The sequence below is a fragment of the Chelonoidis abingdonii genome, chromosome 14 (assembly GCF_003597395.2).
Source record: "Chelonoidis abingdonii isolate Lonesome George chromosome 14, CheloAbing_2.0, whole genome shotgun sequence".
Taxonomy (NCBI): domain Eukaryota; kingdom Metazoa; phylum Chordata; order Testudines; family Testudinidae; genus Chelonoidis; species Chelonoidis abingdonii.
Genome location: NC_133782.1, coordinates 19,991,369 through 20,063,457, shown reverse-complemented (window position 1 = coordinate 20,063,457; position 72,089 = coordinate 19,991,369). Strand labels below are relative to the sequence as shown.

At 45.4% G+C, this 72,089-nt stretch overlaps 1 protein-coding gene across 1 annotated transcript; it reads left to right on the top strand.

The window, feature by feature from the left end:
• Positions 1–17,512: 17,512 nt before the first annotated feature.
• On the top strand, positions 17,513–52,249 carry LOC116817381 (adenosine deaminase-like). Its single transcript, XM_075072287.1, is given in 13 exon segments — positions 17,513–17,602; positions 33,335–33,396; positions 36,304–36,426; positions 36,621–36,764; positions 38,688–38,737; positions 38,740–38,789; positions 38,792–38,816; positions 40,811–40,932; positions 45,030–45,101; positions 45,495–45,596; positions 46,818–46,885; positions 47,405–47,534; positions 49,063–52,249. Coding segments are annotated over 13 exon segments (1,089 nt in total). The 5' UTR covers positions 17,513–17,566; the 3' UTR covers positions 49,168–52,249.
• The last annotated feature ends 19,840 nt before the right edge of the window (positions 52,250–72,089 follow it).

Genomic DNA, 72,089 nt, shown 5'->3' with positions numbered 1-72,089 from the left:
CATGGCCTTTTTTTTTTTTTTTTTGAAGGACCCATTCAAAGATCAATACATAATGAAGTGCTTGGAATTCAGTTCATCTGTGTGAGAGAGATGAAAGGCAAAGCTGACCCTGGACTCTATAATGTCAGCAAGGTTAACTATTTCATACTTGCTGCATGAGCCACTAAGCCATCCCACAGTGCCAGCAGTGGACTTGCTGCAAGGGGGGACAGTAGCGAAAAGGTTCAGTATTTGGACCTGGGCTGGGGCTGGAAAGTCAGATTATAGTGAGAGCTGCCATCAGCCCACTGAGCAGCACTTTGTCACTCTGGTGCATTGTAACTAAACTGAACAGGGAGCTGCTGACAGTGGCACTTTGTGATGGGAATGGCATGGAGCCAGGAAGGAATGTATTTTGGAACATCATGAATGCAGACCTAGAAACGGAAGAGAGCTTGTGAGGCTGACAGAAGGCGTGTGCAGTCTGTACGGGATCCATGGCCCCCTTTGGAATGAATGGTGCCCCTACAGAACTGGATGCTGTCATTAATAGTAAAGTAGACACCATATTAGGCCATTGGTAAGCCTCTTTGTTTTCAGTTTAACCAATTTTTACCAAAATAGTCCCAGGTTTTACAAAAAGTATTATTCTTTTTTTCCTGATTTTCACCCTACTTTTGTGTCATTTAAATATATAAAAATAATGTGTTTTATTAGGAATATACAATACATCACATGAGCTGTATGTATTACAATAATACATTAGTCTGTGTGTATATACAAAACTGCCTGTTGAAGTAAGGTTATGTATTAGTCTAGAAGATACACACAATAAACAAACAGACAGGCATGCAGCTCTGAAGTGTGTGCACGTCTGAACGTACTGATGAATCTCATGCCCACCACATACACATTTCAAGCTGTTAGCAGATAACAATTTAAGGATTTGACACACTAAAATGAGAAGAAAACGAAAATCTGTCTCACTACGTTTCAGAACACAAGGAAGTATTCAAAAGTTTTAAAAAAACAAAAACAGGAGAAAAGGATGAAGTTGAGTGTACGCACTGCAAACAGTGTGGCCCAATTATTAAATATAAATATTTATAGGCCGATAGTTCTAAGTCTACAACAGTAAACTGTTTATTCAAAGGAAAAGTTTTATCTGGGGATTAGAGATCTGTTTTGATCTCTAATCAAAAAAAAACTGTTTTGATTCCTTCCCATCTCTTTTCCCTAGCCATCAGTCTCTTGGTGTCTTTACTGATGACTCTGCCTTCCTGTTGCCCTGTGGATACCCGGGGAAGACATCCTGTGCTCAGATTCCCGTATGGCGCTGAATCGTTTGAATTCTGCTGCAGTGTGCTGTGGCCTATTGCCTGAGCATAGCATGTCAGGTATGCTGTACCTTGCAAAATATGCTGTTAGTTTCCTGGTCACAGTTCTTGTCTCAGTGTTCTCTAGACTGTCCACCTCCCAGAAATTGGAGTAATAAGCTACCATGACTCTGTAGTTCCTGTCATTAAAAGTGAACAAGTCTATGCTCCCCTTTTCCCAGATCAAAATGGGATTTCATGAGGCCATAGAGTCTCCTGTTGTTGATCACTCTACTGTTTGCACACCTCACACTGTTCCACGTACACTCCCATCTGGACATTCAGCCCTGGCCAATAGCGATGCTCCTTGGCTTGCCTCAGGTATGCTTCTGCCTCTGTCCCCAGGTGTGATTCGTCTTGTGATGTCGGCTCTTAAATCTGCTGGGATTACTGCTCGGTGCCCTTTAAACAAAATCCCATCTTGCACACACGGCTCATCCCTCCCCTCATGGGCAGGGCAACCTGCTGTGGCACTCACTCTTTGTGATGTGGCCAACCCGGGAGTACAAGCTGTGGTTCTGCCCATGGCTCCCCATCAGTGCTTTGTTGCATTGATCTGGAGGCTCTCATCAGAGATGTGAAGGTAGTGTAGCATGCTGATAGACTCCATCTCCTCTTCCACAGAGCCATTCTGTGTTGTACTCTGGAAGGTATGTCCTGCTGAGTGTGTATCCTCACATCATAGAGATGAAGCCCCAATAACATTCACTGGAGTCTCTCGGGTACCCTCAGCAGTGGCTTCTTCCATGATACTTTCTAATGGCTGGTGATGAGATTCCATATCCACTTTGTGCCCAAAGGTGAGTTGATGGAATCAGAACATAGCCAGTAGCTCTTTTTCAGAATGAGCATACCCCCTTTCTGTGTCTGTCAGGGCTCTGCTTTAGGAGCAGTGCCTCACTTATGATTTTCTTTACTCTTTCAAATGCCTGTTCTTAGGTCTCTGGCCATTCCCATGGTGCATTAACTGTCAAGGCTTCATGGGCTTCTGGCAGGTGAGCACAGAATCTGGAAAGATAGATGGGCATCCCTATAAATTGTTGGACTCTCTTCACATCCTTTTGGTCTGGGCATTTCACAATGTCTTTCTGGAGTCCCTCAGAAGTCAACAGAAGTCCAGTGTAGGGGGCCCTCAGTTATTCTTAGTTTCAGTTTGTCTGCATTCAGGGCAGGTGTACCGCACTGCCTGCACAAGGGTCGAGTCTCAGGGTACGTCTACACTACCCGCCGGATTGGGGGGTAGCCATCTATCTATTGGGGATCGATTAGCGTGTAGTGTAGACGCGATAAATCGATCCCCGATCACTCTCCAGTCGACTGCTGAATTCCAGCTCAGCGAGAGGCAGAAGCAAAGTCGACGGGGGAGCGGCAACAGTCAATCCTGCGCCACAAGGACGCGAAGTAAGTGATTCTAAGTCAATCTAATATACACTGACTTCAGCAACACTATTCTGGTAGCTGAAGTTGCATATCGTAGATCGATTTCTGTAGCAGGGTGGACCCCTGTTCCTGCCCTGAAGGGGTTAAAAACAGCCCTGGGAAGGGGCTGTGGCTGGAGAAAGTAGCCTTTAGGCTGGGATGATTGGGGAAGTGGCTGCAGCTGGGGCCACGCCCCAAACTGAGCAAGGGGTCCTCATAAGAAGGTCAGAGGAGCTAGAAGCAGTCAGTCTCTCTCTAGCTGTAGAGGGAGATGGGCCTGGCTGCTGGGAGCTAGAGACAAAGTACCTGAGGGGAGCAGGGCTACGGACAGGCTGAGGAGCAGGGCAGCTCTAGCCTAGAAAGCCCCAGGCTGAGGCCTAGCATTAGGCTAAAAGGTACTGGGGGTTGCAGAGGGCGGCCCAGGGGTAGGCTAGGGCAGCAGGTCCAAACCCCGTTGCCTATGATGAGTGGCTGATACTGCAGTCTGCCCCAGTGAATGGGGGTGAGATGGAGACTGGTCAGTAGCCATATACTGAGGCAAAGTGGGGATAGAGGGTGGGGGTCCCCCGGGAAGGGGAAACCCTAAGAGAAAGGGGTGACTGCCTGGGGGCAGCACTCCACATAAAAGGGCACTGGGTCCAGGGAGGGACATGGGGCCAGAGGACAGGTGGATCACCTGCCTGCAGAGGGTGCTCCGGAGCTGGAACTGAGCTAATTCCCAGAAGTAACCAGCAGGAGGTGCCGTGGGGGTGAGTCTGACTCGTCTACAATCCCCCACCCTAGTGTAGACCAGGCCTTAGCTGTGCTTTGGGATGCATGTATTAGTGGCAGTGCTGCTAGAGAGCCAGCAAGGGGAGCTCCCAACATTTATTTCAGGAATGCTAACTCTAGGGACAGCCTCCACACTGCCACTAATCAGCATATGTTCACATAGTGGCCTGTTACTACTTTTCTTTGGATTCTGCACTTGTACTTATTTTGCTTATTTGCCCTTGTTGGGATAAATTATAGATTTATTTGTTAAAGAGTCCAGAGGATTTTCTCAGTATTGAGTCCCAAACACTCAAAAATCATTAGCCAGGCCCCAGAATGTCATGAGATTGCCTTAAAATTCATGAGATATTTAAAAATAATATATTTTGGGTTCTTTTTATATGCCTTGCAGTTTCTGAGCCTTTAGTGGGCACTCACTTCAGCTTTTCTCCACAACCACACGGGCTATTTTTAAAATGAAAGCTGGGTTTCTCATGGAATCCATCCATTCCTGCAGCTGGGGCTTTAGGAAAAATATTAGCTATTATGAGGCTCACGAGAAAAAAAATCAAGCGGAGTTGGCAACACTGCTTTCTGTGTGACTAAAATGTAGTAAAGTATGCAGAACCTGCCTCTCAGTTCTGCTCCTTTACACCACTCTGGGACTTGACCCCATTACACTCCCAGAGCATCTTAGTGTAACTGAGAATTCAGGCCATATTTGTGATTTAATCACGATTAGTATATTTCAAGCCATTTACAATGGGTGCTGACAGGTAGTGTAGCTTTATTTACTTCCCTCCCCCCTAATCTGATGCTGACGATTGTCAGAGACAGGTTGCTAGGCTAGATGGACCATTGATCTGGATCAGTCTGACAATTCTTCCGTTCCACAAATTGTTAGATCAATACAAATATTTTCAAGTTTTGTTTTTTAAATTCAATTTTGAAAGTTTTATTTTTAATTTAAAGACTCCTCTGTAAGGCTAGGCAGTTTTTTCTCAGTGAATAGTAAATTTGCTAAAAATGCATTTTTCAGGGCCCCGAAACTATTCACAAATGTGAGTTGAATTCGTCAAATAGTTCTGGCTGAAGAAGAAGAAAAATTTTTTTTTCAAACTAAACTAAGTTTAAAAAAAAAACCCAAACATTTATTTTGATTCTTTTTTTTTCCATTTCAGGTTGAGTTTTTTTATGAAAAATTATTTTTGTTTTGTTTGTTTGTTTTTTGTTTCAGCGAGGGGAAAAAAGACATTCAGCTTTAATTCAAAACAAATGGAAATTTTGTGTTGGATTTTTCAGTTAGGTTTCCAAACCAAAACTTCAAACCTAAAACCTCTGGATTCTACTCCTCTGTCATGTCAGGAACCTAACAAGGCATGTGAGAAGGACCAAAACATAGTATTGTCTGGTCCATACGAACTGTCCAAGATTGGGTAAATGGCTGAAAGTAAACCAAACAGCATCACTGGTGAAAAACAAACAAGGGTCACGATTTCGCATGGGATCTGCACGACTGGACCCCTTGCCTTTGCTGAGACCCAGTGACGGCATGGGAGGCTCTGCTCATGTGAGTCCAATTGCAGAATCAGGGCCATGGTATTTATTATCTCCTTCTGGTTTAATACTCAGAGGTGGTGTTACTGGCACAGATCAGGAAGTTTGGTATGAGTTTTCACCTGATGGTGTGCCGCTGGCTGAGAAGCCACCAAGCCCCATGGTGATTAAGATAGCCACATGGTCACAAATCCATCATTCTGAAATTAAATTTTCTGGGGGAGGGAAGAGGGGGAGAGGGGAAATGATTGTGGAAAATCAAATACAAAAGATTTCATTTCTCAGCTGCTTTGGTTCCTTCAGCTCCTGCTCCCTGCCCCCCAACTGTGGGAGCAAACATGTCCTGCATCCCTTTCTTACCCCCAACAGCCCCAGGGTTGTGCCATCTCTTCAAGTTAGGGAAAGATGAAAGTTTGCCATTGTAGTGCAGTTATTGCCACTAGCCATACAATAGGTGGCACAATATCTGGCACAAATATTAGTTTGCTTCTTTTTAGCACCATCAGAAAACTCCACATCTCTCCCGCGAGGCCTCCAGTGTTCAGTAGGGGATGTACTGGGTGTCCCTGTGATTCAGGGCAGATTTTGGCCCCAATGTCTTTCCAACTCTTAGCAGGACAATAGCAGCACAGTAGACAATCTCGCTGTGATTAGCTGAGCCTAGAGAATCCATTTGATCCTGTCTGGGCCGGAAAGGATATTCAAACTATCTGGGGGAGGTGTGGTCTGAGCACAGGCCTAGGACTCAGGAATTTCTCCATTCTGACACTGAAGCCTTGTCTATATTGGTGATTTTAGCTTTGGGGTAGCTGCACCCAAACAGCCTCAGTAACTTAGTGGGAGGGATATGGTACACTAGGTTGGAACTGAGGAAGCTGCACCAATGTAAGTTGTGGCTTATGCTAGCACCTGCTGTCTACAGTAAGGGTTTTCCCCAGTGTAGCTACATCAGTGTGCTGGTGGCTAAAACCCTAGTGCAGATAAGGTGAGGGGGGTCACTCAACTTCTCTGCCTCATTTTCCCTATCTGTAAAATGGAGATAATGACCCTTCGTGGCCTCTTCGTTTGAATTGGCTATTAGCAAGTTGGAAGCATGTTGGTAAGGATGACACAAGTGCTGCTGTATGTTGCAGTTATATAATAGACAATATCATTAATAGTTGATGTACTCTCATTTTTTGTTAATACAAAGAAACATCCACAAAGAAAGAAAATCCAATAATTAACCCTCCATCCAACCACCCTAAAGCTGAGGTCCTATTGGGAATCAGTTAGTCCATCTTCTCTGGGCCCTGACACAGCTAAGAGTGAAAAAAAATCCACCTGACTAACTTAACTGGTATCTTTGCCATTATCCTAAGTGTTCCTGCTATGAAGCCAGCTAGGCCCCCACCCTGCAGATATCTCTTTGCTGATATGAATGATTCCTGTGCTGGTAACAGTACCTTCCCCCAATGCACAGACACATGATAGCCTTGTGTAACTATGGGTGAGGGTGGAGTCTGGTTTGAAAAACATGGGGCGCCTTTAGCTGGGGAGACATGATACTTCCCTCCTCCCTTATCAATTTGGCAGCTGCAGGCTGCAGCAAGGTGATAGACTGTTAACTTTGTGGCCTGAGAAGAGGCTTGCTGCCTTTGCTAGTAAGGCATCCATTGTTCATGGTTCCCACTGATGCAAACCTAGTTTATTTTAGGCTCTATCTCTCATGCCGTAATCTGCAGCAGGATGATAGGAGGCATGTTTTGCCTAAAAGAAGGAACGAGTGCTTTGTCACATTCATACATAAGACGACTCAAGGAGTATTTTCAGGGCAGAGGGTCTACAGTAAGAAGCCACATGGGTCTGCTAGCAAAGGACTATCTGCATGGAGGTGTTGGGCTTGGTGCCAGCAGCCATATGACTCAGTGGAACACACCACATCTGTTCTCAGTATCTTGGCCTTTATTCAATTCAAACCCTCGCCTTAATTTTGCTATAACATTGGTTCTTACTATTAATCTCTATTCTGTGTATTTAAGATTTAAAAATGCCAAAGGGCTGGTGGGGCGGGGGGAGATTCACAATAAAGTATTTCTTCAAAAACTGTCCCTGGGATCTGCTGGGATTTTACCAAACAATCCAACCAATGGCTAAATACATTCTGTCAAGGACAAATACAAATTGCAAAACTGGGCGTGGGCAGGACCAAGAACAAATGACTCCAGGTCTTCTCAGCTATTCCTCATCCTGTGACCCCACATTCAGACACACATAACTATTCTCCTCACATGTGCTCCAGGGAACCTTCAGCTTTGCAAGGAGGTGCTGCAAAAATCAATGCACTGGCTCACCCCACACTTCTGGTGTCTGAGGAGGACCTGCCTGCAAAAGGCTGAGCAAATGCACTTAAAAACATGGGAAATGGGAACTGGTTTGCAACCTATGCCCCTCGCCCAGGCAACTGCTGGTGAACCTCGCACCACTGTATAATTTGGTACCTGGTTCTGCTTACACTGAAGCCAGTGTGAACTTTGCCTTGACTTTTCTAGGAGCAGGAGGGGACCCATTGTCCCTTTCACATACTAGGATCATTGTTGGAATGGACACAGTGCTGGGATATAGTCATATTATATTTGCCTCGCATTAACCACAAGTTTCATGACACCAAGAGGAGGTCATGCAGCAGGAAAGTCAGACAGTCACAGCCCAGTTATCTGGCAGGCAGGACCGGCGCTAGAGTTTTTCGCGCCCTAGGCGCACGGCCATTTTGCCGCCCCACGCACCGCTCCGGTGGAGCTGCCGCAGCCGTGCCTGCGGAAGGTCTACCGGAGCCGCGCGGGACCAGCCGACCGTCTGCAGGCATGACTGCGACAGCTCTGCTGGAGCCGCAGACCAACGGACCCTCCGCAGGCACGACTGCGGCAGGTCCACCGGAGCTGCCTGCCGCCTCCCACCCCCGGCAAAATGCCGCCCCCCCAAAAATCCTGGCACCCTAGGCGATTGCCTAGTTCACCTCAATGGAAGCGCCGCCCCTGCTGGCAGGTCAGTCAGCCACAAGAGTTTCGATATTAGCAGTCTGCATCTCTGCTTGATGCCGCTCCTTCTGTCATGCTGAGTTAGCAGATGAGGAAGTTAGCTGAGAATTGATGACATTAGAGTCAGAGCTTTGGTTCTCAAGGGGAAAATTGCAGAAACAACTGATAATTGTGGCTGAGGATTTTCACTCAGCAATGTTTAAGGTAACACTGTAAGTGGCATCAACACTTATAAATATTTTAGTACTAGGTGTCACCGGGGGTACTGGGCCCTTGAAGAGGTCCACCCCATCTGTGCCTCATTTGCTGCCTCTCAGTGAGGTCTGATAGAGGGCAGCTGGTCTCTACAAAGAGCCAGAGGAGAAACAGAAATAGGGAGACAAAGCTGAGGCAGAAGCTGCAGAGAACAGGAGGATCCTGCAGGAGATCTTTGACCCTGGAGGGCCACTTGGAATATGTCTACCTTTTGGAGCCCATGGGAGTGAACCTCCCAGCCCAGGTCGATGGACTCAGGTTAGAGGGGCTCACGCTAGCACTCTTAAAAATAGCTGTGTAGACAGCACTTTGAAGTTGCAGCTTGGGTTGGATCTCAGGCTGTGTAGCCCTGTCCTAGGCTTCAGAACCCCATCTCCAGCCCAAGCTACTAGTTCAAAGCACTGCCCACACAACTATTTATAGAGTGCTAACTCAAGTTCTGCTAGCCCAAGTTTGTTGACTTGGGCTGAGAGTCTCCAAAATGTGATATAGACACACCCTTGGACTGTACGCTGTGAACCTGTGGAAGATTCCAGGTAAAAAGACCTGGCAGTGTCTGCTTAGAAGAGAGCAGAGAGTGTTTAAAGGAGCACAGAGTGGGCTGAGGGGAGAGACTGAGCAGAGTCCAGGAAGGGCTGAAAAGCTGCCCCCCCTGGAGGTGATGTGGTGGGGCCATGCAGGGTTATGTGCTCTGCAGAGTTGCTGCTTGGCTTGTATTGAGCATGCTTGCATAGACTGAGCATACTCAGTAACATCTGCTGAGGCCACTGCCCTCACTTTGCCCCCGCATTATCCGCAGATACGGGTCCTCTTTGATTCGCTCTATGACCAGAGGGGAATTAGCAATCCTTAACCTCACTCAGATGCAGATACCTGCAAATCCTAGTCCCTATGAGTCTGTGTTGTCCTCCCACTTACACAGATGTAAATTAAGAGAAACTCTGATGAAGTCAATGGAGTGGCATGAATGTAAAATGGAGTGTGAGAAAGGCCAGACCAAAGGCCTGTTTTGACATGCTTTTCTTTAGCATGACTCTGACCTGTGCGTAATCTACCTGATGTTGTTTAGAGCAGATGGATTTCCAGCTCCTCAGCATCCCACAGATTTAGTCAAAGCCAAAATAAAATTCTTGTTGTTATTTGCTTTCAGTTTTTGCTAACAGTGAAGTCTCATGTCGCATTTGTTATTCTAGAAGGGAAGGGGGGCAGGCAGTTCTCTCACCAAATATCACCGTTAGCATTAGAATATTTACAAATACCCTTATTCCCCTAAACTCTACCAAGCACTGAAATCTCTCTCTTTGGAAGCAGTAAAAATATGCATAAGTACAGATGAATTCTCTCATGATTTACAGAGTCAGAAGCTTTAGCTAAGTTGATGAACACCATATGAAGACCATGGTTTTGTTCCCAGCATTTTTTCTGAAGCTAATGAGGTGTGAAGATCATGTTCACAGTGTCCCATCCAGACTGAAATCTACCCTGAGACTCGAAGAAGATGGTTTCCACAAGATAGGCATTAATTCTATTCAATCTGGAAACTATTCAACTATTTTGTTCATCGTTGGGATGTCCTGCAAAGTTTATTTCTGTCCTTTCATGATGGGGTGATGGCCGGAGTGGTAGAAAATGGCAAGAGGTCAGACCTCTTTCCAGTCACCAATGGCACCAAACAAGGTTGTGTGCTGTTTCCTGCACTCTTTTCCATCCTTCTTTGAGGTACACTTATGGATGCATTTCATGACACTGACAGAGAAGTAGTTACCCAGTTCTGCACTTATGAGAAGTTGCTCATAGGAAAGTGGCAGATTTACTCATTAAGGATCTTTTACTCAGTTGATGACATTCAGTTTATAACTGATCACTTCACTTTTGCTGTTAGTCGCTTTGGTTATACAATCAGCCTAAAGAAAACTGAAGTATTGTACTGGGAGAGCTCATGTCTACACCATAATTAAGATCAATAACACTTCTCTCAGGTCCATGGAGAAGTTTGCTGTGTAGGGAGTGTGCTGTCACAGAATGCCACAATTGATTATAAGATTATCCTTCTCATGACCAAAGCCAGCTCTGCATTCGGAATGCTGTTACAGCACATATGGAATGACAAGGGCATCAAATTAAGCAATAACCTAAATGTCTATTGGGCAATCATGCTCACAATGCTTCTATATGGTTGTGAAACACTGACATCATATTACCATCATATTAGGAAACCTGACCAGCTTCAAAAGCAGTGAAGTCAAAGTTGAAAGAATATCAGGTTGACCCCAGCAACTGGGAAGTAACAACCCATGACAGGGCAAGATGGGGAAAGATTTGTCATGTCACTGTTAATTGTTTTAAAGCCAGATGTCCCGATTTTATAGGGACAGTCCCAATTTTTGGGTCTGTCATAAGGACCATAAGTTTTTCACTTATGTGAAAAACGTGTGCAGCACAAAAGATACAACAGCCTGCAATGGCCAGGGACATTCTTGTCTGCCTCACATGTAACTATGTTTGTGGTTCTCGCACAGTTCTGACCTCACATATACGTGTTCACCAATAGTGTTTCCTGAATCCTCTCATGTCAGCACTGTGAGAGTCCATCATCACAGATGAATTAGGACATAAATACCCTGCCTAGTTTCTGGTGCGCAGTCCCTTTGACCAATGTGACTATACAGTACTGGAACCTGTTATGCATAAAAACTCCTTGTGAGACCAATGTTTATATACAGTGACTGGGCAAGAAGCACTACTTGCCTGAGTTTTGCCCCATATTAACTATGGGAATTAAGTGAGGTAGGTACATTAATTGCTTTGAGATACCTGGAAGATGGGGCTGTGTAAGTAGAAAAGTATTATTGTTGTTTCCAGTTCATGCATTGCCTGTCTTTAACTCAAAGAGCAAAATTATGACGGCTCATTCAGACCCTCTGTGTATCCACTCCATATATAGGACCAGCTGTGTGGAAGAAGATCCAGATTTACACTGTTGTAGCATTAGGGTGCAAACTATCAATTTGTGCCAGACTATGCTAGTTAACTCAGACTCTTCTGCCTTTTGAGCCTTTCCTGCTGCTAAGAGATGCCAGCACTGAGCTTTGCATATAGCAATAGGATTTCAGTGGGAAAACTCTGGTTTAATATAAATAGCACGGCAGTCATAGCAACCGCCTGATTAAGTCAAGATGGTAAAGATGGATAGGCAGGATCAAGGTCAGGCCAATTAAAATCCACCTGATTTCCACAGCGTTGCGCTAGCGAGTTGTGTGCTATAAACAATGGCACCAATGTTTACATTCTCCTGCAAATGGCTGAATATGCAACACATGCTTTATTTGCTCAGCAGAAAAAATAGATTTAATCTTTGCAGCCCTGGTGCCTGCGTCTAAATGTGTAATTCAGCCCAGTTTGCATTGCTTTCCATTGCATTCATGACTTTCCTCTTGGCAGAAAGGTACCTCAATGCTATTTTTAATCCTTGTGCGACACAGTTTATGATGATTTTTTTTAACGCATGAAGTTACATTTACAGGGGCTCCTGTTGAAATCTCAGATAGAAGATTACTGATAGATAGATTCCTTCCATTATCAAGTGGCATCTCTTACAGGCATAGATGTCTGCACTAGGCCACTGTGTTGTAAGAGCACTCAGGAGAGACTATTGTTTTCAGTAGAGATATTACAGAATAAAGAAAAATAAATCTCAAAATGGCAACCAAATTGGGAGACTCACTATATATGCAAACAGAGCTATATTTTTGAAGGGCCTTTAAAATACCTATGCATAATTTGGAGGTACAACTGTTTGCATGTGCTATGTAACCAGACAGCAAGTGTGAAAAATCGGGACAGAGGTGGGGGTTTAATAGGAGCCTATATAAGAAAAAGACCCAAAAATTGGGACTGTCCCTATAAAATCGGGACATCTGGTCACCCCAGCACGTGCCAAAGCCCATTTGGTGCACACAGATTTGGGAAGTATACACCCAGCTGCCTGTTTGCACATTCAGATATCCAATTTTTGCACAAGTTTGCATGCACAAATGTCGGATTTTGCATGTGTGAATGGAGGACCCCGCAAATCTGACACCCAGAGTTTTGGAGCCCCTTAGAAAATGTGGACTCAAATGTTTGGATGGTTCAGAGAATAACAGAAACTAGAGACAGAAAGACCCATTGCATCATCCCATGCGTCTCCCATTGGCCAATGCAAGACCCATGCAAGTGACTTTCACCACTTCCCTTGAGAAACTGTCCCACAGTCTAATATATTTCATTGTTCTTCGCAGGTTGTCAACTAAATTACACTCTGTCAGAAATTATTTTATAAAGGTTATGGCTGCGTATTGGTTAAATGCCAATAATGTGCTGTGCAATACACAAAAATAAAGATCTCAACAAATCCTTGCAATGAGGTGTGGGGAAGGGAATAGTTAATGAGTGAGAATATTTTGATGAGACATTCTCCTCTCCCCACAACAACTACTGCATCCAAGAGTTGCTTCAGAGGCTTGACTGTGGGTATAAAAGGCTCTCTTTTCCTCACCTGACACTTTCTTCTTTTTATGTTTATGTGTACTATTTCTATTTTGTATTATGAACCCCAGTCAAGGATCAGGGCCCCATTATATAGGCACCATAGATGAGATTTCCAAAAGAGCCTAAGTAATTTAGGAGCACAAGTCTCATTGACTTACAGCGGGGCTTCTGCACCTAATTCACTCAGGCACTTTTGAAAATCTCAACTTATACAAACAACTCCTTAAAAGGCTATGGAGATGAACATGTTTCCCATGAAGTCCTTTCTAATTCTGTTCCTACAGTTTTGTTGGCAGGCTCCCTAACCCTCTAGAAATCATAGCAGCCTGAAAAATGTCATCCTGGCCTTTTTCCAGATTAAAGGTTTCAATGCCCATATGCTTAGAGGGCAATTTTTTGCCATCTGTTCTATGAGCAAAATAGTAGGAGGAACAAGTGGAGGATTCCTGAGCCTTTTTGCCTGGGAGAGATGGTAGACAATAAGGCCACAGTTTCCCCCAAGCACTTACATTCCCAAAAATCTTCCCTACTATCAACTTTGCAACTTCCTGAGCTACCCACATTTTGGGAAAATGCCCTGTCACATCTCTAGCTGCAAACCAATAAATCTGAAATGTGATGATGACATAACTGTAAAATGCATTGGCAGAAAGCGGTCGTAAGTCTTCTCCATCCCTCATTTCCATGACTGTGATGTGACTCTGATTCCATGCCACAAGCTTTTTTAAACCATATTTGTGCCTGTTTATGCATGCATTGTAAACCCAGCTAGGAGAGGGAGAACAGTTTAACTTAAGGAAACTTTATTTTTCCAAACATTTGTGGTAGCATACATGTATGAAGTGTTAACCTCTTTCTTTGCTTACACACCATAGCAAGTAATAATAATATTTTACATTTATATAGCACCTTTCTGTCCTATATATCCCAAAGCTCTTTACAAACTAAGGCATCCATTGCAACGGGACCTACAATAGCTATGCATCTCATTCAGAAGATCCTTACACAGGAAATTGCATATATATTACGCACAAAAAACGTTAAAAAATGTTATTACATTTGCAAAGTCAAGCATTCAAAAGTTAAGAAATGCCAGTATTAAGATGGCCTGTGCAAACTTAATTTGACTCCCTTGTGCATATGCAGGAGCGGCGCCAGGGTTTCTGACGCCCTAGGTGGATGGCCGTTTCGCCGCCCCCCGCGGCTCTAGTGGAGCTGCCGCAGTCGTGCCGGTGGGCAGTCCGCTGGTCTAAAGGCTCTGGTGGACAGTTTCAACAGAGAAGCCCAGGACTGAAAGGGCCATGAGACAAAGAGGGAGCTCAGGGAGATGTACTTGTACCAGCTCTGATCAAGCTTGTGGACTAAAAATAGAAGTGTAGCCGAGGTAGGATGGGCTATCCACCCTGACTATGATCCCTTCTGAAACCTTAGGTAGATACTCAGGAAAGCTAGTCTCTCTGGCTGCTCGCAAAATCTCAGTGATGCTGCTCTTCTTAGCACATTAGCTCTATCAGAGTTAGCATGGATCTGTCTCCACAAGATGGAAATTACACCTTCCAGCTGGAGTAGATGTACCCACTGAAAGATTTCAGTGTTAGGCTGTGGATTTACTGTCCATTGTGAAGAAGCTCTCAGTACTACTGCCATGCTATATCTGGCTTGCAGATAAACAGAGGACTTCAGTATCCAGGGCTTTCAATCCAGAACCTTTCACCAGTGCTGAAATCTACAAATCTATTATATTCATTTAAAATTTGACACGTAAAGAAAGATAGTAAGAAATGAAACTCATTCTTGTGATTGACTCAGGCCCAAGCAATTGTAATGTTTCTGTGCCTGCAGTGTCTAAAAACTGTAACACACAAATAAGGATTAGAGGCCTGTGAAAGGATTAATAAAGAGAAAGAAAGGAAAAGGGTCTGAGAACCTGTGTGTACTTACCTGTTATGTGTGGGCAGGTCATTGTGTGTGTTTGGATATGCAGACTTATTAAATGAAGAAAGCAGAATCAGAAGAAAACTCTGCGGTGTTTCTTCAATGCCAGTTTAAATGGTGTCCCAATACTGACAAAAAGAAACTTGGTCCTGCCCTCAAAATGGCTCCATTCAGTCTGATCCTGCCTCTCCTATGCCCAATAACATACTTGAGTGTTCAGCTATGGGCCGTTCTCCCATTAGCAGTTTTAGTAGTTTTTTTATTGGCATCACAAACAGGATCAGTAGTTCAAAGCAGGATGTGGAGTGCCCAAGTGGGGTACTCCCCACCTAGTGACTGCTGTTCTGCTTTCTGAGTCGGGGAGCCACACAAAATTCAGAGTTGCTAAGAGCACCTTTCAAAGCCTCACCATAGAAAACAGAGTGATCTGGTGACAAAGGGAGGCTGCCATGTTCCTGACTAGGTGCTGAGCTTCCTGGTGCCTGCAAGGAGAGGGTTTGGGGAAAAATTATCCCCTCCCAGAGTTAGGAGAAAAGATAGCAAAAAGGAAGACGGGATGTCTGAGTTATAATAATATTTGATGTTGTCGGTACAGTATTGGAGAGGGAAGAGGGGAGGGTTAGGAATAAAGAGAAAACAGCTGAGACTGGAGGGTTCATTTTGAAGGGAAATGCAGAGTCTGATTTTAATATGACTTTAAGGGTTAGTGTTGTTATGAAGTTCCAGATCTTTAAAGATAGTTAGGTACCTAAAGATGTAGATAGATACCCACTGGGAGTTTCAGAATTGCCTAGATCAGGGATTCTCAAACTTAATTGAATCGTAACCCCGTTCTGACAACAAAAATTACTACATGTCTGTGACATTTTCCTCTGGTCTTATCCGAACCAGTGATCTGCTAGGTCACTCCAATCCTTGACTCTGGGAGCCAGCCTTACCCTGCAGTGCTGCGAGAACACCCACGCCTGAGCTGTTCACACACAGCCTCTGGTATGTAAGCTGCTCCTTGGACTGTGCCACTGAATGACACTAGCCAATAGCTCTGGTCCCAGACACAACCCTCGAAACCTCTGTCTTGCAGTTTCCAGTTATGCCCGCTGGATGCTGCAAGCTTATATGAATTCATCCATTTAACAAAGAAATTGATATGTACCAGGCTTGTTATTCCAAGGGGAGTCTCTGACACGCTTCTGACCAAATGCACTGCTTCAGGTAGAATAAAGAAACAGATTTATTAACTAAAAAGATAGATTTTAAGTGATTAGAAGTCAAAGCATAACAAGTCAGATTTGGTCAAATGAAAATGCAATATAAGTACGCAGTCTAAACTCTCAACCCTATTAGGGCAGCATCTAGATTAAGCTGCTTTTCTCACCCCACTGGATATTGCAGATCTTAATATATAGGTTTGTTCCTTAAACCTGGGCCAATCTCCTGTGTTGGAGTCTTGTCTTCTTCTCAGTGTCTTGGTTGTTTGCAGCATAGGTGGAGGCAGGAAAAGGGCCAGTATGTGTCCACTCAGTCTGTTTTATACTCTCAGTCCATGTGTTTGGGGAGCACAAGTCCAGGCATGCCTAGGGGGAATTGCTGAGTCTCTCCCAGCAAGGTTGAGCAATTTCCCTGGTGTGGCCTCATGCAAGTGAGTCATTGCATTGTCGCTCCCTTGCTGGTCAATGGCTGTTGATGCATTGTTTGACACCTCACCCGGGCATTGGTTACTTTCCTTGCTGTTGCTTCTCGGGAGCTAATATCTGGCTGATTCCCCAACTTACAGCATGCTTTAGTGACCACCATACAACTTAAGTCTCAAAACTTCATATGCATTAATGATACACATATATGGATAGAGAAATGACTTTCAGCAGATCATAACCTATCCCCGATACAAGGCAGGTCTTCGGGGGCATTTCAGCGATGAAGCTTCAGTGCTGCTGAAGACACCCAAAGCGAGTGCAGGTCCTGCCACCAAAGTGCCGCCGAAGACCCGGCGCGCCATCCCATCAGTAAAAGTGCTGCAGTGGGTGGCACCTTTTTTCCCCCCTACTTCTGGGTGAGAAAAATTAAAAAGGCACCACTTGTGCTCGGTAGGGGAGCAGCCTCTCCCCCGCTCCTCCTAGCTACACTACTGCCTCCACCTTCAGCCCAAGTGGTAGATATCTTTGTTTTCAGAGCTGAAGCCTATTAATAATTCCTGGGTGCCTGGCTGCAGTTTGGCTGCTAACCAAAGGCCCAAATCCTCAACACTTGCAGTAACTAGCACTTACATGAGTGGTGGGTTGCAGCCAGGGATCCGAGGGGCCAAAGGTCTTTGGGGGAGAGCGGAGTAGGGATGCCTCCAGGCACTACCACTCCAAGCCCGTGCCTAGGGCGGCAAGCCACGGGGGGGGAGGCGCTCTGCTGGTCGCCAAGAGGGCGGCAGGCAGGTTGGGCGGCAAAATACCTAGAGCCGCCCGGGAGAGGAGGAAGCTGCTTCCAAGGGAGGTTGGTGGGGGAGCCCCTGGCTGCAGAGGGGAGCGGGGCCTGGGGGCAGGGCCAGGCTGCAGGGATTCCCCGCCCCAGCGGAGCAGCCAGGGCGCGGTGGGTCTCAGGTTCCGGGAAGCCGCGAGCTGAGCCCGGCGGAAAGGGCGCGCGCGGGTGTCAGCGAGGCGGGGCCGGCGCGAGAGCTGGGCGGGGCCGGGCTCCGAAGTCCGGGCAGCCCCGATGTCCCGCCAGTAGCGCGGGCTGGAGGCAGGCAGCGGCTGCAGGATGGAGCAGGGCGCGTCCGTCTTCGACCTGCCTAAGGTGAGCGGGCGGGCGGGCGCGCGAGCCCGGGAGCTGCGGCTCTGAGCCGGCTGCCTCCCCCCTGCTGGATGCTCCTGGGTCCGGCTGCGACCCTCCGCTGGGCAGGCGGCTCCGCGATGGGGCAGGCTCCCCTTACCCCGGCACGTGCCGCCCCCGGCCAGTGGGGGGTCCCTGCCTAGAGCCAGTGGCCACAACGCCCGCCGGGGCAGCCCCGTGCCCCAGCGGCAGACGGGCGGCGCGAGCCCGCCCAGGTCTCCCGGGGACACGTGGAACGCGGGGAAGTCCCGGCTGTTCCTCTCCCTTCAGAGGCACCTGCACCGCATTGTGCGGAGTCGGGCTTGTATTTACCTTGGGTGGCTTTGCCAACCAGATTCGACCCATTATGCTGCTAAGGGTTTGTGTTCTGTTGCTTCCACTTTCTCTTTCCCATCCTGCTGACTTCCCATTTTTACTGCGATTAGCAGCACCCACATTGGGCTAGGCGCTGTCTGTGCCTGCAGGAAGACGCTGTCCAGTTCTCACCCTAAAGGGGACTGTAGTTGGAAGCCTGGTCTGTGACAGCAGAACTGCAGTACTTGCTGCTGAGAGAGTCGCTGACACAGCACTAACACAGTGTAACTGCAAGTGTTTGTAGTTTCCAGCTACAGCCTTTTGATAGCAGTGAGTGATGTTTGTGGGTAGCCAAGGCTTAGGAAAATAAGCAACATATAAAAAGATTGTTAAGGCAAAAATAACCACTAAAAAAACAAGCACCAAGCATTAAATGAGCTAGAGATTGATGAAATCTTTTCACAGTAGTCACCAGAAAATATATCCTAGCAGTACTGTCAGTTTATAGAGTTGATAAAAATACAAACAGTGAAGTGAAAAGTATCTGGCAGCACAAGCTAGCCTGTAAAGAAAATGATATAAGGGGTAAGATTTTGAAGTTTAGCTCATGGTCTGTTGTATCCATTCATCCTGTCTCCATTCCCCCGACCCCCCGTTTCTCTTCTGTCCCCTCCCCACCATCCAAGACTGGAGGGCAAACAATGGTTTTAAGGACTCAATCCAGACAACTAAAAATCACAAAATATTGATGGTAAATTTTGCAATTTTAGAACTAATTTCCATATTAGAAAAAGTCTGAGACTGAGATTTAAACCTTCTGTTAATCTGAGAAAGCAGGAAAAGCAGACAAGAGAGATGACCTTCTAGGAATGACCTGGAAGATTTTATTTGTAGACTACCCAAGCTTATGATATACCCATTAAGCCTCCTAGTGAAATCAGTGCTGGGAAAAGGTGTCAGATTGCTGGTCGTAGAGTATGAAGTCCTGTTTATTGGCAGACCAGGGGTACAGCATGGGCAGCAGCAGTGCAAGATTCCTCCGAGCTATCCTGCCATTGTAACTCAGTGCTGACCTGGAATTCCCTCATTAGGATCAGAGGAGAGTTCAGTCTACATGATGCAACGTGGTCCTTTGCCTCTTGGCTGCTCCGCCTGCTACTGCCAACAAAAGGGGCAACAGTGGTAGTATTTTTGGGTGGATACCTGTCTGCTTTGATCTGGACGGAGGCCACAAAATAACTGAGATGATACTTTTCAGTCACTCTCTATGAGTTCCAGCAGAGCCATTGATCTATAGATGAAATGCTGTGTAGATTATCAATTCCCTGAGTCATCCAGCCTCCCATCACCTTTATAACCACTATTTAAAACAAAGGATATTATAGAATGTTCTTCTTGCAGCACATTGAAAGAATAATTTACCTTCCGTGTTAGATGAACATAGACCAAAACGTTGGCTTAGTCTTATTGAATTTAGATAAATACATCTTTTGTGTAAAGTGCAATATGTTTGAAATTAAACTGTTCAGAAATAAGCATAAGTTCTAAGCTGATCTCAGTGTGTCTCCTTTAATGAAAAATAAAGGTCACTACACAAACGTGCACACACCACTTTCGTTAATAGCTTATTATCTAAAACTTAGGCTTTCTGGAAAACCTCTAGCGGCCGAGTCATAGGAGCTTATATTTTTTATACATATATTAGCTTCAATGACAGTGTGCTGATAATCACGTTGATAGGATTTTGGGATATGTACTAAGGATGCAGTGGCTTTGGGTTGTAGTGTGTTTTTTGTTCTCTTAGAACCCTCGTTGTAACAGGCTTTCTGTTTCTGATTGTTTTTCCTTATGTTTTGTTCAGTTCTTTGCTGGTGACGATATTCTGTCTGCCCAAAGATATCACACAGATCACAGCTGTAAAATGTACTTTGATATTTCACTTAGGCATTTGCAGTACAAATACATCTGAAGAAAGGTCATAGGTTACACTTTACTTATACAAATCATGGTGTTCATTGTGTTTATACTTGGACAGAAGACATAAAGAAGGAGGGGGAGAAGAGTGAAAAATAGATGCTTAGTTTCATATCCTTGGTCTCTTGCAGAGAACATCACCAAAGAAGCCACCTCCTGGCTAGCTTCTGATCTCAGTTACTGTGGTGCAAACCTGGCATAAATGATATCAGTATCTGGCTCTCTTTCCGTGTTTGACTCACTTCAATCTTTGGTTTCTTTGGTTGCTGCTGGTAAGACAGAATTCAGCTTTCAACAGGCACTTCATCTAAGTGGGTGACAGCTAATTCTCAGTCTGTGGCTAGTTATCCTCAACTGAAAGGAAGAAGAGAAGAGGAGGAAAAAGAGTGGATGTGAGACATCACATTATTGAGCTGTCTTTCTGATTTTTCCACATGGTGGGAAGTTAAGTAAAAGATAAACATCTGCCAGCTCATTAAAATTTCAAACAGCTGAAAATGCCTCTATTCTTTTTCCGTTCCTCAGAAATCATAGAAATGTAGGACTGGAAGGGAGCTCAAGAGGTCATCTAGTCCGGTCCCCTACCCCGAGGCAGGACCAAGTATATCTAGGCCACCCATGGCAGATGTTTATCTAGCATGTTCTTAAAAACCACCAATGATGGCGATTCAACAACCTCTTGGAAGTCTATTCCAGTATTTAACTATCCTTATAGTTAGAAAGCTTTTCCTAATGTCTACCCTAAATCTCCCTTGGTTCAGGTTAAACAGGCTATTTCTTGTCCTACTTTCAGAGGACATGGAGGACAATGGATCACTGATCTCTTTATAACTGCTCTTAACAGGTTTGAAGACTGTTACAAGGTCCCACCTCGCCCCTTCTTTTCTCAAGACTAAACATGCCCAGTTTTTTTAACATTTCCTCATAAGTCAGGCTTTTCTGTGGACGCTCTCAATTTGTCCATGTCTTTCTTAAAATTTGTGTCCAAAACTGGACATGGTACTCCAACTGAGGCCTCACCAGTGCTGAATAGAGCAGGCCAGTTACCTCCAATATTTACATGTGATGCTCCTGGTAATACACCGCAGAATTCTATTAGTCTTTTTTTGCAACTATATCACATTATATCTTGTATTCAGTTTGCGATCCATTATAATCTCCAGATCCTTTTCAGCACCTGCTCAGTTATTCTCAATTTGATTTTTTCCTCCCTACGTGTAGTGCTTTGCGCTTGCCTTTATCTAATTTCATCTTTTTTATTTCAGATCAGTTCTCCAATTTGTCAAGGTCATTTTGAATTCTAGTCCTGCCTTCCAGTTTACTAGCAACCCCTGCCATCTTGATGTCATCCGCAAATTTTGTAAGGCTACTCTTCACTCTGTTATCCAAGTCATTAATAAAAATGTTGAACAGTACAAGACCTAATACAGACCCCTGCAGGAACTACTTCTTGAGTACTGTTTTTCAATCAGTTGTGTACCCATATTATAGTAATTTCATCTGGACCACATTTCACTCGTTTGTTGATGAAAGTAACATGGGACTATATCAAAAGCCTTACTAAAATCAAGATATGTCACATCTGCTGCTTCCTCCCATCCACTAGGTCCGTAATCCTGTGAAAGAAGGAAATTAGATTGGTGTGGCATGATTTATTTTTGATAAACCCATAGTGGTCAATATTTATCATCCCATTATCCTCTAGATGCTTACAAGGCTCGTGTTCTTTCATTCTGAGTTTTTTCTCCTCTTAGCTTGAGCTGACATCAGAAAAGTACAGCTACTTAGAAAAGTCTGAACACAGGTATTCTTATGCATGTTTTATTCCAGTAATGTGTGTGCCATCTCCAGTGGGAGATGCCTCTTTACAGCCATGCCATCAAACCCGAGCCATCCTTGGATGTTAGGGACCAAATCCTACTTGGAGTTACAATGATGGCACTCCAGAGAATCAATGACATTTCATCAGTGCCATTAAAAGCAGAAATTGACCCATAGTGATTACTTCAGTTTTTTGCTATCTGAAGCATAAGTGACAGCTTCTGTCATTTATGCATCTCACTGACTGTTAAATCAGTGGAGTAGCAGGAGACAGTAAAGATATGATCCAGGAAAAAAAATGCTGTGCAGTTTGGAATCTGTTAGGTAGCCAAGTCATGCTTTGCATAACTTTTCCAGATCCTAAATCAGTTAGTGAACCCAGATTGCCTCTGCTCAGTTGTGGCACCTTTTGGTGTCAAGAACTATCATCTTATTTCACAGAGACTTTTGCTGATAACTTGACTGGCTTCATGGGCTGCCAAGAACAAGCTAAGCACAGGTCAGGACTAGAAACATAATGCCCTTTTCCCAGGAATTCAGCCTATTCACATAAGACCTCATAAGAAGCATAGAAAGCAGTTGAAGCTACCACCTTTGAATCTGACCTCTTCTCTTCCTGGATTCTAAAAGAGTACAGAGTGAGACCCCTCTGAACAGATATTGTCAACCATTGTTTTGACAAGAAGGATCTGTCACTCACTCTGAAACATGCAATAAGCAATACCGAAGAAACTATCTTTTTGACATTGAGGCTGTACTAAATACTGTTTGGATGTCTAACCTGTTTTTCCTAAGCAAGCTAAATGAGAAGCTAGAAAAAAGCAGTCTCTAATCCTACCCGTATTCTGGATTCCTCTCAATCAGGCTATAGTCTAGGATGTGGTACAGATACAGCCCTTGTTGTTTTAGTGGATGACTTTCTCCTGTTGCTCAGAATCCTTGGGAGGGGACAGATGCTACCTACAGTAGAAAAATAGAATTTCTGGCGCAGTGTCTTAGTAGAAAAATGTTGTCCCTTTCTGTCAACCTTTTGACCAGCATTAGTACTCTGACAAGGACCTCATTTCATGAGTTGTCTCTAATTAGCATCAAGGTGTCTGCTTTTCATCATAGCTCTTATAACTTCCCTGAGACATTAGGCGTGACTGGTTCCTAATTGATAGCATGCATCTGAACCAGCTGAGCAAGGGGCTTCTGAGAACAGGAATCTCTTCACTTTCAGTACTCTGCCCATTCAAAACAACAGCAGTAGCAGATAGAACAGTGGGATGAGAACATAGGCAGGTATGTGACATGCATATGCTGTCCAACAGACTGTGTAGCATTGCAGTTGAGTTATCATAACCTAATAAATCCGAGGCACTTCTAATGCAGGGTTACTCAGAACCCTTCAAGGTTCAAAGTGTGTGATGGGCCTTTTTATAACGGTGATGGACACCCAGCACGAAGTAACAGAGGAGAGATGAGAAAGCAGTATGTGGTGTCTGTCTCATCAACAGCATTTTCTGTAACCTTCCTGTCAAGATCTCACATTTCTAATACCGATGATTTACATTAACAACCCCTGACAGGCAGCTTTCTTCTAGAGACTACATCTAGATGCCATTTCCACAGCAATTTCACCATTGTCTTGATATTAGATAGTTTTGGGTGAGCTTCCATTTATAAATAGTAGTATCCACATAAGATGACTGTTTTCTCCCAGTGTGTGTGTGTGTGATATGCTAAATAGAGGAATTGCTTTTTGGGAATGAATTGATAGTTTAATGCTAGATATTGCACATGCTTAGTCACTGTTCCAGAAGCAACAGGTTGCAAGCGGGATGGATATTTTCTGTGACAGAAAGATTTTTGTGACTTCCCAGAATTTTCTCATTTGCTAAAAGCCTTTTGACATAGGGACAAAGTACTGTTTACTGGGGAGGGGGGGGGGAAGAATGGGCAGATGATGCTATCATGCAGCTTCAAAGTTTGATTTCGCTTTTCAGATCATTCCCTTGGCTTCACAGACAGTGAATATTCATGGGTACAGGTCATCCTTTCTCCTCACATGCTGAATTTTGACCTTTCTTAATTTTTTCTACTTGAAGTTTTCAAAGTTATTCAACAACTGAATGAGTCAACTGATACAGCGTGCAATGACTGTAGTTTCCAGTTATTGTCCATGTTAATATATGGTGGTTTAGAAAATGCTGATAATGATGTGCTGATACATACACCTGAGCAAAGTCAATAATAATTAAAGGCCTTTTTAATTATTAAATAGTCATTAACTTGGTTGTCTGTTAATGCTTGCCTGAATTGATCAGCATAATGGGTGGAGTTGTGTGACCATGAATACAAATTATTTGGATCCTTAGGTTTTGATCAAATCAACCATTGATTGAATTAAGGAAACACTGAAAGTCAAATTGTTAGGGGAAGGGTTGATAGTGCCTCATTCCCGTTTCATTTACACAGAATTAGGAGTACCACCATTGAAATAAATGAAGTTATACAGTTATTAAAAATCAGCATTAGTGTAACAGATCTTAAGGCTTGAAGGGATCACCAGATCATTTACTCCAAACTCTTGCATAGATATCACAGGCCACCAGCATCACCCACCACCTGCACACCAAACCCAACAACCGTTAGACCAAAGCATTGTGCCCAGAAGAGACTCTACTATTATATGCCACAGGCCTGGGCAGTGGGTGAACCACGCTTTGGGGAGGCTAGCCTGCTGGCCCTGCCCTTTCCGCCCAAGGACCTGCACGCTGGATTCCCAAAACCCCCATTGCACCCCATAAAAGGAGGAGCCCCAGCTGGCCCGCCCGCCCCAGCCACATTGGGCTAAGCAGCCAACCTGCTTCCCCTCTCCCGAGCGCCAGGCCGAGCTGCCACGCATCCCCCCTGGCCAGAGTCGGGCCTCCCCCAGCCATGGGCTGAGCTGCTGGCCTCTCTGAGCGCCGGGCCAAGCCGCTGACCCCCAAGTGCCTGCCAGGCCAAGGTGCTGCCTACCCCCTGAGTTGGGACAGGCCGAGCCGCTGGTCCCCAAGTGCCATCTCCTTGGCCTCTCGAGGACCTGCCCCTCTGCCCCGCCAAGCTGCCAGCCCCAGCGCCTGGCTGAGCCTCTTCAGTCTGCCGGCTGCTGGCTCTCTGCATCCTTCCTCATTCTCCCGTCCGTAGTATATGGAGTGGAGGAGGCAGTGGGGGGACTCAAGGAAGGGCTGGGGCTACCACAACCCAGGTGTCCGGCCAGAGGCAGACAATAGGAGGGACTGAGGCCTCTGCAGTGGCAGGGAAATTAAATGAGCTATACGAAGATAATGCTGACAAGTGACCCACACCCATATGCTACAGAGGAAGACTAACCCCCGCCCCATGATCAGTGCCTGTCGGACGTGGGGAAAAACTCCTTCCAGACTACACATGTGGTGATCAGTTAGACCCTGAGTGTGTGAGCAGGATCCAAGCAGCTAAGCATCTCAGAGGGAGAATGTTTGGTGCCACCTCAAAGCCCTGGCCCAGTCTGTCCAATGTCCCACTCCAGTTGTGGCCATCTCTGATGCTTCTAAGGAAGGAGATTTAAACCTCACTCCCCCACCCCAGAATACACTTGGAATCCCTTCCTGATCTCTGCAGGTGGCCAGCTGAAACCCTGGAGCATGACCATTTAGTGACATAAACTGGAAGTGAACCCCGGGAATGTTGAGCCCTGCCTCCTACCATCACAAGCAACCCCGTCATACAGTCACACTCAAATTTGTCCAGCTCTCTCTCAAAACTAATTAAGTTGTTTGCTCCCCACACTCCTACTGGGACATTGTTCAGGAACCTCCTACCTCTGATTAAAAACCTTCCTCTACCTTCCAGCCTGATTTTGTTCATGGCCAGTTCATATCCATTTGTTCTTGTGCTGACGCTGTTCTTTAGCTTAAATAGCTCTTTTCCCTTCCAGGTATTTATCCTCCTACGTATTAACTTCCATGGAACTTTCCCTAACTTTGGTCTAAGTGAAAAGGAAAATCAGGCCTTAAAACAGAACGAGTAAACACTCTAGCATTTGAGCCAGGTAACATACTTTTCTGGGTCACCTTATCGGATGGCCTTTTTTAAAAAGCCATCTGTGAATTTACTGATTGTGTAAGTGAAGGGCAAGTGGCCTTGTTGAGAGCCAGGTATGCTGGATACCTGCACCGTGCATGTTTACACCTCTTGACCTTCAGTATTGCATCAGCTAGTCCAGTCTTGGACCTCTCTTCTCAACAAGGCTTGAATATTGTGACAGTTTGCAAGGTGGATTTTTGACATGGACCAGCCAGCTGACGATCAACTATGGCACAAATAGGATTTGAAGCCAGATCTCCTGAAAGGAAGCAAGTGTACATCATGTCCCACCTACCCAGCCATCTCTAAAGATAGGTTTGAAGAACATATTGCTGGTCGCAACACTGGTGATGCCCCATGGACTGAGCAATAGGTCACCATCCGTCAAGCACCTCTGAAAGAGTTAACACTCAAAGGCAGTCAAGAGAATTCTCTGCAGCCTGAGGTTGGAGGATTCTCTGCAGCTTGAAGTCTTCAAACCGTGATTTGAAGACTTCAATAACTCAGACATAGGCTCAGGGTTTGCTACAGGAGTGGATGGGTGAGATTGTGTGGCCTGCATTGTGCAGGAGGTCAGACTAAATGATCATAATGGTCCCTTCTGACCTTAAAGTCTATGAGTCTATAAGAGACAGCTTAATCTGATTTGGCCCAATGTGGAGTTAGTTTTGTAAACCAAAAAGCACGGTCATCCCTTCCATTGTCCTCTGCCAGTGCAGATGTAGCTTGCTTCTAGCCAAGGGAGGCTTAGCCTGTTTGGCACTACTATGCGAGGAGGCCAGATGGAGGGGATCTTTCAGGAGGAACATTGCATAATAGGGAAAAACCTGATAGAAAATTAGTTGATCTGCAGCACAATTATAACTTAGTCCAAACTGCAAGGCCTTACTAGTACTATGTCATTTTGTATGTACTGTAGCTGTTTCCTCTGTCCTGTCATGCAGGGAAGTGTACTTGAGAGCATAGGCCTCTTCCATTTCTCATTGTTCTATGCCTTCTAAGGACATAATATATGTTCCTTAGTTCTCTGCTTGCTTTAGCTTATTTGCACTTCTCTGTGTAGAGATATAGTTCAATGAAAGCTGATTTGTCTAAACCCTTAGTTGTTGGAGAACTCACTGATCTAAAATAAAGTCATGTCCCCTGCATACGTTGATGATTTTCCCAAATGTGCCTAGTCTACTGGGGACCAGAGTGCCAGCCAGAATGACCATGGTTGATTGCACCAGGCATCATGTAGTGAAGTTCCTAGATTTGGCTCAATCCTGTGAATCCACAAATGTTTAGGGTGGCCCTGCAGGTGATGCCAGGTGGTGTCAATGTGTGCATCCCTTTACCCTTCAATGGAAAGTTTGAAGTAGTATCTGATAAGGGACCCCGCTCAGAGTAATGAGCGAGAGCCAACAATGGACCCAGTGGATGAGGGCCAAGTTCCCCAGTGGTGGTGAAGGTGGATGAGACATCACTGGATGTTTTGACTGCATAGGGTGGAAGAAGAGCTAGATCTTTGGAACGATCATCCACGTCCTCAAGAACCAACAGCATCTGGCAGAAGAGCTTCTGGGAAAGGTAATGGTGTCCCCCAAAATTAAAAACCCCTGTACGTCTTCCCAGCCCCCAGGAGGCAGAATGAAACAAAGAGGTGACCAACCCTGATAAACAATGTGAAAAGTCCTGTGCTTATCCAGTTCACTACTTGTCCATTTCATTTGGAGAGACAAGGCTCCAGTCAGCTTTTGGGTAGTTCCTCACAGCCCTGGGAACCTGAAGGTGCTGAGCATTTTCCTTGCAAGCTGCACATTACTTTGGGTGGAATTGCTCAGATGCTCCTCGCCCAATTTCATTATCCCTGTTTTATCACAAGCTATTTGAGGGGGAGAGTACCCTCTCCCAGAGACATGGAGTGGAACCTGGTTACTTTCCTGCTGCAGTTTACAAGTGTCTTGTTTACAATAGCAACAGAGGGTAAAGGCAGATGGCCCACAATTTAAAGGAAGCTACTTAATGTTGCTATCATTTCCATGAAAGTACTGCATTTGTGGGTCGCTTTTGCAGGAAATGTTTGAAATGAGCTAGGAACCTATAGCTGCAGGTTGCTAGGATTTTGTACACGGTATAATGTGGAATAAATGTGAATCATGAGCCTCAAGCCTATAATTCCCTCAAAGGGTTGTGCGGCCACCAAAACCTCCAAGGAGTGACGCCTCTTTGAAGCCTCAATCACTGAATGGAATTGGAGCCCAAGAATTCAAAACTTGCCAGGTTTTTACATTTTGAGGAGGACAGATCCAGGACCTGTATCACTTTGTGCTCTGTATGGTCTACAGCTCCCTCCTGCTGCTGCACGTTCTTCCATCCACATCCTTCACTCCTGTCCCTCTTGCTAACTTCTTCCACCTTGACTCCCATCTCTCCTTCCCTGCTGCTACCTCTCTCCTTCTTTTGCTTCCCTTGTCCTCTGCTCCCCATCTTCCCCCACAGCTGAATCCATTCTGGGTCTTACTTTGGTAGCCTTGTCATAATTACTAGAACCACATAATTCACGTATTGGTAAAACTCTCATGCCTGTGAAGGACCAGGTTTTGACCTTTGTCTATGTAGGTTCTTGTATTTGCATCCTCTCCATAGAAATGGAATGCCTCACTAGAATGAAAAACTGTATCTCTTCCGAGCCTGCCGGCAGAGGTTGTGTGTATGTGTTTTAAATGAGTACATGAAAGAAGCATGAGTGCCAGAACATGAGAGAGGGCTATTGCTGAAAAGCTCTGTTGAAATAAAAAGGTTTGTAGTGTATTTAGATCTGAATGCTATGAGGCTAGTGCTCAATTTCATGTCATGTGGCAGTGAGTTCCATAGTCTTGGTTTGGCTCCTATGAAAGTTCTGCCTCTTGAAGTCAAGAGTCTCCTGGTGATTGACAGTTTCATTGCTCCAGTGGAGCAAAGCTGTCTTTGGACAGGTGGTGTTTCAGGTAACTAGATTCAGTCCCATTTAGGGATTTGCAAATTGAGGCAGAGAGAAAAGCATTTCCTGTAATTCTGAGGCTGCAGGGATATGATGGCTGCTTCGGGGAAGCTGCGCAGAGCCAAGTAGGGAACCTGCCATACCCCCAGCACCAGCAAGGGGTCGTGGGCCGCATACCGCCACCTGCCCCCTCCCTCTCTTCCCAGCACCAGCAGGGGTCATGGGTTGCCTCCTCCCCAGCACTAGCAGCCTCCCTGGAGCACCTGTTGGTTTTGAATGGAGCATTCTGTTTGTCCAGCATCTCAGGCCACCAAGAGTCCATCATTCCAGTGTTCTTGCTGTCTGTCCAGGCTCCTGATGTAACACTGCCTCAAATTCCAGGTTTTAGTCTCACTTGAAGTTCTCCGTGTGATCATGGCTTGCTGCAATGGCATGTTCCAATGGGACTGTGGACCTTGCATCAGACTCATGCAGATAGGGTTGCCACCTCTGAGGTGGAAAAAAAAATAGGACATCCAGGATGATCCTTAGACATGTAATAACTAAGGTCTTGTGCTCTTCATACTATGACTATCCTCACTTGTCTCCATGCTGAATGCCTGTTGTGATTTTAAAAAATGATTCATTTGGTCTGGATAACATTTTAAAAACAACCAAGGGGCATTGTCTCCTTGAGATTGCAGAGAATTATGTGCACAGCTCCCATCATTGCAAGTCAAGACGAGAAATTTCCCTTAACAACTTAGTAAATGTGGCAACAGCTTCAATAAAATGAATCTGATCAATGCTTTTCATGTTCCAAAAAGTCAGTTTTGGAGAACATGATCCCAGGAGTTATCAGAAACAGCCTCCGTGGGAGGCCCCATGGTGCAGAAGAGTCTTTGTTTACATTTGCTTCCAAGCACTGGTATGTTGACCCTGAACGGTTATTATAAAGAAAGATGTAAGCTGTGCCTCTCTCCTTTCCACACGCCTGGAGTTAATTACAATATCTCATCCTGTTCTTCCTTGGTAATTGTGATGGACTTGAGAACGTCTTCCCATTTTCCTTTGCAAGTCTCATTCTCTCCCAGTGTTCCAAGTACAATTGTATTTGCACACACAAAATATTGCTTAAACATCTTATCATTAAGGTTTTTCCTCTTAACTTTCCAAATCATGTTTACCAACTTTATCCTAAATAATGTGCAACATCAACCAAATGTTGAACAGGTACCAGTCTTTCATCTTCCAAGAGGTCTTGCTCCTGGCAATAATTATTTCTCTCTCTGAAAGTGTGTGGCAAGCAGGGGTTCAGAATTAAAGGTGATTTTGGGCTATTGTCTCACTTGTAATGGTCCTAAACTAAAGCACCATTTTGAAACATGATCAAAGCAGGAGTAGCTTTTGGTTGAGAAATTGACATGCTTGTGGAATGACATTCTCAGCAAGCAGAAATCAGGATTAGCCAGCATTTAAGACAGTGGTTCTCAAGCAGGGGTACATGTACTCCTGGGGGTGCACAGAGGTCTGCCGGGGTACATCAACTCATCTAGACATTTTGCTTAGTTTTTCAACAGGTTACATAAAAAGCACTAACAAAGTCAGTACAAATTAAAATTTCATACAGAAAATGACTTATTTGTACTACTCTATGTACATTGTACAGTGAAATGTAAGTACAATATTTATATTCCAATTAATTTATTTTATATTTATATGGTAAAGATGAGAAAGTCAGCAATTTTTCAGTAATGGTGTACTGTGACACTTTTGTATTTTTATATTTGATTTTGTAAGCAAGTAGTTTTTAAGTGAAGAGAAACTTGAGGGTACATAAGGCAAATCAGACTCCTGAAAGGGTACTGTAGTCTGGAACGGACTAGGGCTATAGGTTTAAGAGATTATGAATGTCAAGATGGAGCAGGATAGAAGTAAATGTCGCTCCCCCGCCCCTACTTATTGGGGGACCAAACAGGGCTGCCCAGAGGGGGGGCCAGTGGGACAATTTGCCCCAGCCCATGGCCCTGCAGGGTCCCCCACAAGAATGTCGGAGGCTCCCCCCTGCCTCTGCCTTCCCCCATCCCCTGGTGCCTCAGCGCGCCACATCCAGGAGTGGCCCTGGACAGAGGTAAAGCGGCATGGCTCCAGTGGGGCCTGAGCTCCTCCTGCTCAGAGCCGGATGGAAAGGAGGTGAGGCTGCGAGCTGCAGTCAAGCAGCAGGAACTTGGGTCCTGCTGAAGCCACACTGCTGCAGCACTGTCCAAGGCCACTCCTGGACGCTGCGTGCTGAGGCTCCGGGAAAGGGGGGAGGCGGGGTAAGTGGCATGGTAAGGGGTCCAGGGGGGTTGGATAAGGGGCAAGGAGTCCTGGGGCAGTCAGGGGACAGGGATCAGGGGAGGTTCCTGGGGATGGGGTAGTGGTTGAGGGGGGTTTTTTGGGGGGAGCGGTCGGGACGAGGAGCAGGATGGGTCAGGGATTCTGAGGGGAGCAGTCAGAGGGCAGGAAGTGGGTGGAGGTTGGATAGGGGGCAGGGCCAGGCTGTTTGGGGAGGCACAGCCTTCCCTACCCTAAAGCTCATTCAGCAGTTTGAGGCTTGCAGACAGCTATTTAACACAAAGAGCCAAGCTGTTATCTTTTCCCTTAGGGCTACCATCCCTTTCACTTCTCAAATGCCAAATTATAGTCTACATTTAATTTCAGTGCCATAGGGAGAGTCATGTCAGGGGATGGTAGCTTCATTTAAAATTAGCCACTTTAGATTAACAGTGATAGAGCCAAGAGAGCCGGTGGGAGGGATCCCATGAGAAAAGCAATATCCTATACCACCTACTTCCTTCCCAACCCTACCAAGGGAAACCCCCCTCCCCTGCATTCCCCGAGGCTCCAAAGGGGTTAATTCAGTGGTTCTCAACTTTTATACTTGTGACCCCTTTCACGTAGCAAACCTCTGAGTGTGACCTGCCCCCCCTTATAAATTAAAAACACTTTTTTATATATTTAACACTATTATAAATGCTGATGGCAAAGCAGGGTTTGAGGTAGAGACTGACAGCTCACAACCCCCAGTAATAATCTTGTGACCCCCTGAGGGGTCCCGACCCCCAGTTTGAGACCTCCTGGGTTAAGTTAATTTTCGCACCCTGTGTCCATTCACGTGCATGTGCTATTTTTAGCATTTCAGTTTTCACAACATAGGCTCATCCCAGATTCTGCAACAAGCTCAAATGCTCAGTTCATGGAGTATGTACATAAGCTATATTAAAGACAAACCCATAGTAACCGTTTCCAGTTTGTGAGAGACCCCATGGAGCCAGTTTCTGGGAAACAGATAAATTCATGGAGGTTAAGTCCATTAATGGCTATTAGTTAGGATACATAAGGAATGGTGTCCATAGCCTCTGTTTGTCAGAGAGTGGTCATGGATGGCAGGAGAGAGATCACTTGATCATTACCTGTTAGGTTCACTCCCTCAGGGCACTTGGCATTGGCCACTGTCGGTAGACAGGATACTGGGCTGGATGGACCTTTGGTCTGACCCGGTATGGCCATTCTTATGTTCTTGTGTTCTAACCTAAATGAACCCAAAATTATGGAGACATATATGAGTCAAGGAAGGCAGCAGAATATCAGAAACCTGGAAAAATCTCTGACTGGATGGGCTCAGGCGTTTGGTCACAGTTGAGGTGGTTCAAAAGTTTTTTGGATTTTTTTTTGAGCAGAATTTTTTTATTGTTTCTTTAAACAATCAAACACAGCAAACAGCAAATATTTGTCCACACACTTCTGAAACCCCAAACCATGTTTAGGTTTTGGCAGACTAATTTCAGCTTTTTGATTTAAAAAAAAAACCACACACACACACAACAAACTTTGAAGGAAAGCAGACATTGTCCGTGATTTTTTTCTGCTTTTTAAAAACCCTTAGTTTTCGATCCAAAAAAAGTTTTGATGGAAAATATTTGTCCAACCTTTTTAATGAGCTTTAGTGCCTTTTATCACTAGCTGATGCTGAGAACCAGTGATACCTTGTAAAGGTGACTTGAAAAGAAGTTTTCTCAAAACTGGGTTTGTGCCGAGATATGGAAGGTTTTTAAAAGTTCATTTTTCCCAGGGTTGCTCGGGGGGGCGGCAAGTAGGGCAATTTGCCCCAGGCCTCAAAGGGGCCCTCACAAGAATATAGTATTCTATAGTATTGCAACTTTTTTTTATAGAAGGGGCCCCTGAAAATGCTTTGCCCCAGGCCCTCTGAATCCTCTGGGTGGCCCTGGGACCAAATATGGGTAGGACAACTTCCTGAGCAGTGTAAAAGTTTCTGGAAACAGAGTTTACTTGTAAAGGAATGTTAAAAATGTGACTTCCAGGCAGAACAATGAATCCAATTCTGTCAGTTTTCAGACATTCAATAAATAACTTATCAAGTATCTTTTCTATATTGTGTAGCTTTTTAAGTTCTCTCTTTTAGCTCTCATCTTGTGACTCTACCACACTGGTTGTATTTGTAGCATCTTCTGATCCAGAGATTACTTTCACAGTTATATGAATATTATTTGTCTTTTTTTTTTTTTAAACAGGTAGAACTTCATGTCCACCTGGATGGCGCTATTAAGCCAGAAACAATCTTATACTTTGGCAAGTGAGTTGTTTAAAAATAACATTTTGGTTCAGTGTGTTTAGCTGGGTACTTTGATTTGTAAAGATTTCCTGAACAGAGGCACCTCTGTGTAAAAAGGACAATTCCTAGAATTTGGCCCTGTCCTTGCTGATTAGTCCCATGTTAGGATGTATAAACATAATTGTAGCTTTCTATTAGCAAGATTCTATCTGACAAAGACAAGGATTTTTTGTTTATTATTGTTTACCAATGAAACTGTCCTATAGAATCACTGTATATCCCCACCCCTGGTTCTGACATCCCAATTCTCAGACAAAAAGTTCTCTGTCCATGCCCATCCGGGAAACTTTGAAATGTGCAAACAACCAACGGCTGTCACTAGCATGTCCTAGTTGGAGTGTAGACCACACCGTGACTAAGTACATGATGCACAGAACTGTCCACTTTCTAATAGTGTAATAGGGAAACTGGACTGAATTGGTGCCAAATATGTCACCAAACAGTGACTTAGTGCCCCTCTCTTTATGTTCACAAGCCACAAACCAAGCAGAGTTATAGACAACAACATGAGCAGGTTAGATGAGGAAACAGATTTTGTGGTCAGGCTTCCAAACAGATTTAGAAAGAATGAGTTATGAGTCCATTTCTAAATATATACAAAAAACAGCACAGTGTTCTGTCTCATTAATAACTGCAAGAGTTTTGCAAAGCACAAACAACCCTAGTGCATCACCATTGCCACCGACTGTCCCTTGTAGTTGACTGCCAGTCCCTGGTCTGCAGAAAGCAATTGGCTGCGTCAGTTGTACTTGCAATACTACCAATGCTAGTGTTTGTGTTTTCAGCAGGGGTTTTCTCCCTTAGCACTCAGTGTAAATTTTCTGTTTGAGCCTGCCTTGCCATCTCAAAATCAGATGTTATTATTAGGGCTGTGTAACTAATTGGATATTCAGTTCAGGAGCAAGTCTGAAAAAAAATTGTTTTGGGTTGAGCTGAAACGAAAATGTTTTGAAATTTTTGCCAAACTAAATGTTGGGGAAAAAATGGTTTGTGTCATGTCAACCATAACATTTGGTTTTGAATTTGAAAATTTTCAAATCTCTATAAAATTGAGGGAAATTCCAAAGTGAAGAAAAGTTGAAACTTTTTTTCCCCAGAACACCAAATTTAACCCGACTCTGTGGGGTCTGTTTTTGTTTTGGAATGGGGAAAAAAGGATTCTGTGCAGGAAAAAAAAGGTTCTGCAGCAAAAAAGTTGCCTCATGCTAGATGTAACCCATTGCCAAGGAAAATCTTCAGTGCTATGGCTTCATTGCTGGCTTAAGCAAGAAGGAGGAGATGGGCTCTGTCAGGAGAGGCAAACTCTGGTTAAATGACACATACACTTGAGGACCTGGCTCTATAATTTTAAACAAGATAAACGTAAACTTTCACGCCTGGAAGAAGTTTCATATAAAGGTAAAGGACATTAGAAATCTGGCATTGTTTGCCAAAGTATAGCAGAAATCCCTCTTATCAAGAATTTCATGATAAGTTGACTCTAACAACCAGCCTTTGCAGGTTCTTTCCCATGTCCCAACAAATAACACTTCAACATAGTTGAGGGGGCTTTAGAATGAAAGCAATTTCCAGTAAAAATGAAACAGATATGGCATCATCTAAGATGGATGGATTGAAGGATTTGATAAAATATTTTTGTGTGGGGTGGAGGGGAAATTACTTCTCAGGCCATGGCTAAGGTGCCTTCTGAACTGGCAGTAGTTCCTGCGATGCAGCCAAGATGAATATTCAGAAGGTGCATCAAGAAAATCCAGCTCATTAATTGCAGGATTCAATGTAGGGCATGGCAAGGAGATGTCTGTCATTTAAATTGGACAAACGGTGTGTCATCAGAGTGGAAAGGGCAACATGGAAAGAGTTATACTTAACTAGGGTGACTAGATGTCCTGATTTTATAGGGACAGTCCTGATATTTGGGGCTTTTTCTTATATAGGCTCCTATTACCCCCTACCCCCTGTCCCAATTTTTCACACTTGCTGTCTGGTCATCCTATACTTAACAGTAATGAATGACGTATGCTGAGTGCCAGGGTCTTATTCTATGGTAACTGCCTTTGCCGCTGAACTCTGACTGTAATGTAGATTTCCTACACCACCGAGCAATAAAACGTGTATGTACATTGAGCAGAGGAGCAATATCAGTCAGGCTGTTTTCCTGCAGATAGCTTGTGTAGTTGGCTGTTGGAACTGGAGAAGGCCAAGCCCTTGGCAGTGAGATCTGGAGTCTTTCCTCTCCAGCTCACAAGCTCAGAGACTGCCCATTTTTGGTAGAGATGGATGGGCTTTCCTACCTGGAAGCTCTTTGATGGCTTCTCAGTGAAGGGCTTGTTGGGTGTCAGCCTTGGTTCACAGTGTAAAGATTTCCACATCAGAGAAACCACATCACAATTTTTCTCTTATTATTGGCAGCCTCGGTAGAAAGGTCAGGGATTGACCAGCTCCTGGAGACTAGCAACAGGCAAACCTGAGAAGGTTCAGTGACTCAGTTCAGATAGCAGTCCGATGTTTGGCAGCTCTTGAGTCTATATAATTGGGGCTGGAAATTTCTTTCTTGAAATAATTTGTCATTTATGCTTCCAGGACTAGAAAGTACCAAAGCACCAGGAAAAGAAACATTCTGTTTGGCTCAATTTCTTTGGATAGTTCTGGGTCTGTTATTGGTGATAGAGATCAGAGTCCTCTCTTATCTGGGTGGGACTGCTGAGGCACATATGTGAGGCATTTTTGAAAAGACTGCGGTACCTTTTTTCTGTGCTGTATCTGTTCTGTGGAGAAATAAACTCAAAGCAGGCTTCAGCAGCATGGACTATGTTTCTAAATAAAAGTGTAACCCAAATCCTTGTCAGTGAAATGTGTATCGATTTCTAGGAAAAGAGGAATTCCGCTCCTTGGTGACACTGTTGAAGACCTCTTGGAGCACATCAGTTACTCGGAGCCACTCACTCTCACCCAGTTTCTAGAAAAGTTTGCTCTCTACATGCCTGCCATTGCGTAAGTAACTTATTCCCTGGTAACTGCTGCAAGCCTCTTATCGGTTTCAGGCACCTGCAAGCTAGAATTGTCAATTTGGGGCATGTATGGTTTTCAGACCCACAGCAGGTCCACTCTCCTCAGTCATCTTGATCAGCAGCCCATAGGTTTCTGAGAACTCATAAATCAGATTAATCTTGTTCTTTTCCTTACAGGGGGGACCGTGATGCTGTGAGAAGAATAGCCTATGAGTTTGTAGAAATGAAAGCAAAAGAAGGTGTCATCTATGTTGAGGTCAGGTACAGCCCTCATCTCCTAGCCAACTGCAAAGTTCATCCTATTCCATGGGACCAAGAAGAGTGAGTGAATCCATTAAGTTTAAGACTGTGCCAACATAACATGCTGAGATCTGCTTGAACCATAAAAGCCACTGACTAGCAAATGGAGAACACAGTTTTGCTCCCGGCAGACAATAAGGAGGATTTATAACTTGAGAGCCAGATTTTCATTATTTTAGATGTATAATTGTGTGCCTAATTTACATGTGCAATTACAGTAGTTGTATAGGCACATAACTAATTAGACACACTTGCTGGTAATTACCCAGTGAGCAAGTACAATTTTGATAACTGTGCATAGAAATTAGTGTGCAATTATGCGCACTTCATATGTGCATTTATGCTTTTAAACAAAATGGAGAGCTGAATCCATACAGGTGCATTGGAAAGCACGTTAGGTTACATTAATATGCCTTAACAAGGACAGTGCACTAGAAGCTGTTTCATCTGTGCTTTGGTAACCCCTCCTTCTGCCTTCCCACTTCTTCAAAGTCTTAATAGCAGAGTGCTGTAGTGAAGTCTCAATTATCTTTTTCCAGAACATGCCGCAGTATGCTAACTATTGAGGATTACAAACAAAACTAAACAGTTATAGGCAAAGTAAATGAACCAAGTACATTTTGAGATTGTCTTTTTTTTTTTTTTTTTTTGAGTTGTTCATTCACCGCTTGGTAAATCACTGAGTTCACTGAAACTTGCAATGAATCTCCCCATCCGTACAAATCAGTGCGGTTCCACTGTTCTTTTCAGCTCAGGCAAGGAGAAGCCTAGCACTGGTGTCAGATACTTGGTGTATAATCCAATCCTTCTTTATGTAGGACCAGAGGGGGGCAGCACACCTTTTATTTCTATCTGGAATGCAGTAATAGTCATGTATATGCTTTTCCTTCCCTCCCTAAAGTGTTCTTCCTTTGGTAACCATTCCATCTGCTGCACTTTTCTGAGGACAACTAGCCCCAGGAGCATTGTCTTGTCCAAGTGGAAAACAGCTGTTAGATTTTCAGCTTAAACTGCTCCCACCTCAAGAAGTCGCCAGAGTTCAGATACACATCCCCACCCTAACCCCCCATTCAAAATGTAACATTTTCAGCCAGCAAAGTTAATGGGCTGAGCCCTTGGGAGCAGCCCTTGTAGCTCTCAGTCTATCTTTCTGTGTCATCTGTGCTCTTTAGAACAGCGTGTTGCTAATTAAACCAGCACTGAGCTTTGCAAGGAGACCTCTGGGATTTCTCACAAAACATGGTTTGGGGCGTCTGCTGCTTTTTATGTCACTCTGCTCACTGCTGCCAGGATAGTACAAAGCTCTGCATCTTAATAAGTCTTTCTGGCCCAAAAAAAAAAAAAAAAAAAGAAAAAGGTTCCTCTTCCCTAGCTGGCAGACTGGTTCATTTACTTAAAAGAAATACAGTGATCAGCGCGGGTTGGTGAAAGTGTCTCTCTCTGGCCCTGTGCATCCCACGCAGCTCTGCAGTGCCGCCTCCCTCATTCTCCAAACAGATGCGGGTCACTGAGGACCTCAGTTACAGAGGAGGCTAGTGCCACACGTAGGCGCAAAGGGAGATTCAACAGATGAGCCTAAGGGAGTCAGAGGCCTAACCTGCTTTAGACACTTTGTAAATGCTACCAGGTGCCCAAATACCTTTGTAAATCTGGCCCTGAAACTACAGTTCCTGGCAGACCATGCTCCCTCTTGCTCTGAGGGGCTGGTCCAGTGTTCAGCATGAGGGTGGCTGCAGTATACTCCTTTTTTGATATAAATGTGGCCTTAGCTTTCTGGCATTTTGCCAATGTGGTCACATTGGTTGGGCAGTGTTTGGATTCTCCTGTATTAACAGCCACAGCAATAATACAACCAGCTCTGTGATGTTACCATTCGGGAAGCAGTTTCTCTTCCTCTGGATTGCTGGGGTGCCGAACCTCACGACTTGCTAGCTAACTTCAAAGTTTTCTTCCTGCAGGGCGACTCACTCCGGATGAAGTGGTTCACCTCGTTAATCAGGATTACAGGATGGAGAAAGGGATTTCAACATCAAAAGCCAGGTCTATCTCTATGCTGCATGCGCCATATGCCAAGTAATGTATTAACAGTTCACCTGCTGCTCTGCTCCGCTCCCTCCTTTCCTGACCCTTTGAGATGTATGTGGAATGCCTTGAATTGAGATCCTTTGGGAAATATTAGGGAAGCATCAGTTGCTCAGTTCTAGGTTGAATTCTGTTCTCAGTGCCATGGGAAGGTGATGGCTATTTCCCATGTAAGTGCTGGGGGAAGAGAGAGACTGAGGGTATGGCTACACTTACAGCTGTACAGTGCTGGAGTTACAGCTGTCTTTGTACAGCTGTGTAGCGAAAGCGCTGCAGTGTGGCCACACTGACAGCTACCGTGCTGCAGTGTGGCCACAATTTGCAGCGCTGTTGAAGTGGTGCATTGTGGGCAGCTACCCCAGTGTTCAAGTGGCTGCAACGTGCTTTTCAAAAGAGGCAGGTGGGGTGGAGTGTGACAGGGAGCGTGGGGAGACAGAGAGAGTGGATTTTGGGAGCTGACATGTTTGTCACTCCCTGCTTGCAGTCTTGGCGGTTGTTGTGAGAGATATAATTATATGTTGAAATACCACGTATAATATGCCTTCTTCTAATTCTGGTATTAAACAAACCAAACCCTTGAAATACACTGCTTCAGTCCATACTGGAACCTCGTTCAGTATTATCCCCTTCCATGAGAAAGATGGGGAAACTTGAGCTCCCAGTTGAGAATGAAACAAATTTCTAGACTCCTTTGGTAGGTGGGATTGGAAATCTGTATCCTATATTGCTGTTCCCAGTATCCCAAAGCACAGTGTAGGACAAAAATGATCAGCGGTTAAAAGCAGTAACAAAGGTACCTTCCAGTACTTCCGATAAAGATGCAGAGTAGATGCCCAAGTTGGAAACATTCCATGGCCAAGGAGAACAACTATAAAATGACCGCACTTCCACTGTCTGGTTATGATGAGGGCTAACTAAATAATCCACTGTTTCTTAATGCGCTCTGCAGGATCAGGTCAAAAAAAGAGGTCAAATACACTAAGCCATATTTGTTAAATGCCAAAAAACTTAAAAAACATGTAGTTGCCTGAAAATGCAGCCAGGAGCCTAGTGAGATTTTGAAAGGCACCTAAACGTTTTTGAAAATCCCACTAGGCACCTATCTGCTTTTATCCTCCTGGGGGCATTCTGCACTAAAAAAATAAAAATTCTGCACGCGATATTTTAAAATTCTGCAAATTTTATTTGTCAAAATAACACTGCATAATCACACCAGTTTCAATTATTTTGGTAATTTATTTGAAAATACCTGTCAGCAAGTATGTCTGTAACAATATAGACAAACACAAAAATTCCCCCAGGAATATAGAGTTAAAGAAACCTCTGTGACACCCAGTTCCTGTTTCTCTACCCTCTTCCCCCTGCCCCCAGAGCCCAGACGAGAGTGCCAGAAACCTACAACACCCCCCTCCTCAGAGCCCAGCTGTGCCCTCCCCAGAACCCAGTCATGGCCCTCTCTTGATTCCTGTTACTAGAAAAGCCCCTTCTGCTTTCAGCTCTGTACAAAGCATTGCCCTGCCAAGTGACTCATTCTGTGGGTACTGTGATAATGAGAAAGCAGGGGCTTGCAGCTGGGAGTTCTTCCCATACCATGTAGTCAGGCAAATACATTCTAAAGTGCAAAGTAAGAGTGCAATACAATCTACTGGGGATGGCTCATGGAGCTTTGCTCTTGTCAAGGGTTGTAATGATAATGAAGGGCTCCACCTAGGCAGGCCTAATAACCAGGGCTAAAACCTGTCACACCTACCAACATTACAGGAAGTGAGCTCACTTGTTAGTGGGTCTATTCCTATCTGACTCTGGTCTGTAAATCTGGCTCTAGGGTTTTGTTGCTTTTACAGGGCTTCAAACTCAGGGAAAAATCCCAGAAAACAAATGCACTTAATTTTGTATTCATGTGAACAACCACATCTCTTTGGACAAGAGCTCAGGGGTGACCTTTGTGGAATGTTTTTCTTGAATCCAGCTGCTCTTCTTTCCAGGCTGGTCATTGGAGGTGGTGGAGCTGTGTAAGAAATACCAGAACAATACGGTGGTAGCTATAGACCTGGCTGGGGATGAGTTGGTGTCCGAGACCTTCCCAGAGCATAGGAAGGCTTATGAGGTTTGTTCAATGAGCTTCTCAAAAAATCTTGCATCAAATTCTTTCTAGTTCGTGCAGGCAGAGCACAGTACAAAGGGGATCTGGCAAGTAGTTCAGATCCAAAATGGCCCGTAGGACTTATACATGTCTTAAAATGTATAGAAGTGTTTTACTGGCATAGCAGAAATACTACTTTTAATTTGGTGTTTAAATTACTAATAGAGGATATACATAATTTAAGTTTAAAGAGATGTTTTTATCGTGTCCCAGCTGTGTTCACAACCTTGGTTCTGCAGCACTGAGCTAGTGCACAGAACCACAAAGTGAAATGGATGGTAAAATAATCCTGCATTCAGATCCGCCTAGGTGCTCCAGTGATTCTGCATTGGGCTGCCTGCTTACGTTGCTTTGCATGATCATAACTCAATACCAAAAATGAAGCTGGCTAGTCCCTTTTCACTGTCTCCAGCTGAGTAAAATGCAAAAACGAAATCAATCAGAGAAACTGTGTAAATGTATGTTCAAAGGTTTTTTTCCCATTATAATAATCTAAGATGATGGTATTGGAGGAGACTTCTTTCCTGAAATGTATTCTTTTTAACTAGACCATGTTACTTTACTGTAGCTTAAAAAGGAAGCCCAATGCAAATGTCTCCCATCTGTATATAAGGATTTTAGCACTCTAGTGATGATTGTATTTAAGAAGTTACATGGTTGGCATAGGTCAGTGGGGTCTGAGGGTTCTCAGGAACACAGCCTGAGAGGACACTGGATTTAAAAATAGTGCTGGGTGTCAGGTGATTGGTTCAGGTAGAATCATGGATATCTCAGGGGTATACTGTTGTACTTAACAGTCCGACTGCCATCTGTGGTTGTCATGGGAATCAATACTAATGTCCTAATGTGAAAGCAAAAACTTGAGAGCGAGGAGAAGAGTATGGAAGAAATGTACTTTGTTTTGTAGGGCCTTGAACTCCTGTACTTTCACAATCGGTGTCTCCTTGCTTAAATGCCCAATGCCATTTTTTAAATCCATGCAGTTTCTCACTTGCTATCATCTTTCAATTAACCACTTATTGATAAGATATTACTTATCTAGCAGTTTCTGATTCTTTCTAACATGCTGAAGTTCCTTGTCATGAGCACTAATCAAGCAGCCGTACCTTCATCTTGTGCAACTGTTATATTTGCATTATACAAGATGAATCAATTAGGTGCTTATGGTATGTCCAGGCAGTTTAAAGGTTGATAAAACAGGATGGAAAATACGTTTATCAGTTAATATCTAGCTTGCTACGCGTGGGGTCTCAAAGTCCAAATTTCAATCCGAAGGATTTGAATTGTTCTTGTCTCATTCAGACTCAGAGAAACATGAAAGGAACAAAAGTTCCAATTTGTCAGGCTTTCTCAGCCAGCATGAAAGTAGAATCCGCCCTTTCTAAATTGCCCTCACACTGGAGCTTCACACACCAACAGTAGTATGGGTAATATGACTTATGAAATGAGAGGCTTATGGTGAAGGGATCAGATGTCTGCCTTTGGACCGGCGTTGCCAGCTTTCATTTGTGTTACCATTTAAACTCTGGTTGGCAGGAGTCAATGCGTGTCACTACAATTGGGGATAGCAGGGAGATTTCTGTTTGTGAATTGCCTGCAGTAGGTTGTGGGGAGAAGCCATGTAAGGATTTTGAAGCTATGACTTTAGATAATTAGCTGGTGCTAATGTTGTAGGCAAGTGATGCTATAAACCAAAGAAGCATGCAGAGAGGAATGGACAATCTCCTTGCAGGGGCGGCTCCAGGCCCCAGCACACCAAGCATGTGCTTGGGGCGGCATGCTGCAGGGGGCGCTCTGCCAGTCACCGGGAGGGTGGCAGGCAGGGTGTCTTTGGTGGCATGCCTGCGGAGGGTCCGCTGGTCCCGCGGCTCCACCGAAGTCGCAGGACTAGCGGACCCTCCGCAGGCACACCTGCTGGAGGTCCACCGGAGCCGCGGGACCGGTGAACAGCAGAGTGCCCCCCGCGGCATGACGCCGTGCTTGGGGTGGCGAAATGTCTAGAGCTGCCTGTCTCTTTGGTTGAGAAGTTCTGGGTTATTTAGAGCCAGAGGAGGCTGTTTGGAGGGGGTGTCTTTACAGCAATCGGGGGCTGTGTGATTGCAGCTCATGTAGACATACTTGAACTAAGCTTTAATCCAGCTATCTCAGATCGTGGAGCAGTGAAGGTGTGAGAGCACATTCTTTGGTGTGGACTGTAGAGATCTCCTGTAACCCTGTGTCATTCTTGGGCAGCTACCCCATACTGTAGCATGCGCTGCTGCAGCTTCACTGCTCTGGAGCCTGAGCTAGCTAGATTAAATGTAGCTCTGTATGTCTGCCTGAGCTCCAGTCGCACCTGTGATCCCTGAGAGTGGAGGTGGGGGAGATATTCCTGGCGTCCCTCCTCCCCAGCACACAGCCCCATGCCCACAGAAATCTGTTTTCTAATCCGCATAATGCACCAGAGGGGGATACATAAATGAACAATAAAAGTGAGCAGACACATTGGCTCTTAATTTGCTTCATGTGCGTGACTTTGGTAAAGTGAGCTGGCAAAATGATGGGAATTGGGCAGGCAGGGAGACTCGCACTGGGCGCCATTGCCCCGAGAGCTAGCCTGTGCATTTAACACACGATGGAAACAAAGTAGTGTTTAAAACAAAACTTTGTTTATCTTTAAGACCTCTGGCTTCAGAACCACCTCCTGAAGTCCTGACACAGTCAAAGCTTTCACAGACTTCAGCTGGAGTTTTGCCTGACCACGGAATCTTTGTCTTAAATTGCTGACTCTGGGTTCTCTGAAACACATTGCTCAGAGCCCTAACCTGAAGGCCCTGTCATGCTTCATTGAAGTCAATGGCAAAACTCTCATTGACTCTTACTTAATCAAACATAGGGATCAGTAGGAGGAGCATTGCACTCTGATAGTTCAGAGCCCAATCCAAAGCTCGCTGGAGTCATTCCATAGATATCAGGGGGAGCGGGGGGGTTGGATTAATCTATTCATCCTCAGAACTCCCCAAATTAACAGTTTCTGACACTATTGAAAGGCCAGTGTGAAGGGAAGGGAGGGTAAGCGTAGCCCTGACTGAATAGTCAGCCTTCGGGGTAACCGTCTGAGTCCCTGTTCTGTGCAGGACATATGACAAGTGTGTGTTAAAACAAAGCTGTCACTGCAGACACAGGGAGTCTCGATTTAATTTCAGATAGACACAACTAGGCTTTTCTTATTAACATACCAAGCAGAGCCGTGTCTTACCCAGTAGTTCATAGCGGAGCCTGGATATGCAGTGGCTGCAAACCAAGTGGAAAATTCACAAACACATGAAAAATTCAGTAATACAAAACAGCAACTTCCTGAAGGGTGTGTGTGTACATGCGTGCTGCCTCTGGTAAGATCCCTATAACATCAGCTCAGTGCCCATTCCCATGCTCAGGACTTTGGCGTTTGGGATTTCCCAGATCTGTAGAATCCTGTTTAGTCGCTGATGAAAAATGGCATGCTGAGAGCCTCTGAGACAGCAGGCCCTCCTCTCTAGAACAGGTACAGCTCAGGCGACAGCAGTGGGAGCTTTCCCCCTGCCATATCACCTCAGCCAGCGTGCCTCAAGGAGAGGAGAGGACAGGTTGGTCTCCAAGGCTCAGTTAGTCCTTGGCCTGTCTGCTGAGACTGCCAGCAAGCAGGACAGTTGTATTGTAGTTGTGGGGGTGTTTGTGTGATGTGGACACCAGGGACTGGACTGAGACTCACCAAACTCGCTGCATGTGGACTATGAATAACTGCCAGCTGGGGACTGCTTTCATTGCCTAGTCCTGGCTGGGCTTCCCAGACACTCACCTACCCAGCTCGTATGCTGTCTGATATTGGTAATTATTTTCTTCTTGTTTTGATTGTGTTGCTCCACAGTCAGACAGAGCTCTCAGCCTAATGGTCAGTTGAAAGCATTCGCTCTGTCTTGAAGGCAGAGAGTAGTCGGTGGTGGGACTGCTGTCCTGATAATTCGTTCACATCTCTCCCTCCTGCCCTTGTCTCTGTGCCGCCCCAAACCCTCCGCAGCATTTTCACTCTTTGCTTTTTCTAGGAAGCTGAAAGATGTGGCATTCATCGCACTGTCCATGCTGGGGAGGTTGGGCCACCCTCTGTCATCAAGGAGGTAAGAAACCCCAGGGCAGGGCAGTGGAATAAGTTACAGCAGAGCTGCAAAATACTCTGTATTGTATTGCAGGGAACAGAGGGAGCTAGGGCCAGATCCTGGCCCAGCACTCAGTAGCCCCTGAGAGCCAAATCCCCCCATTGCTCTAAGGGAGCAGAGACTGTGTATCATGCAAAGAGGGAGCCAGAGATCGAGCCTCATATAGCGCTCGGAAGGAGCAGGCTCTCCTAGGAGCTGGGCCCCCATGTCATGCATGCAGGAGTGGATTGGAGTCTTAGTATGGAGTTTGGAGGGCTCACGAGCTCCTGTGAGCCTGCCTGATTATCTGGGGAGCAGGAGCCAAACCCTTGCACAGAGCTAAGAGAGACTTTACATGTTTTCTATTCTTTACAGGCAATCAATGTCCTGAAGACAGAACGGATCGGCCACGGCTACCATGTCCTGAAAGACCCAGCCCTTTATAGGGAGCTGTTGAGCAAGAAGATGCATTTTGAGGTAATGACTAATTCTGGAGGGGTGGCAGTTGTGTAACCATCACCTAGTTCTGACTGACAGTGAGAGATCAGCCCTCGTTTGGGCTGCATGACAAGTCAGCACTTTGGATAATGAACATGGACATAAATGCCTTTAATGTAGGGGTGAAATTGCTGCCTCCTGGAGTCCAAGTGCTGACAGCATTTGGAGTGAAATCTACCCGCGACACCAGAGTTTGAATTTATCTGAGGCTCTTGGTGGAAACCAGACATACAAGGCTCTAGTATTTGGTTAACTGGGCTGTTGAGCAGAAGTGTGATGTCACCAAGGGCATAGAAGTTGGGATCACTCTCTGTGCTGAGTGCCAGAGGTCCTGTCATGCTCAGCCTGGGGGAAAGGGAGCCTGTATTATCTAGTCCATCTTCAGCTGATGCTTGGAGCAGCACTGGGTCTCTGAGTAGAGAGATGCCTTTACCCCTTCCCAGGCAGAGGGTGAGTGGCCATGGTGTTAGGCTTACAGGAGTCACAGTGGGGAGAGTGGTGGCAGGTGAGATCTTGAAGAATCTGGTGCTTCTAAAAGGTCCCAGCTTTGGCAGCATGTCTTCCTCAGATGTGCAAAAAACAAAACCCGGTCTGGGCCTTTAGTATATACTAACCAGTACAGTAGACCCTCAAAGATACAAACACCAAGTTATGGGCTCACTGGTCAACCAGACACCCTCTGGAACAGGAAGTAATCAGGTAGCATCAGAGAAATGCACACACAAAAAGCAAATACTTTACTCACCCAGGGCTTTAGCCCTGGGACTCGAGGCTCCAGCCTGGGGACAGGTGGTTAGGGCTGCAGTCGCAGGGTGAGGGGGGCGAGTCAGGGCTCCAGGCAGGGGGTGAGTATCAAGGCTTCTGACCCTCTGGAGCACTGGGGCTCAGGGCTTCAGCCCCTGGCTCCTTTCCAGGCTTCAGCCCCAGCACTCCCCCCATAGCTAGAGCCCTGGTGCCCTCTGCCCTGCTGAAACGGGGAATGAAGCCGTTTATATCCAGGAGACATGGGGGTAAATGCTCGTTGCAGAGGCTGGGATTTAATGATCGTTATTGTTTTCCCAGAGCTGTAAATGTGCACGGTGCTTTTCAGGGCAGTCCCTGCCTGGAGAGCTACTGAATTTGTTTGCAGCGGTGTTATGGAAGAGACTGAGTCTGCCTTTTTTTTTTTTTTTTTTTCTCCCCTCTCCCATACGCATATAGACCTGTCCTTGGTCCAGTATCCTCACCGGAGCATGTGATCCAGACTTTAGGAAACACCCAATAATTCAGTAAGATATTTAAATATATTATTTTCAAGTAACTAACTCAGACTTCACTTATGTAAAGCTGCTTTATTACTTCATATGAGAAGCAAGTTCTAACCATTTGTCAGAGTATTGTGCATCAGCTAAGGGACCAGTTCAGAGGAGCAGTAACAAATATGCTGATAGATTTTTATCCTTCAGGAGAGCTTTCTGCCTGCGTCAGGCCTCTGCTCTGAGCAGACAGGAGGCCAAGCTCTGGATTGCAGTGCATTGTTGTGGGCTCTGGAGCAGGTGATGGGGCCAAACACTTTGAATGTCTGTCCAACAAATGGTTTGTTGTTGCATTTAAAAAGTAGGGTGGTGAATAGCAACGTAAAGTTTTGGAATGCAAACTACAGCTTTGATAGGAATTTATCTATCTAGCTGGATACAAAGTAGCCAAATTGGGTGAAAGCTTTGGGGGTTTTAGTGTATTTTACACTTGGAAAAACACAAACTATGTGAACTCTAATATTTGTCCCACTTTAAATTCTGTTTTCCCAGGTTTAGGAAAGATAAAGCCAATTACTCCCTGAACACTGATGACCCACTCATTTTTAACTCTTCAATTGAGACTGATTACAAAATAGCTAAGCAGTCCCTGGACTTCACTGAAAAGGAGTTCAAGAGAGTGGTAAGTTGTCGTGGGATGTTCTGTGCAAAGCCACGTGCTGGAGCCTAATATGATCCATCGTTTCTGAGATAAATCTCATTTTTAAACATAAAACTGGAAGAGAGTTCAGTGGCGTTAAAACTAGGGGCAGAAAAAGCTGAATTATGTGGGGCACAACAGCAGGGTGAAGATAGTTTCTTGTGTCTGCTTCAGCTGGTATGGGTGAAGGGGTGCTGGCACTGAGTCATCATGAGGCATACAAATGGCCATCTGGAATGAATGCAGAAAACCGAGTATAAGTTCTATGGATGTTTAGATCAGAATGATCTGCAGAGATGCAGCACACTTGACTCTAGCTTACTGCATGGGGCTAGATGAAAATTGTTCACTAATAGTTCCTCATACTGGAATTGAGCAACAGAATGTGGGAATGTCAGTGGCAGGTCACTTGCTGCCCTTCCCTGTGTATTTGACTATGATCACGTATGCAAAAATGTGTACAATTATGTGTTCAATGGGAGCGTGCAGTTAGGCCAATGTGACTGCTATGCAGCAAACCATTTGGTCACAAAGTGGCCATTTGCTTTTGCCATTATTTATAGAGTCCACATGGTGTCTGTCATTTTTGCATGCAGATTGGCATGTATAGTGTCCTGAAAATCTAATAATTCTGTTTTTCATCTGCCCTTGTACCTAAGATAAAGGGACAGAAAAAAAGTCTGGTAGAGTTTCACTTGTTTGTGGGTAACCTCTGATGCTTTCTTGTTTCCCCGTTAGAGGTGAACTGGGTTGAAAGGAGATGTGTAGTGTCCAGGCATTCATGCATCCTAGCATATCTTGGAAACCAGCTGATTTCCTTTGTGTGTGTTGGAGCTGAATTTGCAGAATGCAGCTTTGCAGGAGAAAGCACTGCGCCTGAATCAGGGGCCTCATTTAAGGAGCAAGAGTCTGTCTTCCTGGAGAGTAGACTATGCTTTAGTACTTCCTTCCAGCTGTAGAAAGCTCTGATCTTTATACTGTTAAATCCATGGGCAGTTTTGCTGCAGGCTCTTGTAGAAGATGAGCCGTTCCTTTCTGTTTAATGAAAGGAAACTTATTAATTAGGGAGAGAGACATTTCTGTAAATTGTTAAGGGAAACCAGTAGTGAACTTTGTTACAACAGCAGCATATCAATCAGGGCCTGATCCAAAGCTCATTGATATCAGTGAGAGTCTTTCCCTTGACTTTAATAGGCTTTGGATCAGGCTTTGGATCAGGCCCCTGAACTGCACACCCTGGAACCCGAAAAAGGAACTTAAGAGACATTGTTTATCTCTTGCTTTTTTAAGCCCTTTACAAACACTGGGTAGAAACCGGTTCCTTTGAAAACTGAGGCTGCTGAAAAGAGCTCAAGAGTAGCAGTGCTAACAAAAGTGCTCATTTGACTTACACCAACTCACTCACTAGCTCACACTCACTGATATACAAAGATTTGTGCACGCACAACCCCACACTCACACATGTGGGTATTACCCAGCTATATCAGTCTTTTTTTTCTTTTCCTCCCAGAACATCAATGCAGCTCAGTCCAGCTTCTTGCCTGAGAAAGAAAAGAAGAAGCTTCTCAGTGAACTGTATGAAGCCTACAAGATGGTCCCAAACAACCCATCCTAATCCTGCTTCTACCAGCCGGCAAGGTGCATTCACCTCTCCCCATGTGTGCTCGACTCCTCTTTGTTTTAGTGGGAGCATAGGGGGAGGAGATGCCATGACACCAGCACATAATACTGGTATTATTATGCTGACCTTAACAGTCTGAGGCATATACTATAAATCAGTATTTCCATGGTTCCCACCATATATACCTACCTAAACACCCACATACTAAATACATATCTGATTTCCTATATTTCTGATGCACAAATGTACAGGTGGCATTTTCTGGCATAATTCCGTTGTGGCTTATGCTGGTTTTACATCCTGGTGTAAATGAGAGCAAAATAAGGCCCTCTTTCCTTGTGGTGGTGGTAGCAACATTTTTATGCGACTTTTTGGTGCTCTAGTTCCATTACTGATCTACCTTAGTCCCTCTCTGCACTACAAACGTAATCATGTTGAGCAGCAGCTGTGGTCAAACCATGGTAGAAGACAGGTTTTTCCTCCCACCTTGCTTGTGTGCGTCGAACTGGGTGAAATGCAGCTTTAGTCACCCCAGAGCCATTCACGAATTTGCCTTGCATTTGCTGAGTGCAAACTGAAACATGCCAGTGACCTAACTCAAAATGTTTCAAATTTGTCCATTTGTCTAGTGTGCAGAGGCCAGGGAGGACCTCCCTTTTACAGCCTTTAGCCCGTTGGTTAGGGTGCTGTCCTGGAAAGGGCTGCTCAGCCTACTGAAAAGACCTGACTGGACCAGAACCCAAGCTGAGCACAGCTGACCTGAGAGTGTCAAGTCTTTTTTGGAACGGACCTCCTGAACCAGTCCCAATCTGCATCATCACTGCCACCACCTTGTCCTTAGGGCTCGGCCTGGTAGGAGTTAGTCACTCCTCACTCCTCCTCTGGCTACCTCTTGCCCATGGTGATGCCTGTGTGTCCCCTTGCCAGCTGCCCCCACCTTGCTGCGCTGAGGTATTGCAATTTGTCAGCATGCCCAGCCCCGAGGGTCAGGTTTTTTCAGATCTGACCCTGACAGACCTACTTTTCTACCTTATGAAGAAGAAAGAATTGAACATGGGTCTCACACATTGAAAGAGACCACCCTACCCATTGGGCTATGGGATATTCTGGTGTGGGGCTTTCTCCCTTTCCCCTGTGAAAGCTGTTCTACTGAATGTAAATAATTAAATAGTCATTAGAGCTGGGACTTCAACTTGGGTCTCCCACATGCTAGGTGAGTGCCCTAACCACCAGGCTATTTTCACTTTATTCCTAGCCCAGTGACTCTTCACTGTCATTCAAAGTGGCAGTTCATAGTCATTAGAATGACTCTGTATCCTGATGGGTAGGGCACTTTGCTGCTGCTCAGGGAGACTTATTCAAATCCCTTTTCCACATCTGACAGAGGGGGAACTGAGCGCAGGTCTCCCACCACTGGGCTAAAGGTTAGAAGTAAGGTGGTCATCCTCCCCCCACAACTCGCACCCGGCATTTCATCATTTCTTCTTTGCTTTTGACAAATGCCCCAAATTGAAAAATGTCATGTTGGAATGAAACCTTTTGCTTCAGCTTGACTTTTCAACTTTTTGAGTCACCATTTTTTTTTAAATACTTGTTTTCAATTCAACCCAAAATTAATTTTTTTTTAATTGTCTCAGAATGGCCAGTGAACCGAAAAATCCATTATTCACCCAGTTGTAGTGTGCATATTATAATCATATGAGAGAACCCTCTTCTGATGCTGGTAGATTCCTAAATAAATAGTTTATTCACGGTTTATTCTTATTTGTATGGATAGAAAAGACAGTGTTAAAACACAGTTTGGCCATAACAGTATGTACACAAGGTTTATTTTGACTGTAAATGGGGACTAAGAACAAGATGGAAAATGCAGCAGTAGTTGCACTTAGGCTTTTTGGTTGCAGAAATACAGTAACTTTTTTTTTTTTAATTTAGCACTTATTTTGTACTTTTTTTTATTTATTAAAAAAAAAAAAAGCTGTGTTGCAACACCTGAAATCTCCAAAATGTCACTGCAGATGAGAGCATATAGTTTGGTTTCAGGACACCAGAGGGAATGTTTGGGGAGTCCAGAGGCCTCCAGAGGTTTGCTGCATGTACATATAAAGTTAGTGCACATTTTTACAATTTCAGGACAAAATTCTCCTCTCCGATTCTCCACTCCAGCATTCTGCACTTCGCATGTGAGTCAGACTCTCAGGGGCTGAATTTTGTTCTTACTCTCTATTCTATTCTATTCTATTCTATTTCTTTTTTTTTTAAGATTCTTAAAAATGTGGTTAACTTCTATGTTCATTTTTTCATCCCTCTTTCTGACATAAGGTAACTTTCAGGCACTATTAGTAGAACTAAGTGAATAAACTAATGAGCTACTGTCCAATATATAGTTAAATGGCCCAGATGCCACAAGTGTTTCAGAAGGTACTTAGCAGAATTCTTGCTGGAAGTCCTGTCTTCAGTATGTTTGAGAATTTACAAAGAAAATATTAATATAATTCCTATGCCATTTTGGTGCATTATGACACTGTTCTCCTTTTTATGCAAAGAAATGATTGCATGTTTGGTTGGATGTAGGTTTCAGATACTTTTACCTCTGAAGAATCTGTAAATAGGGCTGAGGAAACTGGTAGAGGGGGCAGGGAGTGGGGAGAACCCCAGTATCACAAGTGGCTGCAAAGACCTGGACTCAAAGCTACCAACACCAAAAAGTTGCCTCTGATAAAGGGCTACGTTCACCATTCTCCTAGACATTGGAAGATGGCTGGGATTTACTGCTCTGATTTCAGACATCAGCAAGCCAGTGATGGGCTGCTATAATGATTTTTATAAATGAATACAAAATGCTCTTCTCTTAAATACATTGTGTTTATATACACAAATATATAAATGAATTATTTTTTCAAAGTCAATGATAAGTTGTCAGTGTTAAGAATGATTCTAACGTTTGTCACCCACAATCTTTTTTTGTTTGGAAATCTCTCTTCAGAAATAGCTTGTGAGAAACAGCTGTTTGCATTCTGGAGACGCTAAGTGAAATGTTGTTCTGGTTTAATAAAATAATTTTATATTTAAAAAAATTATTTTATTTCTAATTTCTGCTTAAAGAACTAAAGGGAAAGTATTGAATTCTGCACCATAGTTCTAGCCGAATGTGACCCACATTGTTAGAACCTGGGGGATAATGGGCTCTGTGATTACATTTATATATAAAATAGCATTTCACCAAAATATTAAAGATAAAACATCTACCTACTGACCACCATCACTAGCTGCTGTTTTGACAGGACCTACAAAAAAGTAAAATGTTATGAATTCTTCCTTACTGTAGTTCCATGGGTAACTTTTTTTAAATTTCCCCTTACCTCCATATACCTAGGGCACCTGCAGGCAAATGCAAACAGTGATGGAATCTATGCAATTATCCTGAGTGCCAGAAGATGGGCTCAAGTTTTTCATAGATTCATAGACTCTAGGACTGGAAGGGACCTCGAGAGGTCATCGAGTCCAGTCCCCTGCCCTCATGGCAGGACCAAATACTGTCTAGACCATCCCTGATAGACATTTATCTAACCTACTCTTAAATATGAGTTCCTCCCTATTTGTTAAAATCAAGTCTAGAACAGCTTCCCCCTAGTAGCTTTTTCAACCTTCTGAAATAAAAAGTTGTCTGCAGTGCAGTCCAGGAACTTATGGGTAGTCTGTGCCCCACGGTGTTATTTTCCCAACATATATCTGCATAGTTGAAGTCCCCCATCACCACCAAATCTTGGGCTTTGGATGATTTTGTTAGTTGCTTGAAGGGAGTCCCAGAATTCGAGGGGGATGGATGGAAGCAGAGGTCAGGATGAACCCATTTTGCCACTTAGCAGAAGTGTAAATTGGGAATAGCGTCACTGAAATCACAGGAGTTACACCATTATAGAATGGATGCATCTTGGATCAGAATCAGGCCCTGGGTGTAGACATGGCAGATGTCATTCAGTAACTTTTCGGCCTGACTTTTTTTTTTTTTTTTTTTTTTTTTTTTTTTTTTCTTCTTTCTCATAATGGTACAAATCAGGAGTAACTCCCTCGAAGTCAGTGGAGTTACACTGATGTGGGAGGAGACTCCTGTTTGAAGTGCAAACGTGTCTCTTGTTCAGACATTGCAGGCTCACAACTTCCTCAGCGCTGTTGATATGAGCTGTTGCAATTTCACACATCATTTCCCCCATTATGCTCAAAGAAAGAGACATGTCACTGCCAGAAGTGACAGTATTATTACTGGCCTCTGGGCTGTGATATTTCTGGCATGTAGTCCAAAAACAATGTTTTGTTTGGTGTTTTTTTCCTTCTGGGCTGTGAAGAATTAATCAGAGCTGTGAGGCAAAGCTGAACTTGGAACTGTTCCCTGTGTGGCCAGTTAGATCCTCGTGTCAGCTCACTTTTGGAGGCCTGCTTTTGCAAGGGTCTTCCACCACTATGTGTCTGTGATCAGAGTTTCACTGCACTTCCCATTGAAGTCAGTGGGAGCTCTGTGGGCCCAGCATCTCTGAAAGCCAGGATGTTACTGAATAATATGATTGCTTGTTCTTTCAGCACAATTGGTGATGGCAGCTGACTTGTAGGGTGACTAGCATACTTCCTTATGCTGAATATGGGACACCTGGTAAAATTGCTCGCACTCAAGCAAGTTCAACGGCAATCAGTCAGAACTGTGTAGTACAAACGTTCAGATTAACATCTGTAAGGCTTTAGGGTTCACACTAGGGATATAAATACCATTTTAAAAGTTAACCGTTTAAACGATTTAAAAATATGACATTTAAAGCATTAACCGATTAAGTGACTGGGGCTGACCCTGCTGGTGGGGTGGGGGCCAATTCTGCTGGAACGTCTGGGGCTGGGGCTGCTTCTCCCTCCTGCATAGGGCTGCTGGGGCCGGTGCAGGGTTAACAATTAAGGTGGGTTAACTAGTAAGACTATTGCTAACTGATTAACCTTTTACATCTCTAGTTCACATGGGGAGAGATGATACATACACTCCTTCCCCCTGCACGCGCACACACATGGGGCGAGGTGACACACACACTCCCGTACACCTCCCTCACACTAGGGGGGAGGGGGGTGACCGAGTGATTGACTGAGCAAACCCTCCCTGCCAGATGCTGTCTGCCATCCATGCGTGGCTGGACCTCCAGATGGACCAGCCTCTCCTGGTACCTAGCGCTGTGTCTTCCCAAGGCAACACGTATAGGGAGGAAGGATCACATTTCCCCCTACCCCAGTTTCTGCCAGTGTTCACCCCAGAATGTGGCCAGTGCCAGTCTTTCAGCACTGTGTGGAAGGGAAGAGATGGGAGCTGCTTCCAACCTCAGGGAAGGAGGGGCAGTGGAAGAGATGACCAGGCCTGTGTCTTTGCAGAACTCATCTCTCCCCGACTCCATCTCCGGTTCCCTGTGGCTGGAATCAGCTTGTCCCTTCCTGCCTGCACAGTGTTGAAAAGCAGCTAACACCTCCAGGCTGCTGCTGGCCACTGACATAACCTACCTGCCTCTTGTCCACTGGCTACAGGATGGGCAGGAAGGGGTTAAGTCCTCAGGATACATTGTGTATTGGGGCCCAAGAAACCTGACTGCAGGGGGTTCAGCAAACCCAGCCAGAGAGGTGATTCAGCAGGGGAGGGGCCTAGGGACAGGGCAGCCCCAGGCTCCCTAGGGGTAGGCTGCAGGGTAGAGATGAGGATGCTAAGTCCCTACCCCAGGGGCTGCTGTGGAGCTTGCAGGTTTGGGGCATGAACAGGCTGGAAATCGCTTCCCCCCTGCCAATCCAGAGCTTAACTGACTGGCTTCCCTGTGACAGCGCTGTGTGAGGCTTTGGCACAGACAGGGCCGTGCCGGAAAGTCGGGCTTTCCCAGGGCACCTGCCAAACCAGAGGCAGCAGGGGAAGGAAGGAGCCTGCCGTCCAGGTTGATAAGCTGAGCACTCTGACCACGTGCTGGTTCTCTGCACAGCACTGGGAGCGGGATGCGCCCTGCCAGGGGTGGAGGGGGGAAATAGGCAAGAGCAATGGGGCTGAGGGGTGTTATGAAGGGGCAAAGCAGGGATGACTGTGAGAGCGGGAGCAGGTAAAGGGCCGATGGGTGGACAGCAGAGAACACGTAACCAGCTGGCATCTGGCACTGCCCTGCCTGCTATCTCCAGTCCACTCTCATCTGGAAGTTGCTCCAGCACTTGGGAACATATGAAACTGGACAGCACTGATGTCATTTGAAATAGCTCCTGGCCCTCTGTTCCCCACATAGATGTGATCTAGTGTGATGAGTTTGTTGATTCCACATTTTAGGGGATAGAAGTGGGGAAGAAAAGAGACCATTGCGCACACACAAAAAACCCACTCAACTTTATTATCTGAGAGTTGTGTGTTCTTTATTACAACAAGCTTATAGTTTAACAATTACTTTTATCATGAAAAATGTCTCCACAGTGAGAGCCTATGAAACTTTTTCAGGAAGAACTCTCTCAGAGCTGGATGGAAGCTGGAAGAGATTAGTCTGAATTTTGTCAACTGTCAAAAACATAAAATAAAATAAATAAAAACCACACAGCTGTTTCTGCCCTTTTAAGAGTATCTTAAAACCCTATGACCCCAAATGGTGCCCATGTGTGGTGCTGCTGAGCCTGAAGATAGAGTTTGTCCATGCACCTGTGAACACTGGTCCTTTTCTGATTCCCAGAAAGCAGCCACACAGGTTAATAGTGTTCAATTAATGCAGCAGGAACTGCTGTCACCCCTCCCTAGCTGATCCCCATGACTCCAGGTGTCTGTGCAGGCAGCACTAAATATCTGTTCACCTCTGTGCTAAGCTGGTTACAGAAGGAAGGTGAAGTAAGTGAAGCACTGAAATCTCTAATCTATAGGAACAGGAAATAGATAGTCTAAATGTACAGAGTTTTAAAAAAGTACCTTATCCAGTAAAGGCTGAAGTGTATATTTTAAGTTTCCTATAGAGGAAAATCGTTACTGAGGGACTTTGAGAGTGGGTCATGTGACTACCACCAGTGCAGTGTTCTTCTAAGCTGTTCTAGATAAGAGAAGAGTTCTGTGGATGTACCATTCACTGATGAGCTTCCTCCAGCTAGCAGAACAGAATGGTCACAGCAGAGGCATTTAAAGGGAAAATTCCTTGTTCTGGTTTGGCTCTCTCAGTTGGCAGAAGAGTTGATGGAATGTTCCCTTTTTTAGTGTATACAGTAGGGCTCAAGGAATTTAAAAAAATTGTGATTAATTGCACAAACAATATAATACCTTTAAATATCCTGTAAAAATGATAAAAGAAATGTATTTTTCAAGTCACCTAATCCAAGTACAGTAGTGCAATCTCTATCATGAAAGTTGAACTTACAAATGTAGAATTATGTACCAAAAAACCTTCATTAAAAAAAATTGTAAAACTTTAGAGCCTACAAGTCTACTCCTTATTCAGCCAGTCACTCAGACAACCAAGTTTGTTTACATTTGCAGGAGATAATGCTGCCTGCTTCTTCTTTACTATGTCACCTGAAAGTGAGATGAGGCATTCACATGGCACTGTTGTAGCTGGTGTTGCAAGATATTTACATGCCAGGTCCACTAAAGATTCATATGTCCCTTATGTTTCAACCATCACTCCAGAGGACATACATCCATGCTGATGATAGGTTCTGCTTGATAACAATCAAGAGCAATGCAGACCAATGCATGTTCACTTTCATCATCTGAGTCACATGCCACCAGCAGAAGGCTGATTTTCTTTTTTGGTGGTTCATGTTCAGCCAGGTGTAGTACGAGGGGAACGGGGTGAGGAACCCAGGCCCACCCCCTACTCTGGATCCCAACCCAGGGACCCTCTAGCAGCTGCCTCTCTGCTCTCATTCTCAGACTTGTCCCTGGACCACTTCCCCTTCAGCCCTGTACACCCATTCAATCCTCTGTAGCAAGGCCTGCAGCCTAGAGTTTTCCTTGGCTGGAGCTTCCCAGCACTACTCTGTCCAAGGTGCTACCTTTCAGCCCATAAGCCAGTCCTCTTCCCTTCAGTATTTAGGGACAGACTGTCTCTCCTCCTAGACAGCCTTTATATAGGGCCTAACCTGGCCCTGATTGGCTCCTAACAGGCCTCTATTGATTGGCTGCTGGCCTGCACAGCTTCAAAAGGCCTGTTCTAGCCTTTTTCTCAGGGGGTGGGGCATTGCCCCACCACAATTGCAATTAAGTTTTTTGAGTTAACCACATGAGTTAACTGCAACAGCCTTATTTGTAATAAACAAAGCAGGATCTATTGCCACAATGGGCAGAACTGCTCTGAAGGAGCCACTGAGGGCCAAATTCCCCACTGAAGTAAATGGAGCCCCTCCTATGTAGTCAAAGGCTGAGGTTAGCTCTGCCAAGCTCATTCCAAGGGCCCACAACAGTGACTTTCTCAGGCTGTGGAAATGCAAGGCCTATTTCTTCAGTATGATACAGCCCCTTTGTGCCGCTCCACTGACAAAAGGCCTTAAACTCAGCAGCCCTGGCCAGCTGAGAAGGGGAGCGGCCAGTGAAAAGGAGTGGCAGGAGAATCTCTCTGCCCTACCTGTTTCCAGGTGCTAGAAGGTAGTTGCTTGGGGCTATACCGTAAGTTAGGAGAGCTCTAAGGCTGCTGTAAGTGACTCCAGGGACTGAACAAAGAATTGCAGAGCTACCAAGAGTGCATAAAAGTCAACTTTTCCTTTCTCTTTGGGTCCTGCCCTGAATATACCTGAGAGTTAGGCCCATAGAGAAATCAAAATCATTATCATGTGACCTGAGAAGGCTAAGGTGATGGTTGGTAGGGAGGTTGGGTAGAGAGATGAAGTAGAAGAAATTGAGGATAAAGGTTAAATACTCCTTCATCCTGAGTTTTAGCCGGATGGCTCAGCCCCAACAGCCTCAGGGGAAATATTTATAAAACTGAAATGTTTCAGCTGCTGATGTGATTCTGAACATTAATGTTGGTTTAGGAAGTGAGGTGGACGGCTCAGTGGCTGGATGTTGGATATGCAGAGCTGGAAAAACTTGTCGACATAGATGATAGATGAGCACAAGAGACTGGTGAGAGTGCAAAAAAACCATGAGCCCTTTTGTGGGCACTCTCTCAACAGAGAAGCCCAGGACTGAAAGGGCCATGAGACCAAGTTGAGAATGAGTCTATCCTGGAGCTGGAAGATGTAATTTCCAGCTCAGGGAGACGTACTTGTGCCAACTCTGCTTGAGCTTGTGCACTAAAAATAGAAGTGTAGCTGAGGCAGGATGGGCTATCAGCTCTGACTATGATCCCTTCCAAAACCTTAAATAGATACTCAGGAAAGCTAGCCTCTCCAACTGGCTCGCGCAGCCTCAGCTATGCTGCTGTTTTTAGCACATTAGCTCTTCCAGAGTCAGTGTGGATCTGTCTCCTCAAGATGGAAATTAAACCTTCCAGCTGGAGCAGATGTTTGCACTGAAGGATTTAAATGTGCTAGGGCTAACACATGCTGTGGGTTTACTGTCCATTGTGAGGAAGCTCTCAGTACTACTGCTATGCTATGTCTGGCTTGCAGTTAGATGACTTCAGTATCCAGCGCTTTCAATCCAGCACCTTTCACCAGTGCTAAAATCTACAAATCTATTATATTCATTTAAAATTTGACTTGTAAAGAAAGATAGTAAGAAGTGGAACTCTTTCCTGTGACTCACTCAGGCCCAAGCAACATTTCTGTGCCTATAGTGTCTAAAAAATGTAACACATGGATAAGGATTAGAGGCCTGTGAAAGATTAATAAAGAGAAAGAAAGGAAAAAGGTTTGAGAGCCTGTGCGTACCTACCTGTCATATGTGTGGACAGGTCAGTGTCTGTGTGTTTGGCTTATTAAATTAATAAAGCAGAATCAGAAAATAATTCCTTGGTGTTTCTTCAATGCCAGCTTAAATGGTGTCCCAATACGGACAAGGAGAAACTGTGTCCTGCCCTCTAAGTGGCTCCATTCAGTCTCACATCTAATTCTGCCTCTCCCATGCCTCATAATGTACTCGAGTGCTCAGCTATGGGCAGTTCTCCCATTAGCAGTTTTAGTACTTTTTTCAATTGGCATCACAAACAGGATCAGGAGCCCAAAGCAGGATGTGTAGTGCCCAAGAGGGGAAATCCTCACCTAGTGGCTGCTGTCCTGCTTTCTGAGAAGGGGAGCCACACAAAACTCATAGCTGCTAAGAGCACCTTTCAAAACCTCACCATAGAAAACAGAGTGATCTGGTGACAAAGGGAGGCTGCCATGTTCCTGACCAGGTGCTGAGCTTCCTGGTGACTGCAGGGAGAGGGTTTGGGGAAAAATTATCCCCGCCCAGAGTTAGGAGAAAAGATAGGAAGAAGGGATGTCTGAGCTATAATATTAGAGGTTGCCAGTACAGTATTGGCAAGGGAAGAGGGGACGGTTAGGAATAAAGAGAAAACAGCTGAGACTGGAGGGTTCATTTTGAAAGGAAATGCAGAGTCTGATTTTAATGTGACTTTAAGGATTAGTGTTGTTATGAAGTTCCAGATCTTTAAAGATAGTAGGTACCTAAAGATGTAGACAGACACGCATTGGGATTTTCACAATTGCCTAGATGCCTAACTCCCTGATTCCAAGTCCTTCTGGGTGCTTATTTTAAATGCCTAAATATCTTTAAAAATCTGGCCTGAAGAGTCTAGAGCAGGGATAGGCAACCTATGGCATGCATGCTGAAGGTGGCACGCGAGCTGATTTTCAGTGGCATTCACACTGCCCGAGTCCTGGCCACAGGTCCAGGGGGGGGTTCTGCATTTTAATTTAATTTTAAATTAAGCTTCTTAAACATTTTAAAAACCTTATTTACTTTACATACAACAATAGTTTAGTTATATATTATAGACTTATAGAAGGAGACCTTCTAAAAACATTAAAATGTATTAGTGGCACGCAAAAAATTAAATTAGAGTGAATAAATTAAGACTCAGCACATCACTTCTGAAAGGTTGCCAACCCCTGATCTAAAGCTATGTTTATTTAGCAGTAAAGCATGGCTGGCAGGGAACAGTAAGATGCCAGCCCAAAAGAGAGCTCAGCATCTTCCACTAAGAGACACACAGCAACTCCAGGACTGAAAAATACCGGTTCAGGCTGTAACTTCATTATTACTATTAATAGTAAATGCCTTACAAGGCCCCAGCCCTTGATTTAACGGGCTAAAAGGCTATATATATATATACATATATATATATATATATATCTCTTGTCTCGTCCATGAAGACTCGGAGAGAAGTTAGTCAGCTGGTGGAACTACAGAAGGGTGTAGAGATTAAGGATAAGACTTGGCTACTGAAAAAATACAGGGCCTGACTCCATCTGAAGCCCTAGAGACTGCTAAACAAAGGCTCACAGCACTGGCTACCAGGCTAAGGAGATCACTAGAGAGCAGAGGCCAAAAAAGTAAATGCCTGTTCTCCAAGGAACCATCCAGGTGTACTCCAACTGCAGTGCAACAACACAATAACAGCAGAGCCACCAGCAGCAGAAACTGAACAGTACTGGAAGAACTATGGAGAAAAGGAAGACTCATAACACCAGTGCAAAGTGGCTGCAGGACCTGAAACAGAGCACAGCAATCTCCCAGAACAGAAACACTACCATCACAGTAGAAGACATCGCAGCGGGTCAAAAACATGAAGAGCTGGACAGCACCTGGACCAGACATGATCCACACCTACTGGCTAAAGAAATTAACAGCAGTGCATGACAGCCTAGCAGCCAGATGAACCAGCTGCTAGCAGCAGGCTCCCACCCAAACTGGCTAACACAGGAAGGACAGTACTGATCATGAAAGACCCCTGCAAGGGGACAGAACCGCAACTACCGGCCAATAACCTGCCTCCCACAACATGGAAAGTCTTATCAGGCATCATAGCTGCCAAGCTACAGGACCACATGGCCAGTACATGAGCACAGCTCAGAAGGCATTGGGAACAACACCAGAGGCTCAAAAACCAGTTGCTCAAGATAGAGCAGTCGCCAAGACTCAAGGTCTAGACAGACCAATCTGAGCACAGCCTGGATTGACTATAGGAAAGCCTATGACTCAATGCCGCACACGTGGATCTGTGAATGTCTGGCGCTATACAAAGTCACAGGACACTAAGGACCTTCCTCAAGAACTCAATGGGACTATGGAAGACAACACTAGAAGTCAACTCAAGGCACTTGCACAAGTGGCCATCAAGTGCGGCATATACCAAGGTGATGCACTGTCCCCGCTGCTGTTCTGCATAGGCTTAAACCCCTCAGCAGATAATCACAAGGACTGATACGGTACAGGTTCAGATGGAACTACCATCAGCCACCCTCTCTACATGGATGACATCAAGCTGTATGCTAAGAATGAACGAGACATCGACTCGCTAATCCACCTGACGCGGATCTACAGTGAGGATATCGGGATTGTCATTCGGACTGGAGAAGTGTGGCCGGATGGTAGTGAAGAGAGGGAAGGTAGTCAAGACTGATGGGGTTGAACTACCAGCGGCCACATATCAGACATACAGACCAGCTACAAGTACTTGCATCCCGCAGTCACATGGAAACCACGATGAGGAAGCAAGGAAGACAGCAACATCCAAGTATCCCAAGGATAAGACAGGTCCTGAAGAGCAGCTCAGTGGGAAGAACAAGATCCACGCCATCAACGGATACGCCCTGCCGGTCATCAGATACCCTGCCGGTATAGTGAGCTGGCCAAAGGAGGACATGGAGGCTGCCGATGTGAAAACCGCGAAGCTCCTCACAATGCACGGAGGTTTCCACCCAGTCCAACACCCAGAGACTGTATACCAGCCGGAAAGAAGGCGGCGGGGCTTGGTGAGCGTCAAGGCCACTATCCTGGATGAAACCCGGAACATCCAGGAGTACATCAGTAAGATGGCCCAAAGATGAGCTGCTGAGAGAATGCCTGAGGCAGCAGCAGACATGGGAGGAAGACCAAGCAGAAGAAGTGCCATGGCAAGACAAGACCCTTCATGGATGTACCATCGACAGATAGCTGAGGTGGCTGACATTGGGAAATCCTACCAGTGGCTGGAAGGCTGGACTAAAAAGACAGCACTGAGCACTGACATAGCAGCACAGGAACAGGCACTGAGCACCAAGATCCATTGAAGCAGGGTCTACCACACTAGAGAGGACCCAAGGTGCAGACTGTGCAGAGAGGCCTCAGAGACAGTCCAACCATAGTGGCAGGATGTAAGATGCAGGCAGGAACAGAATACACTGAACGCACAACCAAGTGGCTGGCATTGTGGTACAGGAACATCTGCACAGCGTATGGGCTAGACCCTCCCAAGACCAGATGGAGATTCCGCAGAAGGTTGTGGAGAATAGCAGGGCTAAGATTCTGTGGGACTTCCAGATCCAGACGGACAGGCAGGTACTGGCCATCAACCGACATCGTGGTAATAGACAAGGAGCAGAAGACAGCGTGGTGATAGATATAGCAGTGCCAAGTGACAGCACATCAGGAGAAGGAATATGAGAAGCTGGAGAAGTACCAGGGCCTGAAGAAGGAACTAGAGAGGATGTGGAAAGTGAAGGCCAAGTGGTCCAGGGGTGGTAGGAGCACTCGGGGCTGTGACTCCTAAGCTGGGTGAGGGCTCAACAGATCCAGGAACAACATCAGAGCTCTCTGTCCAGAGAGTGCAGTGCTAGGAACAGCTAAGATACTGCGCAGAACCCTCAAACTCCCAGGCCTCTGTAGAGGACCCGAGGTTGAGGAAGACACATACCACCCATAGGGTGAGAGGGGAATTTTTTTTTTTTTATATATGGAACCACTCTGAAGTTTTCTGTTAGTAACTGGGAAAACATATACCAGTTGATGATAACTGCGCCAGCATACTCTATCTACTGAGGACATGGACTTCAATTTCAAACGTCATTCTGTAACTCAGAGTTAAATGACATGGTCATGTGGCAGCAGATGGAGCTTCACTTTCAGCCAGTGATAGATATCTTTGTTTTTAGAGCTGAATCCCATTAATTCCAGGGTGCCTGGCTGCAGTTTTGCTGCTAACCAAAGGCCCAAATCTTCAACACTTGCAGCAAATAGCACTTACATGAGTATAATATCCTTGCTTTTCCAGGCAGAGACTCCCTCTTACTAGAATATTTTGTATCATAACTAGAATAATAGGGTTCTGATCTTGGTTGGGGCTGTTAGCTGCTGCATAAATAATACAGATGACATGGAACATATATTATCATTAACACTGTAGAAAGCAGCTGCTAGGCTTGTAGATTTGCCACCATATGAGCCCTACTAAAGGCCTGTCCTGCCATTGATTCACATAGGCAGCCCTCTGCATCTGTATGGGAACCCACTGACCTCAGTGGGAATCTGTGCCAGCACAGAGGTCCAGCACATAGATCAGTTTGTAGCATGGGACTGCTGGTCTTGTGCACTAGAGATTCAGAACATTTGGTGCGTTATTTATTAAGAACATAAAAATGGCCATAATGGGTCAGACCAATGGTCCATCTAACTCAGTATCCTATCTTCCAGGAGTGACCAGTGCCAGATGCTTCAAGGGAATAGTCAGAAAAAGACATCCCCTGTCATCACTCCCAGTCTGACAGTTAGGAACACCCGAAGCATGGGGGTTGCATCTCTGACCATCTTGGCTTATAGCCATTGATAGACCTATCACCCATGACTTATCTGACTTGGTTTGATCCAGTTATACTTCTGGCCTTCGCAATATCCCTGGTAACAAGTTCCATGGGTTGATGGTGTATTGTGTGAAGTACTTCCTTATGTTTGTTTTAAACCTAATGTCTACTGATTTCATTAGGTGACCCCTGGATAAAGAACAGTCCCTTGTTCACTTCCTTGACACCATTCATGATTTTATAGACCTCTATAATATCCCTCCTTAGGCATCTCTTTTTCAAGCTGAATAGTCTGTTTTTTAATCTCCCCTCATATGCAAGCTGTTCCATACCCTTAGTCATTTTTGTGGCCTTTCTCTGTACTGTTTCCATTGCTAATACATATTTTTTTGGATGAGGTGACCAGTGCTGCATGCAGTATTCAAGGGTTGAGTGTATCATTGATTTCTGTAATGGTATTACATTTACTGTCTTATTGCCTTTCCTAATGGTTCCTAACATTCTGATGGAGAACATTTATTAATCATTCATCATATTTATTACAGTAAAGCCTAGGGCCCAACACAATTGTGTCCCCCATTGTGCTAGACACCATGCAGAGAAGTAGCCAGGCCCTGCGCCCAAGAGTTTACACTCTAAACAGACAGGAAAGACAAAGGGGGGGGAGGAGTGTAATACACAAGCAGAGAGAATAATGTGTTGGCAGCAAATGTCACAACACTCCAGCTCTCTTGTAACTGCAATGGTGCTGGTTCCTTCTGCGCAGTGGTTTGGCACCTGCACACAGGCCTCCCAAGATCTGCTACCCTGCCCAGGCCGCTATTGGCTGCTGGGCTCCAATGGACCCCTGGTTTGCTCTCCGCCCTGCATTGTGGCAGGGTGCTATGAGTCTGAAGATTGGCGACGGTGGCATTGTGGCCCCTGGCTGCAGGCCTCATCTCCTCTCCTTGAACCCAGCAGCCCCCAGCCTTGCTCACTGCAGCCCACCTCAGGGCAGGGCCTTAACCAGTCTCTGGACAGCTGGCACCTCTGCACAGTCTCCAGTGGGGCGGAGTGGGGAGCTGCACCCAGGGGTGTTTGGGGGAGAGAGGAGGAAGCTGCTTCCAAGGGAGGTTGGTGGGGGAGCCCCTGGCTGCAGAGGGGAGCGGGGCCTGGGGGCAGGGCCAGGCTGCAGGGATTCCCGGCCCCAGCGGAGCAGCCAGGGCGCGGTGGGTCTCAGGTTCCGGGAAGCCGCGAGCTGAGCCCGGCGGAAAGGGCGCGCGCGGGTGTCAGCGAGGCGGGGCCGGCGCGAGAGCTGGGCGGGGCCGGGCTCCGAAGTCCGGGCAGCCCCGATGTCCCGCCAGTAGCGCGGGCTGGAGGCAGGCAGCGGCTGCAGGATGGAGCAGGGCGTGGGGCAGGTCCCGTCCGTCTTCGACCTGCCCAAGGTGAGCGGGCGGGCGGGCAGCACTGCCAGGCTGGGCAGCGAGCCCGGGAGCTGCGGCTCTGAGCCGGCTGCCTCCCCCCCGCTGGATGCTCCTGGGTCCGAACCAGGCGCTGCGACCCTCCCCTGGGCGGGCGGCTCCGCGATGGGGCTAGGGGAGCAGAGTGCGGTGGGGCAGCCCCCCCCCCGCTTACTCCGGCACGTGCTTCCCCCCCCCCCCGGCAGTGGGGGGAGCCTGTCTCCCTCCCCGCCTCTCGCACCTCTGCCTGGAGCCAGATTCAGGGCCGGCCTTAGCGGAAATGGCACCCTGGGCGAACTTGCATTTTGGTGCCCCCCCCTTGCCCTGGGCCCCCATGGGCTCCCAAGTCTCACCACTCTCCCTTCACCCCAACCCTGCACTTTGCCTCTGTGCCCCTAATGCCTGCCCCCCTCCTGTACTTCAATGCCTGCACCCTAATCCCTACACCCCCTTCACTCCTAACCCCTGCCCCTCCTGTGCCCTAACTCCTACACTGTGCCTCCATACCTGTAATCCCTGCACTCCCTTCCTGTGCCCCAATCCCTACACCCCCTTTAGCCTAACTTCTGCAGCCCTAACACCTGCGCTGCACCCCCTTCGCCTCTAACCGCTTCATCCTCCTCCTATGCCCACGTGGGGAAACTGGCCTGGATGCACAGAGCAGCTGGCATTGTTGCTTGCTCCCCCTCAAACTGCTGCTTCTCCATCCCACGCACCCCTAAGGGGCTGTGAGGGGGGACAGCGAGGAATGGCAGCACAGCTCCCTGCATCCAGGCCACTTTTCCCACCTGTGCTGCATAAGGAGAAGGCAGGAGAGCGGCAGCTCTTGTTGCTCATGGCACAGCACAGCCCAGGTGGGGAGAATGACCTGGATGCAGGGAGTGCTGGTTTTGGGTGTGTTGGGGGGACTGCGTGAGGGACACTGTGTATGTGTGAGAGAGTGTGTGTGTATTGGGGCAGCGAACGTGTGTGTGTGAGTGCATGCGTGTGAAAGATAGTGTGCATGTTGGTGCTTGGGGGAGTGTGTGAAAAATGACGAGTGTGTTGGGGAGTGTGCAAGAGAGTGCATGTGTATGAGAGAGGCTGAGTGTATGTGTGTGAGAGGAGTGTGTCACAGAGTGTGTGAGAGAGAAACAAAGCAATGCACATTGGAAAACATAATTCCAACTATACATATAAATTGATGGGGTCTACGTTAGCTGTTACCACTCAAGAGAGAGATCTTGGCATCATTGTGGATAGTTTTCTGAAAACATCCACTCAATGTGCAGCAGCAGTCAAAAAAGTGAATAGAATGTTGTGAATCATTAAGAAAGGGATAGATTATAGGACAGAAAATATCATATTGCCTCAATATAAATCCAAGGTATGCCCACATTTTGAATACCACATGCAGATATAATCGCCCCATCTCAAAAAGGTATATTGGAATTGGAAAAGGTTCAGAAAAGGGCAACAGAAATTATTAGGAGTATGAAATGGCTGACATATGAGGAAAGATTAATAAGACTAGGATTTTTCAGCTTGGAAAAGAGATGACCAAGGAGGGATATGATAGAGCTCTATAAAATCATGACTGGTGTGGAGAAAGTAAATAAGGAAGTGTTATTTACTCCTTCTCATAACACAAGAACTAGGGGTCATCAAATGAAATTAATAGGCAGCAGGCTTAAAACAAACAAAAGGAAGTATTTTTTCACACAACACACAGTCAACCTGTGGAACTCCTTGCCAGAGGATGTTGTGAAGGCTAAGACTATAACAGGGTTCAAAAAGAGGATAGGTCCCTCAATGGCTATTAGCCAGGATGGGCAGGGATGGTGTCCCTAGCCTCTGTTTGCCAGAAGCTGGGAATGGGCAATAGGAGTTGGATCACTTGATGATAACCTGTTCTGTTCATTCCTTCTGGGCACCTGGCATTGGCCACAGTCGGAAGACAGGATACTGGGCTAGATGGACCTTTGGTCTGACCTGGTATGGCCGTTCTTCTGTTCTCATGTTTAACAGTCTGTATGTGTGTAGTGAGAGGTGTGTGTATGTGCCTGAGTGAATGTAAGAACAAAATGTCTCTCTAAGAAAGCACTCAGGATCTTGTTCAGACACCTGCAGCTGCGGTCAGCTCCGGGCCCAGCAGCATAGATTTCCCCCATGACCCTTCACCCTGGCTAAGAGGAGATCAGGTACATGGGCAGCGGGAGGGGGGCACCCAATATCAGCTCCCCTCCCATCCCCTGCACAGCAGGATAGGGCATTCGCAGTCCCAAGCAGCGTGGCCGGGGTGGCTCTGGGAGAGGAATGGTGGGAGGGAACAGAAGTACATATGCTGTTCAATAGACCGTGTAGCATTGCAGTTGAGTTATCATACCCTAATAAATCCCAGGCACTTCTAATGTAGGACAGGTGTTACTCTGAACCCTCCAAAGTTCAACGTGTGTGACAGGGGCCATTTTTAAAATGGTGACAGACACCTAACAAGAAGTAACATCTGAGAGATGAGAAAGCAGTATGTGGCTTCTGTCTCAGCAACAGCATTTTCTGTACACTTTCTGTACACTCATATTTCTAATACTCAAGGTTTACATTAACAAAAACATCTTCCAGTCTACACATATAATGGTCACTTAGACCCTGAGCATGTGAGCAAGAACCAAGCAGTCAAGTACCTCAGAGAGAGAGAGAATGCTTTTTGCCACCTCAAAGCCCTGGCCCACTCTCTCCAGTGTCCCATTCCAGTTGTGGCCATCCCTGATGCTTCCAAGGAAGAAGATTTAACCCCCGCTTCACTCCAGAATACAATTGGAATCCCTTCCTGACCCCTGCAGGTGGCCAGCTGAAACCCTGAAGCATGACCATTTAGTGACATAAACTGGAGTGAGCTCCAGGGCTGTTGAGCCTTGCCTTCTACCATCACAAGCAACCCCGTCATACAATCACACTCATAAATTTGTCCAGTTCTCTCTCAAAACTAATTAAGTTGTTTGCCCCCACCACTCCTATCGGGACACTGTTTCAGAACTGTTTCTGATGGTTAGAAAGGTCGTGTCCCCTGCATACATTGTGAAAATCATCAAACATGCATAGTTTATTGAGGACCACTGTGCCAGCCAGAGTGGCATGGTTCATGATATTGCATCGTGAAGTGAAGTTCCGAGATGTGGCTCAATGCTGTGAATCCACAAATGTTTGGGCTGGCCCTGCAGGTGGTGCCAGATGGGGTCAGTGTGTGCACTCCTTTGCCCATCAATGGAAAGTTTGAAGTAGTACCTGATAATGCTCCCTGTTCAGGGTAATGAGTGAGAGCAAATGAGGGACCCAGTGGATGAGGGCCAGGTTCCCCAGCGATGATGAAGGACAAGGTTGATGAGACGTCACTGGATGTCTGGACTGCATAGGGTGGAAGAAGAACTAGATCTTTGTAACAGTCATCCAGCTCCTCAAGAACCAACAGCATCTGGCAGAAGAGTTTCTGGGAAAGAGAATGGTGCCCCCCAAAATAAACCCCCTGTATACTTAGAATCATAGAATATCAGGGTTGGAAGGTACCTCAGGAGGTCATCTAGTCCATCCCCCTGCTCAAAGCAGGACCAATCCCCAGACAGATTTTTGCCCCAGGTCCCTAAATGGCCCCCTCAAGGAATGAGCTCACAACCCTAGGTTTAGCAGGCCAATGTGGAAACCACTGAGCGCTCCCTCCCCCCAGTCCCACAGTGAAACAAAGAAGTAACAAAGATAAACAATGTGAAAAATCCTGAGCTTTTCCAGTTCCCCACTTGTCCATTTCATTTGGAGAGACAAGGCTCCAGTCAGCTTTGAGTAGTTCCTTACAGCCCTGGGAACCTGATGGTGCTGGGCTTTTTTCTTGCACGCTGTACACTACTTTGGGTGGAGTTGCTCAGATGCTCCTTGCCCAATTTCTTTATCTCTGTTTTATCACAAGCTATATGAGGGGGAGAGAACCCTCTCCTGGAGTCATAGAGTAGAACCTTGTTACTTTCCTGCTGCAGTTTACAAGTGTCTTGTTTACAATAGCAACAGAGGGTAGAGGCAGATGGCCCACAATTTAAAGGAAGCTTTTTAATGTTGCTGTCACTTTCTTGAGAGTACTGCACTTGTGGGTCGCTTTTGCAGGAAATGTTTGAGATGAGGTAGGAGTATATAGTTGCACATATAGGATTTTGTACATGGCACAAGGTGGAATAAATATGGATCGTGAGCCTCAAGCCTATAATTCCATAAAGGGTTGTGCGGTCACCAAAACCCCCAAGGAGTGAAGCCTCTGTGAGGCCTCAAAAAGAACAGGAGTACTTGTGGCACCTTAGAGACTAACAAATTTATTTGAGTGTAAGCATAAATTTGTTAGTCTTTAAGGTGCCACAAGTACTCCTGTTCTTTTTGCGGATACAGTGTGACATGGTTGCTACTCTGAAACCTGTGAAACCTCAGTCATTGAATGAAATTGGAGCCCAAGAATTCAAAACTTACCAGATTTTTAAATGTTGAGGAGGACAGATCTAGGACCTGTATCACTTTGTGCTCTGCATGGTCCACAGCTCCGTCCTGCTGCTGCACTTTCTTCCGTCCACATCCTTCACTCCTGTCCCTCTTGCTAATTTCTTCCACCTTGACTCCCATCCCTCCTTCCCTGCTGCTACCTCTCTCCTTCTATTGCTTCCTTTGTCCTCTGCTTCCCATCTTGTCCCTCACAGATCATTTTATTCTGATCCTTGTCCTAATTACTAGAACCATATAATTCATGTATCATGGGTAGAAATCTCATGCCAGTGAATGACCAGGTTTTGACCTGGTCAGTCTGGGTTCTTGTATTTGCACCCATCTCCATAGAAACTAAATGCATCACTAGAATAAAAAACAACAAAGCCTGCTGGCAGAAGTTGTCTGTATGTTTTTTTAAAAGTAAATGAACGAAGTTGCAGTGTGGGAGGTCTAGGCTGGCTATTAGGAAACACTATTCCACTAGGAGGGTGGTGAAGCACTGGAATGGGTTACCTAGGGAGGTGGTGGAATCTCCATCCTTAGGGGTTTTTAAGGGCCAGCTTGACAAAGTCTTGGCTGGGATGATTTAGCTGGTGTTGGTCCTGCTTTGAGCAGGGGATTGGACTAGGTGACCTCCTGAAGTCTCTTCTAACCCTAATATTCTATGATTCTATTTTCATTTCATGTTTCATTTCATGTGGCAGTGAGTTCCGTAGTCTTGGTTTGGCTCCTATGAAAGTTCTGCCTCCTGAGTCTCCCAGTGGTTGACAGTGGCTCAAAGCTGTCTTTGGAGAGGTCATGTTTCATGTAACTAGATCCAGTCCCATTCAGGGATTTGCAAATCAGGGCAGAGAGAAAAGCATTGCCTGTACTACTGAGGGGAGTGCTAAAGTTGAGCAGTTCTATCCTTCCCTTACATAAGGTCATAAAGTATGTATGGGGCCACGCGATATAATGCTTTGTACTTAGTCACAGTTATCATATATCCGTGAAATCTAGGCTTGATGATTATAACTGAAAGCTGCAGTTGGTTTTGAATGGAGCAGTCTATTTGCCCAGCAACTCGGGCCACTAAGAACCCATAATTTCAATATTTTGCTGTCTGCCCAGGCTCCTGATGTAATACTGGCTCAGATTCCAGGTTTTAGTCTCACTTGAAGCTCTCCATGTGATCATGGCTTGCTGCAATGACATGTTCCAATGGGACTGTGGACCTTGCATCAGACTCGTGCAGACAGGCTTGCCACCTCTGAGGTGGAAAAAAAAAGGGACATCCAGGATGATCCTTGACCCACAAAACTGGACAGCTGGCAGTGCATGCCGAGCACTCTTAGAGATTTCCCAGGACAGCTACTTCAAAAAAGGGACCATCTTGGGAAAACCTGGACTGATGGCAACCCCTATATGCAGGAGATAGCTTTTTCTCAGTGACTGGCCCACAAATTTGGAACTCCTAAAAGATAGCAGGATGGGCATGAGCAGAACAAACTCCAAAACCCACTACCTTGACGTAGAGTAACAGGAATTACCAGATCGGACCAGTAGTCCAGCTAGTTCAGTTCTTGTTTTTTACTTTGCTCAGTACCAGCTTTGTCAGAGGAAGGTACAAGAGATCCTGAAGTGGACAATGAAGGAATAACCTGGCTCTAGGGATAGTTTCTTTCTAACCCCTGTCAGTTATTGGCTGGTGTATGCTCTGATGCCAAGAGGCTTTATACCTCTTCTTTTTTTTATAGTATTAAATGTAACTGCGGTTATTCTCATTATCATAAATGTCCAGTCTTTTTCTGAATGCTATTAAGTTCTTGAGTTCAATATCATGTAGCAGTGAGTTCGACAGGTTAAATTTGTGTTGCATTACATTTTTTTCTCAGTCTTAAATTTATTGCCTTTAAAATTTCTTTGAATGTCCTCATCTCTCCTATTAATAACCAGTGAACAGGTGTGCCTTATTTACCTTCTCTGTCCTGTTCATTATTTTGTTTGTCTTTCTTAAGTCACTACTTATTTATCTGTTCTCTAAACTGAACAGCCCAGATCTCTTAAGTCTCTACTCATAGAATAGTCTCTTTGTTTCAAGGTAGGTTCATTGCAATCCATGCTGTTGTCAGAAAGACCTGGACACAATAGACATGTAATAACTAAGGTCTTGTGCTCTTCGTACTATGACTATCCTCGCTTATCTCCATGCTGAATGCCTGTTGTGATTTTAAAAAATAATTCATTTGGTCTGGATAACATTTTAAAAACAACTGAGGGGCGTTTTCTCCTTGAGATTGCAGAGACTATTGTGCA